The sequence below is a fragment of the Leptodactylus fuscus genome, chromosome 5, assembly GCF_031893055.1.
Source record: "Leptodactylus fuscus isolate aLepFus1 chromosome 5, aLepFus1.hap2, whole genome shotgun sequence".
Lineage (NCBI taxonomy): Eukaryota > Metazoa > Chordata > Amphibia > Anura > Leptodactylidae > Leptodactylus > Leptodactylus fuscus.
This window is the reverse complement of record NC_134269.1, coordinates 13,308,721-13,380,809: the sequence shown is the minus strand read 5'-3', so window position 1 is coordinate 13,380,809 and position 72,089 is coordinate 13,308,721. Positions and strand designations below refer to the sequence as shown.

Genomic DNA, 72,089 nt, shown 5'->3' with positions numbered 1-72,089 from the left:
CTGAGAGTGATGCTGCTATATACTATATACAGAGTTCTCTGTGTTCCTCCTTCTTGTCTTCCTCTGCTGTATATACCACAGCCTTTGTGCATTGTCAGCCATCTATTCTTCATCTTCACTCACACTGATCTATGTAGTGAACAGGCATCTGTTTAGAAAAATATTTCTCCTAGTCCAAGTCTTCCTCTTCTTGATGTGTTGGGCAAGAACATTCAGCGTATTTGTGTATGTGGGCAAGGCCATGACTGTTGGTTGTAGCGGTAGTTGGCACTGGAGAAGTGATAAGTGAAGTCATGCAGAGGCGCTAGGAGAAGATCTCGAGGTGGAAATTATATAGCGGTGTAAGAATCCCAGGGCAAGAATGAGTCACGGGAAACTAATGATGATTCTGTTGAAGATAGGACTTGCTAACATGGTGACATCAGAGACAGTGATAGCATTGATGGTAACAATTCATATGAGTACAAGTTACTGTATATACTCGAGTATAAGCCGAGATTTTCAGCATAGTTTTTGTGCTGATAGAGCCCCCCTCGGCTTATACTCGAGTCAATAAGTTTTCCCAGTTTTTGTGGTAAAATTAGGGGCCTCGGCTTATATTCGGGTCGGCTTATACTCGAGTATATACAGTACTTTCTCATACATAGGGAACAGTATTATAGCTGAAATTTGCATTTCCTGGAGTCCAGAGGCAGTATACCATTGGGATATTTTCCCTCATGGTACAATAAGAAGAAACGGGTTAACAATCAATACTAGTTAATGAATCCGTGAGGACCCGCCTATTATATCGCTATGAGACGCCCCAGACCCTTGTATGGTATGCAGCAACAGAAATAAAATAGTTATTTAGAATGGCAGAGCTGTGCTACCTCCGGACTACAGGAAATGCATATTCTGATGATAAATTTCAGCTTTCCTGTCGTCCATGGGCAGGACACCATTGGGTCTTACTGAGTAATGTCACATGGGAGGGGATTCCGTCGTCTTATTAAGCACCACTTTGCAAAGACTGAATCCATAGAGGCCATGAAATCCAGTCTGTAGTGCTTAAAGGAATCCTGTCACTGGATTCCCTTTTTTCTGTCTAACACGTAGGAATAGCCTTAAGAAAGTCTATTCTTCTCCTACCTTTAGATGTCTTCTCCACGTCCCCGTTCAGTAGAAATCCGGGTTTTCTTCGGTATGCAAATGAGTTTTCTCGCAGCACTGGGGGTGGTCCACAATGCTGTGAGCGAAATCTCCAGTGACGTCTCTATCTTCTTCTGGAACGACCACTCTGCGCGTCTTCTTCCGTCCTGGGTTCAATCTTCTAGGCGTGAGCAGTCGGCTCTGCCACCATGTTGCTCCGACCAAAGTATGACGAGCTCTCTGTTGGCCATTTTCAGGTCTTGGACAGAAAACTTGCAGAATTATTTCTTGATAAATATGGGAATCGGATGAAACTTCTGGAGCAAAATCTGGTAATGTCCTCGTACCTGCCTCCCGAAAGACATGATAGGAGAGAAAACCATTCGTGACAAGGCCAATATGGAACCACAGCAACTGTTCTGGTCCAGTATTTTCTGCAGGACTCTCGGGATGAGAGAGATTGGAGAAAACCCATAAATCCCATCGCTGGACCAGCTTACTGACAGACCAACTTTCTCCGAGGGATTTCCTTTTCGAGACAGAGAGCAAAACTTCCTGGATTTTGCGTTGTTCCATGATGCCGGTATCTGTGGTTGATGCATCTCATGAGTGACCTCAGGCTCCATTCTGTCATGCTTTTCTGCAGTCACTTTATATGAGCTTTTGTGCAACAGACTGTATCGATTAGCAACGTCTGTAGACCTAATATTCTCGTAGCAGTACTGATGGATATTTATGTGGTTAGAAATTATGTGCAAAACGTCTCTTATAATTTCCTAGCTTCTTTCTGGTGAATGCTTTATTGAGACAGTATTATAGTAGTTATATTCTTGTACATAGGAGCAGTATTATAGTAGTTATATTTTTGTACATAAGAGCAGTATTATAGTAGTTATATTCTTGTACATAGGAGTAGTATTATAGTAGTTATATTCTTGTACATAGAGCAGTATTATAGTAGTTATATTCTTGTACATAGGAGTAGTATTATAGTAGTTATATTCTTGTACATAGGAGTAGTATTATAGTAGTTATATTCTTGTACATAGGAGTAGTGTTATAGTAGTTATATTCTTGTACATAGGAGTAGTATTATAGTAGTTATATTCTTGTACATAGGAGGTAGTATTATAGTAGTTATATTCTTGTATATAGGAGCAGTATTATAGTAGTTATATTCTTGTACATAGGAGGTAGTATTATAGTAGTTATATTCTTGTACATAGGAGTAGTATTATAGTAGTTATATTCTTGTACATAGGAGTAGTATTATAGTAGTTATATTCTTGTACATAGGAGTAGTGTTATAGTAGTTATATTCTTGTACATAGGGGGTAGTATTATAGTAGTTATATTCTTGTACATAGGAGTAGTGTTATAGTAGTTATATTCTTGTACATAGGGGCAGTATTATAGTAGTTATATTCTTGAACATAGGAGTAGTATTATAGTAGTTATATTCATGTACATGACGGTTACATGTACGTAGGTTAATCATTGATGCTTCTCATCCTTCCTGTTTTTGGCATGACTATATATTTCACCATATGAGCCTGAAGCTGGGAGTGGTACCTCAACTGTGGAAAACATCTTGCGTGGTACCAGTCCCAAAGAAACCCAACCCGATGGGCTACAATGACTACCGACCTGTAGCACTGACATCCCACCTGATGAAGGTCCTAGAGAGACTGGTCCTGACACACCTACGCCCCCTAGTGAGCTCCGCTCTGGACCCCCTCCAGTTTGCCTATCGGCCGGGCATTGGGGTAGATGACCCCATCATCCACCTTCTTCATAGAGCTCTCTCTCACCTGGAGAAACCCGGGAACACTGTGAGAATAATGTTCTTTGATTTCTCTAGTGCTTTCAACACCATTCAGCCAGGGCTACTGAGGGAGAAGCTGAACCTTGGTGGAGTGGACCATCACCTGTCCAACTGGATCCTAGACTACCTGACAAACCGCCCTCAGTATGTGAGAGCCCGGGACTGTGTGTCTGACACTGTGACCTGTAGTACGGGGGCACCACAAGGTCCAGCTCTCGCCCCATTTCTCTTCACACTGTACACTGCTGACTTTAGGCACAACTCATCCAGCTGTTACTTACAGAAGTACTCCGATGACTCTGCTATAGTCGGCCTTATCACTGATGGCGACGATAGGGAATACAGAGACTTAAACCGGGATTTTGTTGAATGGTGCCAGCAGAACCAGCTCAGGGTTAATGCTGGGAAGACCAAGGAGATGGTGGTGGACTTTAGTAAACGGAGAGGTGCTCCGACCCCGGTGGAGATCCTAGGAACATGTATTGAGATAGTCAGGACCTATAAGTACCTGGGCGTGCTCCTCAACAATAAACTAGACTGGGCTGACCACCTGGAGGCGCTGCACAGAAAGGGCCACAGCAGACTCTACCTGCTCAGGAGGCTGAGGGCCTTCGGAGTCCGGGGGACACTTCTTAGGGCCTTCTTCAACTTTGTGGTTGCCTCAGCCATCTTTTTCGGTGTAGCCTGCTGGGGGAGCAGTATATCAAACAGGGACAGAAATAGACTTGACAGGCTGATCAGGAGGGCCAGCTCTGTCCTGGGGAGCCCCTGGACCCAGTACAGGTGGTGGGTGACAGAAGGATACTGTCCGTGGTGACCTCCATGCGGGAGAACAAATCCCACCCCATGTATGGGACCCTGATGGGACTTAGCAGCACTGTAAGTGACCGTCTGCTTCACCCCAAGTGTGAGAAGGAGCGCTATCGCAGGTCCTTCCTTCCAAACGCGACCAGGCTGTATAATCTACATCAGAGCAAATGAAGATCACTCCGCACAGAGAACTAATGATTATGACGATGACCATGAGGTCTTCCTCTTTCTCTTCTGTTTTTCCTTAGCTGCCATGGACTCCTAGTATATCTTCTCTTCTCAGCATATCTGTGTCTACGTCTGTAATATATTACTCTGTAATATCCTGTATCTGTATTACTATGCTGCTGTAACACGCTGAAATTTCCCCAATGTGGGACTATTAAAGGATTATCTTATATCTTATCTTATCAATATCCTGTATTAAAAACAGAAGCAAAATAATTGAGATAAATTTCTTAGTAAAAGTCTTTAGTATAGTTACATTGGACTTGGGTCTTCTGGATATATATTACTACTCTACTTTGTCCTTTCCACGAGGTTTATATCATCCTTGGATTGCCGCTGTGGTGACTTTGTATGTTCATATGAAGACATATTTACCCATTTCCTTCTTCTTGGTAACCTTCCTTTCCCATGAAAACATATAGAAGATGTAGTGTTAAGAAATAGTGGTGCAGCAAAGCAATGTCATGTTCCTCCTGTAGATTTCCTTAGTCGCTCTATCTTTCACTATCTACAGATCTATTATACAGTCCTATGAAAAAGTTTGGGCACCCCTATTAATCTTAATCATTTTTAGTTCTAAATATTTTGGTATTTGCAACAGCCATTTCAGTTTGATATATCTAATAACTGATGGACACAGTAATATTTCAGGATTGAAATGAGGTTTATTGTACTAACAGAAAATGCGCAATATGCATTAAACCAAAATTTGACCGGTGCAAAAGTATGGGCACCTCAACAGAAAAGTGACATTAATATTTAGTAGATCCTCCTTTTGCAAAGATAACAGCCTCTAGTCGCTTCCTGTAGCTTTTAATCAGTTCCTGGATCCTGGATAAAGGTATTTTGGACAAACAATTCAAGTTCAGTTAAGTTAGATGGTCGCCGAGCATGGACAGCCCGCTTCAAATCATCCCACAGATGTTCAATGATATTCAGGTCTGGGGACTGGGATGGCCATTCCAGAACATTGTAATTGTTCCTCTGCATGAATGCCTGAGGATTTGGAGCGGTGTTTTGGATCATTGTCTTGCTGAAATATCCATCCCCGGCGTAACTTCAACTTCGTCACTGATTCTTGAACATTATTCTCAAGAATCTGCTGATACTGAGTGGAATCCATGCGACTCTCAACTTTAACAAGATTCCCGATGCCGGCATTGGCCACACAGCCCCAAAGCATGATGGAACCTCCACCAAATTTTACAGTGGGTAGCATGTGTTTTTCTTGGAATGCTGTTTCTTTTTGGACGCCATGCATAACGCCTTTTTTTATAACCAAACAACTCAATTTTTGTTTCCAAAATGAAGCTGCCTTGTCCAAATGTGCTTTTTCATACCTCAGGCAACTCTATTTGTGGCGTACGTGCAGAAACGGCTTCTTTCTCATCACTCTCCCATACAGCTTCTATTTGTGCAAAGTGCGCTGTATAGTTGATCGATGCACAGTGACACCATCTGCAGCAAGATGATGCTGCAGCTCTTTGGAGGTGTCTGTGGATTGTCCTTGACTGTTCTCACCATTCTTCTTCTCTGCCTTTATGATATTTTTGTTGGCCTGCCACTTCTGGGCTTAACAAGAACTGTCCCTGTGGTCTTCCATTTCCTTACTATGTTCCTCACAGTGGAAACTGACAGGTTAAATCTCTGAGACAACGTTTTGTATCCTTCCCCTGAACAACTATGTTGAACAATCTTTGTTTTCAGATCATTTGAGAGCGGGCTGTCCATGTTCGGCGACCATCAAACTTAACTGAACTTGAATTGTTTTGTAGAAAGAAATGGTCCAAAATACCTTCATCCAGGATCCAGGAACTGATTAAAAGCTACAGGAAGCGACTAGAGGCTGTTATCTTTGCAAAAGGAGGATGTACTAAATATTAATGTCACTTTTCTGTTGAGGTGCCCATATTTTTGCACCGGTCAAATTTTGGTTTAATGCATATTGCGCATTTTCTGTTAGTACAATAAACCTCATTTCAATCCTGAAATATTACTGTGTCCATCAGTTATTAGATATATCAAACTGAAATGGCTGCTGCAAACACCAAAATATTTAGAACTAAAAATGATTAAGATTAATAGGGGTGCCCAAACTTTTTCATAGGACTGTATATATCTCTTTCCTCTGATTTTGAGGTAGTCTGTAAGTCTTTGCATTCTCACTGCAGATTTTCTTACTATAAATCACTATCTTAGGATCTCATGTTGGAATGTACAAGAACAAAGTTTCCATGCGTCTCAACTTACTTCCTGTTGACTAAATGGTGGGAAGACAATAAATGTAAGCAATTATATGTCACAGGTATTGTGTAAACAAGTTAAATTATTCATATATCCAGTCGCAACCAAAGCTGCATTCAAAATGGTATCCTTTAGAGATGAGCGAACAGTGTTCTATCGAACACATGTTCGATCGGATATCAGGGTGTTCGCCATGTTCGAATCGAATCGAACACCACGTGGTAAAGTGCGCCAAAATTCGATTCCCCTCCCACCTTCCCTGGCGCCTTTTTTGCACCAATAACAGCGCAGGGGAGGTGGGACAGGAACTACGACACTGGGGGCATTGAAAAAAATTGGAAAAAGTCATTGGCTGCCGAAATCAGGTGACCTCCATTTTAGACGAATAGTGGATTTCAAATCCGGGTCATATGAGAATGTGAACTTTGTGACTATGAGACAGGGATAGCTGTACAGGCAGGGATAGCTAGGGATAACCTTTATTTAGGGGGGAATGTTATTAAAAATAACTTTTTGGGGCTCTATCGGGTGTGTAATTGTGATTTTTGTGAGATAAACTTTTTCCCATAGGGATGCATTGGCCAGCGCTGATTGGCCGAATTCCGTACTCTGGCCAATCAGTGCTGGCCAATGCATTCTATTAGCTTGATGAAGCAGAGTGTGCACAAGGGTTCAAGCGCACCCTCGGCTCTGATGTAGCAGAGCCGAGGCTGCACAAGGGTTCAAGCGCACCCTCGGCTCTGATGTAGGAGAGCCGAGGGTGCACTTGAACCCTTGTGCACCCTCAGCTCTGCTACATCAGAGCCGAGGGTGCGCTTGAACCCTTGTGCACACTCTGCTTCATCAAGCTAATAGAATGCATTGGCCAGCGCTGATTGGCCAATGTATTCTATTAGCCTGATGAAGTAGAGCTGAATGTGTGTGCTAAGCACACACATTCAGCTCTACTTCATCGGGCTAATAGAATGCATTGGCCAGCGCTGTTTGGCCAGAGTACGGAACTCGACCAATCAGCGCTGGCTCTGCTGGAGGAGGCGGAGTCTAAGATCGCTCCACACCAGTCTCCATTCAGGTCCGACCTTAGACTCCGCCTCCTCCGGCAGAGCCAGCGCTGATTGGCCGAAGGCTGGCCAATGCATTCCTATGCGAATGCAGAGACTTAGCAGTGCTGAGTCAGTTTTGCTCAACTACACATCTGATGCACACTCGGCACTGCTACATCAGATGTAGCAATCTGATGTAGCAGAGCCGAGGGTGCACTAGAACCCCTGTGCAAACTCAGTTCACGCTAATAGAATGCATTGGCCAGCGCTGATTGGCCAATGCATTCTATTAGCCCGATGAAGTAGAGCTGAATGTGTGTGCTAAGCACACACATTCAGCACTGCTTCATCAAGCCAATACAATGCATTAGCCAGTGCTGATTGGCCAGAGTACGGAATTCGGCCAATCAGCGCTGGCTCTGCTGGAGGAGGCGGAGTCTAAGGTCGGACCTGAATGGAGACTGGTGTGGAGCGATCTTAGACTCCGCCTCCTCCAGCAGAGCCAGCGCTGATTGGTCGAGTTCCGTACTCTGGCCAATCAGCGCTGGCCAATGCATTCTATTAGCCCGATGAAGTAGAGCTGAATGTGTGTGCTTAGCACACACATTCAGCTCTACTTCATCGGGCTAATAGAATGCATTGGCCAGCGCTGATTGGCCGAATTCCGTACTCTGGCCAATCAGCACTGGCTAATGCATTGTATTGGCTTGATGAAGCAGTGCTGAATGTGTGTGCTTAGCACACACATTCAGCTCTACTTCATCGGGCTAATAGAATGCATTGGCCAATCAGCGCTGGCCAATGCATTCTATTAGCGTGAACTGAGTTTGCACAGGGGTTCTAGTGCACCCTCGGCTCTGCTACATCAGATTGCTACATCTGATGTAGCAGTGCCGAGTGTGCATCAGATGTGTAGTTGAGCAAAACTGACTCAGCACTGCTAAGTCTGCATTCGCATAGGAATGCATTGGCCAGCCTTCGGCCAATCAGCGCTGGCTCTGCCGGAGGAGGCGGAGTCTAAGGTCGGACCTGAATGGAGACTGGTGTGGAGCGACCTTAGACTCCGCCTCCTCCAGCAGAGCCAGCGCTGATTGGCCGAATTCCGTACTCTGGCCAATCAGCACTGGCTAATGCATTGTATTGGCTTGATGAAGCAGTGCTGAATGTGTGTGCTTAGCACACACATTCAGCTCTACTTCATCGGGCTAATAGAATGCATTGGCCAGCGCTGATTGGCCGAATTCCGTACTCTGGCCAATCAGCACTGGCTAATGCATTGTATTGGCTTGATGAAGCAGTGCTGAATGTGTGTGCTTAGCACACACATTCAGCTCTACTTCATCGGGCTAATAGAATGCATTGGCCAATCAGCGCTGGCCAATGCATTCTATTAGCGTGAACTGAGTTTGCACAGGGGTTCTAGTGCACCCTCGGCTCTGCTACATCAGATTGCTACATCTGATGTAGCAGTGCCGAGTGTGCATCAGATGTGTAGTTGAGCAAAACTGACTCAGCACTGCTAAGTCTGCATTCGCATAGGAATGCATTGGCCAGCCTTCGGCCAATCAGCGCTGGCTCTGCCGGAGGAGGCGGAGTCTAAGGTCGGACCTGAATGGAGACTGGTGTGGAGCTATCTTAGACTCCGCCTCCTCCAGCAGAGCCAGCGCTGATTGGTCGAGTTCCGTACTCTGGCCAATCAGCACTGGCCAATGCATTTCTATGGGGAAAAGTTAGCTTGCGAAAATCGCAAACTGACAGGGATTTCCATGAAATAAAGTGACTTTTATGCCCCCAGACATGCTTCCCCTGCTGTCCCAGTGTCATTCCAGGGTGTTGGTATCATTTCCTGGGGTGTCATAGTGGACTTGGTGACCCTCCAGACACGAATTTGGGTTTCCCCCTTAACGAGTTTATGTTCCCCATAGACTATAATGGGGTTCGAAACCCATTCGAACACTCGAACAGTGAGCGGCTGTTCGAATCGAATTTCGAACCTCGAACATTTTAGTGTTCGCTCATCTCTAGTATCCTTTAGATAGAAAGAGACTGTGGTTCAGTTTTCGGAAGGCTGGGCTTCTGGATGCAGCTTTGGCAGTAACTGTATATAATGTATATGTTGTTCAGCTCTGGAGTTTTCCTTTAGGTTTACAGCTAGATAGTTATTTACTCTCTTAAGGAGCTTTTTAGGTTCCTTTATGGGTATTATGTAATAATGTGGGCAAACAAGTCGCATAAAGCAGAAGTTTTGTGGTTAGAGGCCATGGCGTTTCTCTTCCCCCATTATATTTACTATATTTATATATCGTACTTCTTTTTTGCTCCATATTTGGTCAGTAATCATGCAAAAACATTCATGTTTAGTCACAAAAGTAACGTATACTGTAGAACCTAAAATAAGGGGTAGGAGACGACCCCATTGCGGTTCCTGACATTTTGTAATAGAGCAAAATTTTAATTGGTTGGTAAATCTAAAATCACTGGTGGTGGGATCCATGCGAGGATCGGCTGAATATTCACCAAGAGCAAAGAGGTTTACCGTATGAGCTAAAACATAACCAAAAAACAAGTACACCTACACTGTGGGATTTGTGAGTTAAAACATTGGTCACAGTACAGGGATGACTGTTATTTTCCATCCCACATTGGTTCAAGGTAACAGTGTACTGAATAGAGGACAAACAGATGAGACATTTTAGGTACATAGTGTCCTTGAACAAGGCGCTGCTTCATGTTCATATATTATTATTATTATTACAGTGCCCCAGGTATACTGTGTATTGTCATAATGCAATGGTGGTTGGCATTGGGGACCTTGTACTGGAACATCCTCCTCATGCTGCCCCCTCTAATCATACACATACATTGTCTCCACATTAAAATCACTCTGACCCCGACATCAAAATGAGTGGAAATCCATGACCATGGGAACCTACAGACATGTTCTGGTAGTGCAAACTCATCAGTATGTTATTGTAGATAGTGGAACCGCATGGCCATTTCTTCTGTTAATATAGTCTGTGTTAAAGGGTTTGTGCAGGACTTTCAGGAAGTGACATCATGTCCATCAAGAAAGATCTTTAAAGTGAATTGGTAATCAGTGTCTGAACTAAAAAAAAATTTGGTGACTTTTATATGATCACAAACCACAAAGTTGTCACACTGCAACGTGCCCTTTGGTTTTCTGGGCAGGCAGTTATTGGAGGTGGGATGACATAGCGGTTTACTAGAAAGTCTTATAAACTTCTATCTCTACAATAAGTGATCCATGGTTTTGGAGCACGTACCTTATTTAAAGCTTCATCCCTAAAAAGAACCCTAAAAAGAAATGCCTAATTTCAAGATAACTATTAACTCTGTATCATGACCACATCTTTAACTCGCACTATCATGAGTCCCACATTGAAGGTCTTCTTCTGTTTGTTGATCTTAATAGTATCAAGTTCTAGTAGAGCAAAGGATTAGGTATTCAGTGGCAGACATTGGGTAATAAACTATTGCAGTTCCTCATATGTTAGTAGAGCAAAGGATCAGGCATTGGTTAAGACCCCATTGCGGTTCCTTATTTCTACTAGAACAGGTGATCAGTTCTTCCATGGAAGGTATTGGTTAAAACTCTTTTGATTCCCTATTTCTGCTACAGCAGTGGATCAGGTTGTCAGTGGTAAGCATTGTTTATGACCCCATTGTGGTTCCTCATTTCTACTAGAACAGGTGGTGAGGTCTTCACTGGCAGGTATTGGTTAAAAGTCTATTGTGGTTCCTTATTTCTACTACAGCAATGCATCAGGTCATTAATGGTAAGCATTGGTTATGACCCCATTGCGGTTCCTCATCTCTACTAGTACAGGGGATCAGGTGTTTTTTATGTCCCCATTGCGGTTCCTTATTTCTACTAGAACAGGTGATCAGTTCTTCCGTGGAAGGTATTGGTTAAAACTCTTGTGATTCCCTACATCTGCTACAGCAGTGGATCAGGTTGTCAGTGGTAAGCATTGTTTATGACCCCATTGCGGTTCCTCATTTCTATTAGAACAGGTGATCAGGTCTTCAGTGGCAGGTATTGGTTAAAAGTCTATTGTGGTTCCTTTTTCCCACTACAGCAGTGGATCAGGGCATCAATGGTAAGCATTGGTTATGACCCCATTGCGGTTCCTCATCTCTACTATACAGGGGATCAGGTGTTTTTTATGTCCCCATTGCGGTTCACTGGTTAATGGCTTATCCCATTTCTAATAGAGCATATCTTACACATTGGAATTTATAAATGGTAAAAATTGTACTTTCCAGATTTTCGTACCTGCAAGTAATCACCAATAGCTTGAGGATCAGACTCATGTTAATATTAATTTATATGGAGGATAAGTTTTTGTATTACCTACTGGTAAGTTATGATAAAGTATTGTGCCATCAGGTTATTAGGAGAAGACATAATGCATACTAATATCTGGACCAGGCAGTTGAGGAGTCCCTTCCATACTATTTGGATAGAAAGCACTTACTTGAATGTAACGCTCTGTTCGGCGAAGATTGCTGAACGTACTGCGCATGCGCGAAATTGCGGTCCCAGCCATAGTGCAGGCACTGCAATTTCGCGCATGCGCAGTACGTTCGGCAATCTTTGCCGAACAGAGTGTACTGCGCAGGCCTCCGACAGGACGCTGAAGAAGCAAGGGGAGGATACAGAAGAACATAGAGGCGGCGCTGCGGTCGGTTTTCGAGCTGCAATGGGGACGCCCCCATCGCTGCGAGAGAACTCATTAGCATACCGGTACAAACCGGTATTTTGAACGAACGGCGCGGTGGAGAGCACTTCTAAAGGTAGGAGACGAGTAGCCTTTCTAAAGGCTATTCCGACGTGTTACCTAGAAAAAAATGTGTTTTAGTGGTAGAATCCCTTTAATCCTTTATTTTTTAGCTGTTGTGCACCTGCTGCCAACGGGTAACTTCATGGAGGGAGGGGGAAGGTTGGTCTTCTTTGCTACAGCTATGCATTGCTTGGTACCTACCAAAAGTCATCCAAGGAGGACATCAAGTGAAATTCAGCAGTCTTGAGGCTACAAAGCTCACTGATGATTGTGAGGAACTAGAGATGAGTGAACAGTAAAATATTCAATATTCGTTATTCGTTTCGAATAGCCGCTCAATATTTGACTATGCGATAGAATATCGAACCCCATTATAGTCTATGGGGAAAAATGCTTTGTTTCAGGGGATCCCACCATTCGACTCAGGAGAGTCACCAAGTCCACTATGACACCTCAGCAAATGATGCCAACACCTCTGCAATGCAACTGGGACAGCAGGGGGCGTATGTCTGGGGGCATCTAACACACCAAAGACCCTCTATTACCCCAACATCACAGCCTAACAACTACACACTTTCCAGACTCAAAAAAACCTCTATCAAAGTGGGAAAATACCTGGAAACCTTCTTTACTCCCCAAATGGATGGACACAAACCCAAATTTAAGCTCAACAAACATTAACAAGCACCCCTTTAAACCATGACAACCACAGATGGAATAGACAATGGGAAATCCAAAAGCCCTCACCCTGAACTGTCATTGTGGATGTGTGTGTGTGTGTATGTGTGTGTGTGATGTGGTAAGACCTTCCAAAATTCACTTTTCTGGCCCTTAACATGAGACCTTCCAAATTAAGTTCCAGGCCCTTAAGCTGAGCTACCTGCAGAGTTTTAGGCCCTTGGAGTGAGTAAAGCCTTGCACCAGCAGAGTGTTAGCCCCTTTAAAGTTCTTAGCCCCTAAACCAGTGGTTCCAGAACCATCACTCTCATTGTGTTGGATTGATGCAGTGGATTGGACTGAGGACCCAGACATTGACCTTGATTTGGATTGGGAAATTGATAACATTTTGGCATCAAGTACTGGGGGTAACTTTTATTTAGAGGGCCGCAAAGATGGAGAATTGGCTGCAACCACTACTAGCGGTAATGGTCCTCTAATATGGGACTCTACATTACCTATACAGGGTTCTGATCAGGTGTTAATTGTCCAAACAACATGCTCCAGTACTTTACATGTAGATCAGAAACCATTTACCCTTCCGACACCAGATTTAACCAAGCTTCACCATCATCATCCTGCTGAGATGGAGCCACTAATGGAAACCTTGCCTTCCAAGGCATGTCCTGGAGCTGCGACTGAGCCAAATCTAAACACAGAGTCCTTTGGAACTGAACAAAATTCACCACCAGTGTTTTTGGCCCTTAGGGTGAGTTGAGCCTTGCAGCAGCGTGTGTCCCGTAACATCAGGCGGGCCCTAAGTTATGCGCTAAGATGCACAAATTTCCACTTGACCACCGACTCGTGGACAAGTGCATAAAGCCAGGGACGCTACATCTCAATCACAGCACACTGGCTGAATGTAGTTGAGGCTGGGACCGGGTTGCAAACTGTGGCAGCCTACCTTGTCTCCCCGCTCAATATTCCTGGCAGGAGTGCTGAAACACCACCCTCCTCCTCCTCCTCTGCCATTAAATTTTTTTTTTTTTTTTTTTTTTTTTTTTTTTAAATGTAGATTGTGAGCCCCACATAGAGCTCACAATGTACATTTTTCCCTATCAGTATGTCTTTTTTTGGAATATGGGATGGAAATCCATGCAAACACGGGGAGAACATACAAACTCCTTGCAGATGGTTTTTTGCCCATGGCGGGATTTGAACACCAGGACTCCAGCGCTGCAAGGCTGCAGTGCTAACCACTGAGCCACCGTGTGGCCCCCTCCTCTGCCATTAAATTGACCCCAGCTATGAGCTGGAAACGCTGCAACACTGGCGCGGGGAGACGTCAGCAGGCCGTGCTGAAGCTCATCAGCTTGGGGGACAGACAGCACACTGCCTCCGAGGTCAGGAATGCCATCCTGGATGAGATGGCAATGTTTTTTGACACACTGCACCTGGGCCCAGGTGCAGGTTAGCATATGTGATAATGGCCGGAAACCTGGTAGCAGATCTGGAGCTTGCCAGACTCAAACACGGTCCACACATGGCCCACGTTTTCAACTTGTTGGTGCAAAGGTTCTTTGAAACCTACACCATTGTGCCTGATATACAGGTCAAAGTGCGGCCATTTTCGTAAGTGAGAACTAGCCTCTTCTAGGCAGAAAACATTCAGAGCACACTCCTGTCATCTTCACACCGTTGGCTGGCAGAGGAAGACGAGTGGGATGGAGTGGCACTTCATGTCCCTGTCCCACACGAGGCTAGAGGGTGCACTTCAGTGTATCCCATTGCTTCACCACAGATGGTGTGAAGGGGAGTGGAAAATGGAGGAAATGGAGAGTGACCCTTACAGTTGGGGCCAGCAAAGTCATGCCAAGTAACACACTGGCACACATGGCTGACTTCATGTTGGGTTGCTTTTCAAGAGATAAAGGCATAGTTCACATCATGGACAGCAAACAATACTGGATTGAACAAAAAATTGGATTGAGCTGATATAGACTGATTGAATTGCTGTGTATCACACTTAGCTTCGGGGGGTACAGCATTAAAAACAGGTTTGACCATACATGGCCTGACTGAATGAACGGCTGTCTCCCACTTAGCTTTGGGGGGTAGACCCTTAAAAATTTGATTCAGCGTACATACCCTGACTGAATTTCGGTGTCTCCCACCTAGGTTTTGGGGGTACACACCCTGGATATCTGGATTGAGCATACATAGCCGGACCTAATTGCTCTGTATCCTTGTTTTGGGGTTACACTCTGCCTGAAAAGTTGGTTTTCACGTATATATAGCAAGAACTAACTGCTGTGTATTCCTGCTATTTTTTGGGGTCAACACCCTTAACAAAAGCTGGTGTGCAACAAGTAACTGTTGTGGATCTCTGTTTTCCACCGTTCGTAGAAAGCTGGACTCCTGTCCCTGCAGTGTATAGCTCTGAGAAGAGCTGTTGGTTTTCTTCTTTAGTTCTTCCCTGCCTATCTGAAGCTAATCGCTATCTAGCTCTCAGCAGATATGTTTCTCTCCCTATCTCTGACCGCAAAAATGGCGAATAGGGCGGCGGTTGTTCTTATAAATGGGAGGTCACATGTTTTCGGCAGCCAATGGGTTTTTTCAATTTTTTTCATTGCCTCCGTTGTCGTAGTTCCTGTGCCACCTCCCCTGCACAGTTATTGGTGCAAAAAACGCGCCAGGGAAGGTGGGAGGGGATACGAATTTTTATTGCGTATGCGGCCTGGTATTCGATTGGGAATGAATACCCTGAACGGCCTGATATTCAATCAAATACCTATTCGATCAAACGGTGTTCGCTCATCTCTATGAGGAACATGTAATCTGATCCCACAGAAGAGCCATGATAGAAAGGTGTCAGTACACACAGGGCAACACATCTTCTTGTGCATGGGACTGTGCTGCCATAGAACATTGCCTATAGCGATCACTGTCCATCTCCAAAATTGCATTCAATAGGACCATGGAGAAATGGAAGAAGGTGCCTGGTCTGATGAATCCCATATTACATCATGTGGATGACCAGATGCATGTGTGACACTACGGGGCACTAGGGAAGAAGACAAGGCGCTAAAGAAAGTGTGTGGCTACGGGCAACGTTCTGTTGGAAATCTTGGGTTGTGGTATTCTTGAAGATCTTTCTGTAACATGTATCACCTACATAAACATTGTGTATACCAAGTATTGTCCCTAATAGCAGTGGCCTCTTTCAGCAGGATGATGCCCCTTGCCACTCTGCAAAAACTGAACACGAACGATCTGAGGAACATGACAAAGAGATGGAGGTGATGACTTGGCCTCAAATCTCAATCAGATCGATCATCTGAGGGATCTGCTGGAGAAACAAGTCCAATCCATGATGGCCAAACCGAGTATCATACATTTATCCATTACATTAGCCCGGTAAATGACATGGCTTCACGACTGTTATGAATTTATGTTCACGTACTATATTACACTGCTCTTTCAGCTGCTTATCTCAGGTTCTGATAAAGCCAGGTCTGTTATCTCTTTATGTAAACACTCAGCTAACCCTCAGTCTATTCTGTACATACATTTGCGTATTATCTGATCTGCTCCAGGCAGTGCTGACACACTGGACGGGAAAACACCTTTAATCCAATTTGGCAGTTTGCTACATTTAAACATACCGGGAAAAAGAACATCTAATTTGTTGCAAAATTCTAAAACGAAACCTATGAAGGTAGCCAGAAGTCACAGAGTTCTCCTCAAGCGGAGCTGAGGGGGATCATCGGCGCCAACAACACACTCATTATATGGCATCCCAGTGAGCTGCTGAGATACCGGAACAATCACAGTCACAGCGTGAGGAACAAGTTCAGCAGCAGGACAGCTTAAGAGCTGCCGAAACGCCGGAGCAGGCAAAGCATCGACGCCAGCAATTTGCTGAATATAGGCGGATCATCGACGCCAACATGCAGATGAAGTCGCGGGCAGAGGCCAGTGTGTAATATTTCTATAGACTGTGCTTGGTGTGTGTCTGTTTTTGTTCTGTTTCGTATCTGCATTCACGATTCAGCAGACGGGAAGGCGCTTTTTTCCTTCCTATTTATCAAATTTTGAAATCTTTTCAGTCCGGTGATAAATAACAGCCCATAGCTTCCTCCTTACGTATAAAACCACAGGATGCATCACTTCAGTCAGCGTTTCTGCAGTCAGTGAGGTGTCACCGAGCCTCGGTCTTCTCATATTTTTCTGAGAGAGCATAAAAACATGTCTTTTCCCACATAGGGTTGTATGTGTCTTTAAGTGCTGGTAAAAGAGGCAGAGTTTCGATAACAAAGTATTCTGAGACCAAAAAATGTTTTTTCAGTAGTGAATTAATATGTGGTTATAATGCTTTAGGATAGACCATCAACGTATGATTGTAGGGACCTTCTATGACCTCCACCAGTCACTAGAGAAGAGGGTGGTTACACTTGCCGTGACCCCTTTACTATGGCGAAAGGATCCTGGTACTCCATCAATCAGTACTTCCCGTTTGTTCTACCAATCTTGCATATGGGCTCTCACCGATCATGCATTTTTGTCCTACCCTAACAACAGTGTCATATTCTGGACAATGGACACTCATTAGTGATGACATCATAACAAACTGGGTTCGCTACAAATTTTCCAAAATTATGTTGCCAAAACATTTGTCATTCACCACTTCCATATAAGATAATCCTTTAATAGTCCCACAGTGGGGACATTTCAGTATGTTACAGCAGCCTAGTAATACAGATACAGGATAATACACAGTAATATATTACAGGACACACATATGCTGAGAAGAGAAGATATACTAGGAGTCCATAGCAGCTAAGGAACAGAAGAAGGAAGAAGGAAGACCTCAGGATCATTTAGTTCTCTGTGCGGAGTGTCTTCGCTTGGTCTGATGTAGATTATACAGCCTGGTCGCGGTTGGAAGGAAGGACCTGCGATAGCTCCTTCTCACACTTGGGGTGAAACAGACGGTCACTTACAGTGCTGCCAAGTCCCATCAAGGTCCCATACATGGGGTGGGATTTGTTCTCCTGCATGGAGGTCACCACAGACAGTATCCTTCTGTCACCCACCACCTGTACTGGGTCCAAGGTGCTCCCCAGGACATAGCTGGCCCTCCTGATCAGCCTGTCAAGTCTATATCATCATTATATCATGGAGTCCCTTCAGTCTTAATAATCGGAGGTCAGGCTCCTTGCTCATGTCAGCGGCTGAGGGTCAACTCTGAGGCTGATCCTTTTTTTAAAATAATTTTTCCACACCTTCCATGGCATCCAATTACCCAATTACAGCCCTATAGAAATGCAGGAGGACATGAGGAGGGTTTAAGCTGAATTACAATTTATTTCACAAATTGTCACTTGGACAAAAAAACCTAGTTCTGATTCTATTGCACTACAGCTGACATCTTGTATATTCTTACTGGTGGAGGATGTGGCATTGGTTTTTCCTTTTACACTAAAATTGTCATTTGAACAGCGACTACAATGAAATATACAGCTCCTGGACCCTATATACTGTATATAGCCAGCCACCAGGAGGTTGTAAATAAAATGTATCTGACAAAGTGTAACCAGGACAAAGCAGCTGAAAGGTGGTGCCCAGTCCCCAGCCCCTATAAATATAAGCAGCCAGCAGGAGGATTTGCATTTAAATTAACAATCAAATTGCCACTTGAACAAAGAGCGTTCTCATTTTTTAGTTCCACTAATGCTTAAAGCGGTTGTCAAGGAACCTAGACTGACCTTGTTGTATCCAGCAGATAATTCATCATATACTCAAGGGTTCTGCTCTGCTTCAGAGCTCCAGGTCAAGTGATCGGAAACCTCTCCAACTCCGGATCACTCGGTCCCCTCCTTCTCCTGATCTCACAGGTAACTTACCTGTGCTATGGGGATCTCTGACTATAGTCATGATGAAGAATCCACCAGAAATAGCAAGTTAGTTTAAGTCCCTGGACCAACCCTTTAAAGTCTCATGTAGTCTTTTCTAGCAGATGGCATGGCATCTAATCGTCAGCAGCGAATGGAGTCTATTAGCTGCAGTGTGGCCTGCTAGCAGCATCAAGAGGAGCATTGCAATAAAAATTTAGATGAAAAAAAATTGTTACGTGGGCAGTAAAAAAAAAAACAACTCTCAGTCAACTGATAGCGTGCTACACTGTCAGCTGAGACGTATTTAAGGCTAAGGCCCCACAGTGAGGAAATGCAGCTTTTTTTTGTTGCAGATTTTATTGCAGCTTTTTGAGCCAAAGCCAAGGATGGCTACAAAAGGATATGGGAAATATATATATATATATATATATATATATATATATATATATATTCTACTTCTAACTGTTGCCCAATCCACTCCTGGCTTTGGTTCCAAAAACCGCAATAAAATCTGCAACAAAAAAAGCTGCGTTTCAGCTTAAGGGCTAGTTCACACAAAGGCAAAGAGGCGGATTTTGACAACGGATTTCGCCTCAAAATCCACCTCTATAGAATGGTGGTCTATGGAGAGTGCTAGCTTTCGTTTTTCTTCTAGCAGTTTTTCACCGCTAGCAGAAAAAAAGAAGTGACCTGACCTTTCTTCAGGCGTTTTCCGCTTGAGGAAAGCAATAGAAGTGAATGGGAGGCAAAAAAACACGTCACTTTTTTTCCAAAAAACAGCGACCGAAAAACGTGACGTGTTTTTTTTGAGGTCCATTAACTTTAGGGGAGGGGAAAACCGTGTGTATGGAGATTAAGGAATAGAATTACCGCTCTGGATATATTTATTATGGTGTTGGGAGCAACAGATCGATGTGCTGAACACTGACTTAAAGTCATGGTGTCACTGCCATCAACATCATCCTGCTGTGACTGTGATGATGAATGAACCCCACACCCCATAATTTTATCTTATCTTACATAACTAATCTATTGTCACTGCCTATTGCAGACTCCTGACAGCTGTAGCTTGCTGCTACTACCACTTACCAGAAGGCTGCCATGTACATTCCTACTGGCAATGGTGGATGACGTGGCACCGGAGTTTCCTACTTGTACATTGCCCTGTCCTTTACCATGCTGAGTGTTACCAGACACTATTATTCAACAAATTTCAATAGCATATATATATAAAAGTGTAGTGTATAACTTTACTGGGTTTTGGCATTTGACAAGAAAAAAATTGCCAAATTATGCCAGATATGTCCAAAAAGTGTGACTGCAGTGTGACTAAGTGGTCTGTTCTTGTCCTGGACACTGTACACACTGAATTTGAATGTTTTGACTTTTGAAAATAGTGATTGAGACTGATTCATGCAACTGCTGCACTATAGTAAGGTGATGGAAGCCAACCTGTTCCACAAGTATGAAGAGACAGGCGCACCTATCAAGATTCATTTTGAGTTCAGGTGGATTAGTTCATAGATTTGTTTTAGATTGAATAAGCCGCAGCTTAAATTGGCTAAAAGCTTAGCGTAGAACACTGTCAGGACTCCTAGGAACCTATCTATAAAACATAGTGTAGAATACTCTTAGGGCTCCTAGGAACCTATCTATAAAACATAGTGTAGAACACTGTCAGGGCTCCTAGGAACCTATCTATAAAACATACTGTATAACACTGTCAGGGCTCCTAGGAACCTATCTATAAAACATAGTGTAGAACACTGTCAGGACTCCTAGGAACCTATCTATAAAACATAGTATAGAATACTCTCAGGACTCCTAGGAACCTATCTATAAAACATAGTGTAGAATACTCTTAGGAGTCCTAGGAACCTATCTATAAAACATAGTGTAGAATACTCTTAGGACTCCTAGGAACCTATCTATAATACATAGTGTAGAATACTCTCAGGACTCCTAGGAACCTATCTATAAAACATAGTGTAGAATACTCTTAGGAGTCCTAGGAACCTATCTATAAAACATAGTGTAGAATACTCTTAGGACTCCTAGGAACCTATCTATAAAACATAGTGTAGAATACTCTTAGGGCTCCTAGGAACCTATCTATAACACACAGTGTAGAATACTCTTAGGACTCCTAGGAACCTATCTATAAAACATAGTATAGAATACTCTCAGGACTCCTAGGAACCTATCTATAAAACATAGTGTAGAATACTCTTAGGGCTCCTAGGAACCTATCTATAAAACATAGTGTAGAATACTCTTAGGACTCCTAGGAACCTATCTATAAAACATAGTGTAGAACGCTGTCAGGGCTCCTAGGAACCTATCTATAAAACATAGTGTAGAATACTGTCAGGACTCCTAGGAACCTATCTATAAAACATAGTGTAGAATACTGTCAGGACTCCTAGGAACCTATCTATAAAACATAGTGTAGAATACTCTTAGGGCTCCTAGGAACCTATCTATAAAACATAGTGTAGAATACTCTTAGGACTCCTAGGAACCTATCTATAAAACATAGTGTAGAATACTCTTAGGACTCCTAGGAACCTATCTATAAAACATAGTGTAGAATACTCTTAGGGCTCCTAGGAACCTATCTATAAAACATAGTATAGAACACACTTAGGGCTCCTAGGAACCTATCTATAACACACAGTGTAGAATACTCTTAGGACTCCTAGGAACCTATCTATAACACATAGTGTAGAATACTCTTAGGGCTCCTAGGAACCTATCTATAACACATAGTGTAGAATACTCTTAGGGCTCCTAGGAACCTATCTATAAAACATAGTGTAGAATACTCTTAGGGCTCCTAGGAACCTATCTATAAAACATAGTGTAGAATACTCTTAGGGCTCCTAGGAACCTATCTATAAAACATAGTGTAGAATACTCTTAGGGCTCCTAGGAACCTATCTATAAAACATAGTGTAGAATACTCTTAGGGCTCCTAGGAACCTATCTATAAAACATAGTGTAGAATACTCTTAGGACTCCTAGGAACCTATCTATAAAACATAGTGTAGAATACTCTTAGGGCTCCTAGGAACCTATCTATAAAACATAGTGTAGAATACTCTTAGGACTCCTAGGAACCTATCTATAACACATAGTGTAGAATACTCTTAGGGCTCCTAGGAACCTATCTATAAAACATAGTGTAGAATACTCTTAGGACTCCTAGGAACCTATCTATAACACATAGTGTAGAATACACTTAGGGCTCCTAGGAACCTATCTATAAAACATAGTGTAGAATACTCTTAGGGCTCCTAGGAACCTATCTATAACACACAGTGTAGAATACCGAAGGCCGATCATCTACTGACTGAAGCAGAGGTTAGACTTCTATCTAAAGGCCTATCCTTCTGCCCTGATCAAAAGTTGGATGATCTACAACTTTTTATCGATTTGAATAACTTCATACGTAAACTAACACTATCCAGACACTTTGCCATTATGGATAAAAAGAAGGCCTTTCAGAGGAGCCAAGATAATGCCATAGAGGCAAATCACCATCCAGCCATGGTAGGTAACCTGGGTGGTCCGATTACCACGGATCTCAGACCAAAGAGCCTCTTCAACCCCACTCATCATAAAGGCAGCCAATTAGAGACTTTCTACAATCTAGTCTCGAAGGAATTTCGTACTCTTTCTAAATCCAATTCGAAATCCACCAGCAACCTCTCCAGGCTTGAGAAGGAGGCAATTGAAACCTTAAAAGCCAATAGAGATATTGTCATTCGCAATGCGGATAAAGGGGGGGGGGATAGTCATACAAAATAGGACTGATTACTTATTGGAAGCTGAAAGGATCCTATCGGATCCTGAGTACTATACTGTATTAGAGCAAGACCCCACCCCCGAGCAACTTAAGGAATATTTGGGACTTATCCAAAAGGCATTTTCCGACGGAATACTATTGAAGAACGAAAAAGATTTCTTATGAGTGAAGAACCCGACGTTGGCTATCTACTATCATCTTCCCAAGATTCATAAAAACCGTCAAAATCCCCCTGGGAGACCCATAATTTCAGGTCTTAACTCAGTTACCAGGAATTGGTCTCATTATATTGACATCCAACTTCAACCTCTTGTCGTCAAATTAAGATCCCACCTGAAAGATTCCCCCCATCTTATCAATCTGGTATTGGACCTCCAGTGGTGCGACGACTACAGATGGGCTACTTTAGATATTACTGCGTTATACAGCAATATCCCTCATAAGAAAGGTCTGGAAAACATTGCGACCATTCTGGACGAAGGGAGTGGAATGCCAGACGCACAGAAGAAGTTCATCCTTGATGGCATCCGCTTCATTCTTGCGAATAACGCCTTCAGCTTTGAAGACAAAATTTACCTTCAAACACGAGGGACTGCCATGGGCACGCGTTTTGCGCCTAGTTTCGCAAATTTATATGTCGGAAAATTTGAAGAACAGTACATTCTTAATAACACGAAATGGGCAAACAATATTATTCTCTATAAGAGATTTATTGATGATATGATTTTTATCTGGAAAGGCTCCGATGTAGAATTCCAAGAATTTACAGAACATTTGAATAACAATCAGTGGGGTCTCCAGTTTTCTGGGGGATCCAACAAAACGCAAATTGACTTTTTGGATCTTACTTTGGTCGGGGAAGGCAATAAGATACACACACGCACCTTCTTTAAAACAGTGGACTGTAACAGCCTGCTGGACTATAGAAGTCTACACTATAAAAAGTGGAAAGACAACGTCCCATTCGGACAATATAAAAGAATACGACGTAATTGTACGGACGACAACGACTTCGAAGAACAAAGTATGGTTCTGACCAACCGATTTACGGAGAAGCATTATCCTAGAGGTTTAGCGAATGCAGCCAAGACACGTGCCTCATATTTCAATCAACGTGAATGCCTCCAACCTAGGAAGAAGACTGGTCAAGAAAATTTTAGTCTCAACTTTTTAACTACCTACAACGGCCTACACTCAAAAATTAAGAAAATTCTAAAGGATCATTGGTTTATCCTGGAAGGAGATGATTTCCTTAAACCTTTAATTCCCAAGCAACCAAGGCTTACGTTCCGTAGAGCCCGTACCCTAAAAAGTACTTTGGCTCCAAGCAGACTACGGAACCAAGACAACACACATCCACATAATTCATCAAGCACTGAACCAGCAGGAAGTTATCGCTGCAACAGTAAAAAGTGTAAATGCTGTATAACTATTAAGAATGGTGCAAGATGCATAACCAGCAATTCCACTGGAGAGACTATCCCCATCAAGCAACATCTGTCCTGTTATTCAAATTTTGTAATATATGTTTTGGAGTGCCCTTGTGGCCTCCAATATGTAGGGCGTACCATTAGAACCCTAAGAGAGAGGCTCACAAAACATTGATCTAACGTGAATAACCGATTCCTTAAACATAGTGTGTCTAGACATGCAGCCTCAACACACGATGGATCCTTTTCAGGCTTTTCAATAGTTCCAATAGACCATATTCCCATCTCCTCTGCAAACAGGTTTAGTACATTACGCCGGAAGGAGATGTATTGGATATATAAAATGAATTCACTCACCCCGATAGGTCTAAATGAAGCCCTGGAAGACATTTCCGGCTAATTTGACAAAAACAGACACAATTTTTTATTTTTTTTATCTTAATTTGACTCTGAGGTTGATTGGAGCCGAGGTTACCTTTTCATTGTGTCGCTCGATATTGGTATATGTCCTTGCATTTACCTAATATACCTGTGATGGATTATCATCTGATGGTTTTATTTATTTATTTGTATCTATTTATTGATTGATGTCCTTTTATCACATTTGTGTTACCAAGTATTTATTATTTTTATTTTTTATTGACCTATTTTACATACTCTTTGTATATATGGATATATATATATATATTTCTGTCCAATTTACACCATTTGCATGTGAATACCAATTTATCAACCTGTTAATACTGAACTACTGTAAGACACACTTATACAATTTGGAACATTGATATGTGGACCAGTTGCCTGCATGGGACTAGCCCACCACTTGGACGACATCTGTGCCATACTGAATTCGTCCCAGCCGCCTACAGCGCACGGCAGAATACAGACACGGCCGTTCCATTGCTATCACAGCTCTGCCGGTCGGGTGCGCATGCGCAAATATACGACCCGTCTCGGACACAAGATCGGCTCCCCGACTCGTCCCGAGGTGTATTCAGGCAGCGAGCCGGGCCGACGCATGCGCACCCACACTTCATAGACGCCGCGACTCTCCTCCACGTGCGGCCGTCTGCGCACGCGCCTGGAGGAAGAGCACGCGCACTCCCTCAGCCACCAATGATATTTATAGCACAGAGCCTCCGTCGGCTGGTGAAGCATCCAGTCCGACGTGAGCTAAGGTAAGAACCGTAAAGTTTTAATTACTATTACTGCCTATTATCAATCTGCTTGCCAACGATGGCTTCTAGAAACCAGACCTCTTCTTACAGATGAGGAACCTATTTATCATGTGTCTGGAAAATTCGTCCAAACCATTTGCTGTATATATATGTACATCTGTCCAAACCATTCTAGCAGTGTATATATATGTACAGTTCTGCAAACCAAACTCCTAATAATCTGCTGTACCCTTTATTTGGGACTTAATATTTGTGTATGTTTATCCATTTTTTTAATTGTTGCTTATGGCAGCATACGTTGCAAACTAGCTACAGTATATGCGTATGTGAGCGTGACCTCTCATATTTATATATATCTCTTAAGAAGAGAGTTACCATCTATAACCTGTTTGCTTAAACTCTCCAATTGCAAGAAGTTGATGCTTATATGGATGCAGTTGTTTATATTTATATTTATATTTCTTTTTCTTTTTCTTTTTATATTCTATTTTATTGTGATACAGTATATACACTTGATAAAGGGCACAAGTGCCCGAAACGCGTTGTGTTTCTTCTATCGAAATAAAGCACTTTTTATTCATCAATTGAGCGCGGTGATCCTCTCCGTATTCCGGTCCTTTCCTTATATTCGACTAACACCAAGGGTGATACAGGATCCTGCAGTCTCATTGCCCCGGGCGGAACCCCCCCCTCCATTAAGTGGTTCAAAAGCTTATATAAGCGGTTGTGTTCACAACCATCCAAGGTGAGAAGCTATCTTACCAGTTCTTTCCAATTACTATACAGTACTTCACTATATGCAGCTCGGTGCTGTGCTCTGTATAAAACATAGTGTAGAATACTCTTAGGGCTCCTAGGAACCTATCTATAAAACATAGTGTAAAATACTGTCAGGGCTCCTAGGAACCTATCTATAAAACATAGTGTAGAATACTCTTAGGACTCCTAGGAACCTATCTATAACACATAGTGTAGAATACTCTTAGGACTCCTAGGAACCTATCTATAACACATAGTGTAGAATACTCTTAGGGCTCCTAGGAACCTATCTATAACACATAGTGTAGAATACTCTTAGGGCTCCTAGGAACCTATCTATAACACATAGTGTAGAATACTCTTAGGACTCCTAGGAACCTATCTATAACACATAGTGTAGAATACTCTTAGGGCTCCTAGGAACCTATCTATAACACATAGTGTAGAATACTCTTAGGACTCCTAGGAACCTATCTATAAAACATAGTGTAGAATACTCTTAGGACTCCTAGGAACCTATCTATAACACATAGTGTAGAACACTCTTAGGGCTCCTAGGAACCTATCTATAAAACATAGTGTAGAATACTCTTAGGACTCCTAGGAACCTATCTATAACACATAGTGTAGAATACTCTTAGGGCTCCTAGGAACCTATCTATAACACATAGTGTAGAATACTCTTAGGACTCCTAGGAACCTATCTATAACACATAGTGTAGAACATTCTTAGGACTCCTAGGAACCTATGTATAAAACATAGTGTAGAATACTCTTAGGGCTCCTAGGAACCTATCTATAAAACATAGTGTAAAATACTGTCAGGGCTCCTAGGAACCTATCTATAAAACATAGTGTAGAATACTCTTAGGGCTCCTAGGAACCTATCTATAAAACATAGTGTAGAATACTGTCAGGACTCTTAGGAATATATCTATCCAATTTTTAGCTCTCTAAGGCAAACATAGACAAAGTTACGTCAAAGTGAATGTGATGTGTATGTCTATGAAAAAGCAAAGAATACAAACTCTGAGTTTAAGCATACTGACACTTGTTCTTTTGCATTTCAGTATTTTAACGCTCCAGAAATTACCCTTTATCTGGAGAAAGGTGCTTGTCTGTGGATTTTTTATACAATAAAACAATGGTTTTGTAGATAAATTATCCTGTATCGATGACTTGTAACGCTACAGGGGCTTATTGTTATTTTGGAGAAATGATTGTGGCTTTGAGCCAAGTCGAAAAGTGATGACGAATTGGCCTTCCAAAACAAAAAGCCACCAAAAATGATCCCTTAATGGGGTCAGATGTGAAATCAAAATGGTGTTGGCACTGAAAGATGCAATGACATGGGATTTTTGGATGTGACCAAGCTAACTTAGTGTGGTATAGTGCAGTGCGATTGAGCAGGCTGGAGTACAGTAAGGTGTTGCTCCGGAGCACAGGACAGGTGAGTAACATTATATTTTGATGTTTCCTGAGCCTCCACTTGTCTGAAGAGACCCCAGAGTATAATAACAGCCATTTGGTTTTGGCTGTGTTTGGTCTGATCGAAACTGCTGGGCGAGGACTCAGGCTGCCATGCCAGGGACATAAGTCTCACACTCCACCTTTGGCAGACGTGCTCTGGGGTTGCCGACCCCTGGTCTAATCTTTCCCCACACAATAGACCCCGTGCTTGTATACTGTCTCTGAGTCAGTAGAGACCTCAGACCTATAGACACTCAGGATTGGCTGTCCCTGTCATGGAGACTGCAAGCATTATGGTGGAAGCCCAGAACATCCCCGGGCCATGTGTTCTTTCTTCTCCGCTTTCTCTGTGCTTTCATATCACAGTCACTATTTTAGCTGTTTCATACTTAAGTTTAGATTCATCTGCTCTGTCGGCAAATGCCTGCATGGATGGATCATATGTGTCGCCTCCATGGGAAGCTGAGTCACTGAAACAACCACATTGCAAAACTAGAAAGGGAAATTGTGAAGGTTTGATATTATGCAACAGTGGTCCCATCAACACGCAACTGTGCTGACCCGAGCAAGGGGTTTACTACAAATGGTAGAGGTAGGTCCTGGACAGAGTAAGTGTCATCTCCAAAGGCAGCAGTGTGTATGCAGTCTATCTGTTGCAGCGGTGTGTATGCAGTAATGTATCCTAAACTATAGATCACTAGTAACGTACAGTAAATCACTGAATACTTAGTAATGTACCCTAAACCGTGGATCACTAGTAACATATACTCACCAGTACCATACACTAAACCACTGGCTGAAACTACAGGATTACCAGGGATAAAACAATAAAACACTGGATCACCAGGAATATTCACTAATTGTTTGGATCACCATATCTAACCTATTGGACAGACACTAAACTCAATCATTGAGGATAACTATTTAACCCCTGAATCACCAAGAATAGACACCAGGGTGGGAATTTACTAAGGCTGCCATGGCTATGCTAGTCTTAATCCATTCGCCTGCTGGTGCGGGGTGCAGCAGATTTGGCTTCGGCCTCTTAATCCCACTAGATGATGAAAGATTGGCACTAAGCCACTGGATCACCAGTAATGGAGACCAACCAACCGGAAGAGAGTAGGATCTAAGATGGAAAATCTCAATGGATCAGTATAGATGGACTCTAAGCAAGTAGGTCACTAGAGCTGGGAAACTGCCACCAGGACCAACCAAACCCAAAGGCAGAAGATATCTCTGGGGCCTTGGGGATTTTATATGTCATTATTATATGGCCAAGGTAATAGTAAATAAATAATCTGCTTGTAACTATTCAATATTGCATAAGTATTGGTGCCTGTGAGCAGCACCTGCTAGTTGGTATAAGAAGGTGGCTCATATGGCTGGTGGACGTAAAACCGGGTAGTTGCATCTTGAATGCGGATGTAAAACCCCACAATGACTATCGATGTGACCAAACGTCTTGGTGATATGTTTGTGCATAGTTCTCTATTTTTCATATTCCTTCTAGTAGCCTTCGGCTTTGCTTATTTGTGAGTAAATACGTTTTCAACGCCGCTGCCTCGACACTTGGCGATGGGCAGGAAGTGACAGCCGACCACAAGTCTCCCACCGTGAATTTCACTTCATTTAGTAAAGCCATTTGTCACCTCCTAACCATCTAGTGACAGCGGCAGTCCACAAGATTGCAAGCTACTCATTGCCATGCTTTGTGCTGGCGCCACAAAGCGTCATCTTCAATGTCTTCTTCCGGCGCAGGCTCGTCACTTCTAGGCCTTGGGTCTTGGGCAGAGCAGACTGCGCAGGCGCACAGGTCACAGGAAAATGACCGCTTGCACAGTATTGTTAGCGGCCATTTTCCTGTGGCCTTTGCGCCTGCGTAGTCTGCTCTGCTAGAAGTTACGAGCCTGCGCTGGAAGACATTGAAGATGATGTGGCGGACGAAGAAGGAGTCGGCACTTGAAGACACTTCTCTGGCAGTGGTGGAGATGCCCCCATCGCTATTTGGGCGCTGGGGCCCACCCCCATCGCTGCGGGAGAACTCATTTGCATACGGGTAAAAACCCGTATTTCTAAGGAACGGCGTGGCGGAGACCACATCTAAAGGTAAGAGACGAATAGCCTCTCTGAAGGCTATTCCGACGTCTTATCCACAAAAAAAGGTTTTAATGGTAGAATCCCTTTAAAATGACTTATTGTAATAGAAAAGTCAGGATAGTCGTCTCTTCTGATGATGTTTCTCCGTCTTTCTCTTCTCCATCCAGCCCAGGCAGCCATGACAACTTTTGATGGGGACTGCAGACTTTACTGCTGAGATGACTTTGGCTCCTCATCTCTGGAAGAAATCACAATCTATACCAACATATATTAATTCTTACCCCAGACCATACTCCAAAAATAATTCAGATCCAGTGTCTCCCAGGTGAAGTCTTCTCTGCTGATGTTCTTTTTCCTTCTCTTCTCCATCCAGCTCAGGCTGCCATGATGACTTCCCTCACCTCTGCCTCTATACCAATGTGTATTCATTCATCCCACAGACGAGACTCCAAAATTAATCAGACCTCAGACCGGATCCCTAAAGTAATTCATTGTCCCAACCCTTAAATGAACTCAGACCCAATCCTGGGAATCCAAATGGTCTCATCAGCTCAGTGACATGAGGACAAAAATAGATTTTACCAAAATATTGTATGTAAAATTTAAAGGGCCCCCTCCAATAACACCTCCTAGATCTGAAGGAATGAAATCTTCTCATTGAATACTTTGTTCTGTACAAAGCTGAATGTGATGACAACAAAATCACACAAAAATCATCAATGGAACTCAAATGTATTAACCAATGGAGGCCTGGATGTGGTGTCCCCCCAAAATTAAAGCGGAAAACCCACTACAGGCTGATCCAAGTGTGATGTAATGTCCTTAAAACATGTCAGTATGAGGCTTAGTAGTGTGTGTGGCCTCCACGTGTCTGTATGACCTCCCTACAATGCCTGGGTATGCTCCTGATGAGGCTGTAGATGGTCTCCTGAGGGATCTCCTCCCAGACCTGGACTAAAGCATCTGCCAGCTCCTGGACAATCTGTGGTGCAACGTGACACACTAGAGATAGGCCAGTACACCAGGAGATGTGGAGGGGGCCGTAGGAGGGCAACAACCCAGCATCAGGACCGCTAATTCCACCTTTGTGCAAGGAGGAACAGGAGGAGCACTGCCAGAGCCCTGCAAAATGACCTCCAGCAGGCCACAAATGTGGATGTTGTCGCACAAATGATCAGAAACTGACTCCATGAGGATAGTATGAGGGCCCAGCGTCCACAGATGGGGGATGTGCTCACAGCCCAATACCGTGCAGGACACTTGGCATTTGTCACAGAACACCAGGATTGGCAACTTCACACTGAGCACGTGACAGATGTGACAGAGTCTGGAGACGCCGTGGAGAGCGATCTGCTGCCTGCAACATCCTTCAGCATGACCGGTTTGGCAGTGGGTCAGTAATGGTGTGGTGTGGCCGCACAGTTCTCCATGTGCTCACCAGAGGTAGCCTGACTGCCATTAGGTACCGAGATGAGATCCTCAGACCCCTTGTGAGACCATATGCTGGTGCGGTTGGCCCTGAGTTCCTACTCATGCAGGACAATGCCAGACCTCATGTGGCCGGAGTGTGTCAGCAGTTCCTGCAAGATGAAGGCATTGAAGCTATGGACTGGCCCGCCCGTTCCCCAGACCTCAATCCGATTGAGCACATCTGGGACATCATGTCTCGCTCCATCCACCAACGTCATGTTGCACCACAGACTGTCCAGGAGTTGGCAGATGCTTTAGTCCAGGTCTGGGAGGAGATCCCTCAGGAGAACATCCGCAACCTCATCAGGAGCTGCCCAGGCATTGTAGGGAGGTCATACAGGCCCGTGGAGGCCACACACACTACTCAGCCTCATACTGACAGGTTTTAAGGACATTACACCAAGGTCGGAATAGCCTGTAGTGTGGTTTTCCACTTTAGTTTTTTTTTGGGGGGGGGACTCCACATCCAGGCCTCCATTGGATAATAAATGTGATTTCCATTGATGATTTTTGTGTGATTTTGTTGTCATCACATTCAGCTTTGTACAGAACAAAGTATTCAATGAGAAGATGTCATTCCTTCAGATCCAGGAGGTGTTATTGGAGGGTTCCCTTTATTTTTCTGAGCCTTGTACATGTGACAGTGATGATATGCTCAGGGGGGGTCGAATCATTTTAAGAGGGGACGCCTTTTAGGACGTCAGTGGCCTCCCTTATAATAAGTAACAACCAGGTTCTGTATATTATTGGAAATGCAGCAGTATATATTAAAAAACCATGGAAATCCCCTTGAAGCAACTACCAGATGTGTTGTGTGGTTAACCATCAAAGTCATAACGCACATGGTATAAACAACAAATGATATCTCCGGACAAATGTAGCACAGAGGAAATATATATTTACAGAGGGTGGAGGACCAAACCACATCAACAGACGTGAAAAAGCATCAATAATGTCTTGCAGAATTTGTTAAGCAATGATATCGAGTTATAGTTCACTAATGAGGTGTGAAATGAAGCAATTTAGGATATATATTTATTTTTCCCGTGTAGGGAAATTTATTACAAATTTTCATTTGTCGATGAAATGGTCGGTTTCTGTAGGTCCTCCATAGTGCAATACTGGACATATACTGGACAGCTGGTGGAACCTATTGACTGCACAGAAATAAGAGTCCTCTGAGACCAGTAATGGTGGTGGCTGGTGGTGGACGACCCTCTCAAGAATAGTTTCAACTCGTGTGGGGTGAGCCGACATGGTAAGTCACCATGCACCATGGTGTCAGCTAGGATTGAGCCGATCTTGAGATTTCAGGATGGTTTTTAAAATCCGATTTCCGATCATTTTCCAGCCGATCCTGATCCCGATTGAAATTTGCTTGATTGCCGATCGGGATCCGATCTTTCCCGATCCCAATCGCTCAACCCTAGTGTCAGCCTCACCGGAAAATATTGGATTTAGCTACACGTAAAATCGTTTTCTGCTTGGAAATTTGTAAGGAACGTGGCTTATTACGAATCAGTTCACTTATCTCTGGTGGCGATAAAGTGGCCTGACTAAGCCCGGGAGATGTCTGGGGTATCAGAGAGTGGTGGTGAGCAGAGGTCAGGGAGTTCATATGGGCCTGAGCAGACATGGAGGAGGAGGCCACTTGTAGACATACTTGACAAAATTTACTGTCTCCGAGGTTAAGTGATGGTGGCATAGTCCTATCCCCTATGCGGATCACATCCCATTAAGTTCCACTGCCCAACACTCTAGATGTAAGTGTGGGCACCTGGACTGTGTTTAATTACATAGTATTCCTGTCCCATGCGCATAAAATATACATAGTCCACTATTCTGGTTGTCCTGGAGGTCTCCAATTTTTTCAGGAACATCCCGGACAATCCAGTAGAGTTGTAAAGCTGGAGAAGTCCTGAGAGGGATGCCGTATGGTTGCTTCCAAGTAAAGCCTTGGAGAACGGTTCCCAGAGAGGACAGTAAGCTCCTGGTGACCATTAATAGTGTGGGAACTGACAATGAGGTGACTTACAGATGGTTGGACTGTTCTGTGTAGGCCACATCCTGGATGGTGGTGGATGAAGTAATTAGTCAGCTTGTATGGTTGTCTGCAGGAGTTAGCCAAGTGGAGGCAAGTAGTCCAACCTTGGAGATACTCTAGTCAGTCCTTGGATGGAATTAGAGAGATTCCCTGTTACTGGACCTGTGATAGCAGCTTCGGAAGAGATATGGGCTGGTGCTGCAGTCCTAAGCCAAGTTATAACATGGAGACTTATCAGTAAGAGAATGGTGGTGTAGACCTAAAATGTGCTCTGTATTGTCCAAAGGTGTGATTGGTTCCGACCTTCAGACATAGGAACTGTGTCCATGAGACGGACAGAACAGGGCATGGAGAGATTGGTATGGGACGGTGTGAAGCAACATAGTCTGGGACTAAGTCCTAACAAACTTAGTCCTATCTCCAATCCAAGGTCTATTATTCTGTCTAATAAACTGCCTCACCCCGTATGTGGTAATTGTTTTAACACCAAGCGCCGTTGTGTTTTGCAATTGTATTAGTAATAGTCTGTCTTGTCTCAATTTTATTTGGTGTGAAATTGTCTTCCTGCTTAAAGAAAGACCACGTGAGGAGTATGCAGGGCCATCTTGACTGTGGCGCCGGTAGGAAAAACTGCTACCACCAGTCTCTCTATTTTTCCACAGCCCAACTCCGACTTTGACTCCGACTCCTTTGCAAATTGCCAAGAGCCATGGTTAGCCATGAAGGTAAATAGGTAACAAGCGATGTATCTAAATCATAAAATGTATCATTTTATTTAGAAACCGGTGTCGGAAACTTATTCCAACCAACCCAAAACTGGCCTTGACTCCAACTCCACGACTACAGATCTCAAGCCCTGGTATTTATCACTGGAGTTCCATTGCTTAGGGTGTCCAGTTATGGTGGGAGGCCCCAGGAGCAGGATTTTTTTCTTCAAGTTTTTTCCCAGTCGAGATTGACATAGTCCATCTACACTATTGGCAGAGAGAGAAAGTGTAAGACAACGGAAGTATTTTCCTTCCCTCTCTTCTACTATGCCGAACAACTCACCTATACGGGACAAGACCCTATAGACAGCCCTGGGTGTATGGCTATCTTCAGTCTGCAGATGGCTTCCCCTCAGTAGCTGTTGGAGCTTTATTTCCGCTCTCTCGTAATTCATCGGTGTTGTCAGATGGAAATATTTTTGTGGTTTTCATGTAACTTATCACTATCAGAGCAGTACCGTGCACCTCCATCTGAAAACATTTACAAGTTTTATGTGATATGACCACATAGCAAACCATAAGCTGTAATATCTGCTCATGTACATTACAGTAAACGTCCCAGAAATAATATATTATTTTTGGTAAATTCTGCTGTGGTATCAACTGCAGTCTCACAACCTCATTGACACCAACTATTCTACTGGAGATCCCTTGTTGCCTAGAGTTGAGAGATCGGGATCGGAAAAGATCGGATCTCAAGCAAGTAAATTTCACAATCACGATCGGGTTCCGATCTCGCTTAAAGAAAGATTGGGAACGGAATTCCGATCTTGATCGCTCAACTTACCTGCACGGAACCGCTGCCGCTTCCTGGAGCTCTGGGTCATTGTTCTTTGTCCTCTCCTATCTCATTCAGATGTCGGCAGAGTGCCGTGTGCGCCCCCGCCTCCCTTGGCTAGTGTTACTGATGCTGGGAGTAGGCGGGGCTTGTTGTGGCTTAGGAGAGTGTGGGCGTGTACTGGGAGGGTAGTCGGGAGTGATGCACTCACATCTCCCCGCCCACACTCTCCAAAGCCACAATAAGCCCCGCCTACTCCCAGCATCAGTAACACCAGCCTGGGAAGCGGGGGCGCGCACGGCGCTCTGCCGACGTCTGAATGAGAGAGGAGGACAAAGCACAACGGGGAGCGGCAGCAGTTCTGTGCAGGTAACCGGACATCAGGGGGGACTAAGTAGCCAGCAGATTTTTTAATCACTACACAGCGTGGAGTCCAATAACTGAAGCCTTCAATTTTTGGACTCCATACTGTGTAGTGAATAGGATCATTTTTAAAATCTGATTTTCGATCATTAAAAAATCCCATTGGCTTGCATTAGGATCGGAATTGAGTTGGAAAATGATCGGAAATCGGATTTTAAAAGCAATCAATCCTGAAATCTCAAGATTGGCTCAACTCTATTATTGCCTTAATTTGTAGCTACTGCAAATTTCCAAGTCCATCTATATCTGAAGTGATCATAGACACATGTGATACCTACTGGAATCATCCAATAGTCAATGGTCAGTTAAAAAGAAAAACTTACCAGTCCCCCTTTTTTTGGAATACTGCCCATGAGAAATATTTGCTGGCGCTGGTATCAAATAATAGAGACTGTCCCAGTGGTGAAATATCCTGTTGGACCAGTAGCCTACAAGTAACAGTGTCATCTGGAGTGAATTCCAAGGATCACGTCTCGTAGTGCCCTTATATAATGGGCTGCAACCACTCAGTGGGAGGAAGACCCAATCTGCTTTTTTTTTTTTACTATGGGGCCCTAAAATCTCTCCATACACCACAGGCACTAACATGATGTCAATAGTGTTCAAGCTTTTGGTGGATGTACTCACACATACACATTGGTGTACATACACATACATACACATTGGTGTACATACTCACACATACACATTGGTGTACATACAGGGCCGGCTTTAGGTTTTTATGGGCCCTTGGGTGACAGAGCCTCAGTGGGCCCCTTGTAAAGGAGGCGGGGGAGTCGAGACACTGTGCGTCGCAGATGAAGCGAGTGACGTCACACAGGAGTGTGGCGTCGCCAACGCCATACCTCCCAATTTTTAAAGAGTAGAAAGAGGGGCAAAATGTGCGGCGCGGTAAATTTAGCTCCACCCACTTTTATGTTGACCCCGCCCATTCTCATTCATTTATCATGTGCTCCCACACAGTATAATCCTCCTACAGTCACCCGTAAATTATATGCCCCTCTCCATCTCTCCCCCAGTTTCATATACACTCTTCCTCTGTCCCAGTTTCATGTCCCCCCCTCCATCTCTGTCCCCAGTTTCATCACGTTCTCCCCCTTCATCTGCCCACGGTTTCATGTCCCCCGTCTCTGCCCCAGTGTCATGCTGTTCCACCCCCCCATCTGCCCAGTGTCATGCCGTTCCCCCCCCCTCCCCTTCATTTGCCCCCCCCCATTTCATTGGGCCCCCTCCATCTCTGTCCCCAGTTTCATGCCGTTCTTTCCCCACTCCCTTCATCTTCCCCAGTGTCATGCTGTTCCCTCCCTCCCTTTCATTTGCCCCCCAGTTTCATGGGCCCCCTTCATTATGTTTCACCTTAATATTTAATGCAAAACAAGCAGTTACATTCACCTTCCATCGTTCCCCCAACGCTCCTCTCTCCGCTCTCTCACTCCATTCACATAGGTGATTAAAGCAGGAGCTGTGAGCTCAGCTCCTACTTTAAAGCTGCGGCCCGGCTTGCGTATTTAGGCGCGATGTGATGACATCATCGCGCCTACACACACAAGCCGGGCCGCAGCTTTAAAGCAGGAGCTGAGCTGTCACAGCTCCTGCTTTAATTGCTTATGTATTCAGCTCATCGCCGTCGGTCGGACGCCGATGAGCTGAAATCGGGACAGGCAAGTGCTGGGGCGGGCAAGTGCCGGGGGGCCCCCAGAGGCTCTGTGGGCCCCGGCACTTGCCCGACTATGCCGTGCGCTGACGCCGGCCCTAGTACATACACATATATACACATTGGTGGGCCCATAAAATGCAAAAAATTATGTAGCCAATTTTAGCATCGCTACACCATGTATACATTTTTTTCCATAAATCTGTAGCTCCGACGAAGAGAACAAACTTTGTAATATACTGTTTGAAGGAAAATGTTCCATGTCTTCACTTATATGCCTCCTCCTGCCACTGATCAAGTCTCTACAATAGAAGTCTATGGAGAGGGGAAGAGGAGGAAAACTCCTCAAAGCAGAGAGGCTGCACTATAGAGAGACAGTTTTCTTCGGAGTTATCAGGAATTGCCATCCAGCCTTCTTCTGCCAGAACTGACCCTTATAAATCTGACAGCTTCACATCTCTGCCTCCTCCTCCCCCTTCCCCTCTCCATAGACTTCACAGTAAACCGATCAGCTTGTATATGGACTGAAATCATTCAGATGTTCAAGCAACTGAATGAAAGGGGCAAGGCTAAAGAATTGGTGATGGTTGCGCATTTTTACGACTTTTCTTTGCATTGCCTCTTTAGGTACAAAAAGTTTCAAAAACTTGCAATAGATTTGTAAGAGAGGTCTAGACTTTACAGAGCACCTCATACAGACGTGTGATGAGGTAACACTTCATGTAGAAGTCGCTGGCAGGAAGCTCTGAAGCATTTGCATTTCTACAGTCGCTCCTTCCTCTGGCAGGCAAGGCGCTCGCTGGTGAGTAACATCTGTGTGTTGTGGTCTATGTGCAGATATAATACTGAGGATGTATATAGCGTATGTGCACCAGCTGAATTCCCAATACCCTGTGCATGACCTGCACCCATGCTCTCTCCAATACCTTGTATTACATGCATGCCTCTACATATGTTTTATGTGTATCTTGCAATTGAGAAGGAAAAAAAATTGCCATTGAGAGTGAGATTTTTGGAGCCCATGACCGTGTGGGCACCTCGCAAGAGGTTGAGGAAGCAGCAGAGGTGCATGAAAGGTTGTCGTGATCAAGTGTCACCCGGAGAGCTCAAAAGGAGAATTTATGGCAAAAGGCGAAGTAGTGCATGTGTAGTGACTAGGAGGGGGGAGAAACCTGTCTGGCGACAGTGTATATTCCCTGGACTCCAGCCGTCTCATCCTTATCTTTCCCCATATATCTGCTGTCAGGGGACACTTTGGAGGTTCCCATATTTGTTAGATGGTTGAACAAAAATTGAGTCGTTGGCCAATCTGTAACTAACATGTATGGGCTGCCTAAGCCTGGACTAACGTATAGACGAAGGGGCCAACACTGACTTCTCCCCCCACCAGTGATGGACTGTAAGCACGGTGAGATGAAATTTATTTTTTGTTTTCATGGTAGGTTTTAGATGCATCAAGGGTTAGATCAAGGCTGAGATCTTGAGACGTCTATTGGTCAGTGTGTCCAGCGTATAGGATATATCCGAGACTTCTCCAGAGTTGTCATTGACTACTTTCTACTGAGGAAATGGTGCATGGTCCAGCTATTTTGTGGTCAGGATTACTGAGATGTTCAGGGGCATTGTCATGTTGTAGGGGTGTTAGGGTTATGATATTATTCACCAGCCGGATCTGCTACAATGAAGGTTCTGTTGGTAATTCTACAATTAGGAGCTCCCCCATACTTTATCCTGCAGATATCAGGTTCTCCTGGAGACATGCCATTTTGGGTTTCCACAAAAATGTCTGGTTCTGTGGCCCCTACCATTCATCCATTCGAGGGCAGAATTGATGTTTCTGGGGGCTCCAGAAATGTTATGTCCGGAACCCCCACAATCAAAGGACCTCCACCTGTCCATCTCCATCCATATCTGGTCTACAACTGGGGCATTTGTTTGACTGGGCTAGGGAACATTGCACTGCCATGGCAGTCAAAGGCAAAAATGAAAGTTCACCAGTTCCACCAGATCAGATCTCATCTCTAGCATGAAGACCCTACTGGAGAGCGTCTTCCAATAATCCGGCTCCTAAGAGCAGCCAGACCCGAACGTCTTACAGAAAAGAACCTTAAGAACTAGAGAATGATGATTATGAAACAGCGAGCTTATCTGACAACATCTGAGGCCGCAGAGGAAATGCTGTAAACCTTATGTTGTCATATGATTTATATCAGGTTATTTTAGCCTGCTGGTGGTGACTGACTGGATGGTACTGACTAGTGGCTACCCACTGTCCAAGGAGACCCCACAATCAGTGGGCCTAGCGGTTAGAGAAGGGGCTTCCCTCCTGGACCTCTATCCCTCCCTCTCCAGCCACTTAAATTTCATTACCAGTACTGACCACAATATATAAGTGGACCTGAGCAGCATCAAAAATAGGGCCACCAAGGAACCTTTATAAGTAATAACCCTCTGTATGTGTTCATGACAACCCCCCATGTGTTCATGGACGAAAGGGAGTGTGTCTATATGTCCGTCTTCTGAGGTTCTTTATGCACTAATTCTGGGGGTTCTAGGCTGATTCGCTCTGTGGGACAAGTGATTGGAACAAGCCCCCAACCCCTGCTCATCTCCACCACCTCCTTCCTCTCCAGTGGTCACAGGGACTTCTTGGCTTTACCATACAGTAGTCTGCCAACTCCTATAGTACTTTGTACTCATGAACATAAAAGTGGAGTAAGGGGGCAGAAAGACACAGTCCAATCACAGGTCCCTGGGTCGGAAACTGGCCCAAAGCCCCTAGGTTCAGCGCATAAAGAACCCTGGAAGAAGTATATGTTGACATACTCCCTGGATAACCTCTTATGGGCCACCATTATACTGGACTAGCAGGATCCCATGTCAGCATGGTCTCCAAGAATCACTCGCTTGTGTAAGCAATGTTCTTCTCCCGGCGCTTCCAAAGTCAAAATCAATGGCTTAAAAATCGTTTACGTTGTACATAGAATGACAAAGTAAAGATAAGATAACACAAAACTAACTTCTTGTTTTTATTTTTCTACCAGGTTCCTTTCAAAAAGACGGAAAGCATCTTATCCTGGGAGTGAAAGCCACTAAAGTCTCCACAAATGACCAACAACAGCAGCTACCCGCTGGTCAAACCAATTCTCTACCTAAGTGGTTACACCATTATTTCATTCTTAGGGCTTATCGTCAACATTATTGCCATTTGGCTGTTCTTTTTCGTGAAAAAGTTGCGGTCGCCTACAATCGTCTACATGAAGAACCTCGCCATCACTGACCTATTACTGGTCTGCACCCTTCCTCTGAAAATCTATTCCTACGCGGTGTCAGCTTCAAACATCAGCCCGAAGGCATTGTTCTGGATGTGTAATGTCACCGGCTCGTTCCTCCTTCTCAACATGTATGGCAGCATTTTCTTATTGACCTGCATTAGTTTTGACCGGTACCTGGCCGTTTGCTTCCCAATCCGATCCCGACATTTCCGTCAAAGGGCTTCCTGGATTTGTGCGGCTGTATGGTTCCTCAACATAATATCCGGCTCTGCCCATTATATAGTGGCAGTGCCTAAGAATGATAGCTATTCTTCTTGTACCGACAATCAGCATCCATATGTTACCCAAAGAGGACCCGCCATAGGGGCTATTGGCTTTGGTTTTTTGGTTCCTCTTGCAGTCATAGTCATCAGCTCTGTGTCCATGTTGAGGTCAATGAAGCAAAGTCAAGTCGTTCAAGAAGGAATTGTCAACAAAGTGAAGGTGATACGCATGTTGGGTACTAATATCACCATCTTCCTTCTCTGCTTCCTTCCCTATCATATGATATTGTTTCTCTACCAATTTGAGAATAACAGTACTCTGGGAGAGGCCTACAATGTCACCTTATTGATAGCCTGTTTCAACACGGTGCTTGACCCCTTCACCTACTACTTCACCACGGAGACCATCAAAAACGTGGTCAAAGAGGAGTTCAAAGCGGGAAAGAAATTTCTGGAGCTATCTGACCAATCTTATGAGAAAAACAGGCCCATTATTTCTTCTTAACAGGCCCCCAAGGACTAAATTATGCCATCAAACGTCTTATTTACGTTACCTAAAATATGAAGTCATGTATGGTTGACCAAGTATAGCTCAAGGTTTGACCTTACATTTGGGACCTAAATACAAGACCATATTGTGGATTAAGAATGGCTTCATGGTCCTTGGCTATAGGACATAGAAAGCTGGGCAATAACTTTGGGAATTTATCGTACGGACAGTGTGGTCGGTGACTAATTTATACTATAACCTTACTTTGGTAGGACGCTCTGGAAGCCTTCCACCAAACACAAAGAACGAATGACTGGGAACTGTACAACTCTTGTGATGTAGCCAAAAAGAGAGAGATATTCAGTTGTAGTTGAGGTTCAAAAATATTCACAAATATTTTCCAAATTGGGAGCCTGTTGGTGGAATTGTATTGTCCACTGGGATCCCAAGCCACTGGTAAGAAGACTACTGTTAGTTATCTACTCTGGTCCTTAGCTGTGTCATGTGACCAATAATAAGATTCTCCAACTGACACAATGTCTTATATGGAAAGAAGTCAATTACCTGATTTATGTCTATGAGAGCCTCAATGTGAGTCTTATAGGAATGAGTAGAGTAACTGACTACCTGTCCCCACACCAAACATTGTAGTTGTAGAGTCAGTGTTGGTCACATGACATAATTTAGGACCAGAAGGGAGTGAATAACTCAAAAATTCAGCCACCGATACGTTTCCCTTCACTACAGTTTACATCATGTTCCCTTCTAATGGGCAAGAGAGTAAAAAAAAAAAATTGGAATGTTACTTTATTTTTTTCTATTACATTTTTAGACCTTATTTATTGTGTTGTCCCGGCTCAGTTTAAGTGACAGGATTTAGGACCCTCAATGTTATTAAGATACGGTACCGGAGTTATGGTCCTGTCTGGTCCTCTTTATCCAAGTGGGACAAGTTTTTTTTTTGTGTAGATTGTAAACCCCTATAGGGGCTTATACATTTTTATTTTCCCTATCAGTATGTCTTTGTAGGATTGGAGAGAACATACAAACTCCTTGCAGATGTTGTTCCTGGTGGGATTCGAACCCAGGATTCCAGCACCGCAAGGCTGCAGTGCTAACCACTGAGCCACCATGTTGCTCCTGTGGAACAACCTTTTGAGACAAAAATGTAATGCCCGACTGACTGATATCGAATGTTTTTTTCTGCCTTTGTCTGGATTGACCATGGTACACTAGGATTCCCTTGTAGTCAACCTTCCCCCTACTGGTTGAACTTGACGGACTGTATCTAAGATAGGCCGTCAGTGTGTGATCAGTGGTGTCCAACGTCCAGCAGAATGAGAGTGCCAGATCACTCTTGGATGAAGGAGATGTATTTCAGGATTGGACACATCTGTAGAGAGGCCAATGGTTAAGAGGCCGGATCATGGTGGTCCACCACCGATCACACATTGAGGGTCTGTCCTAAGGACTATATGAGATTGTAGAGCTGTCGTATGTAGGTTATTTTGTTAATGTATTTTATATGGTGGGAGTGTAAATTATTGTGATGTGATGTTTGTTAAATAAAGAATTTTTTAAAGTGATGGACGAGTCGAGATCTGAGACATTCTCCATTGTTAGACTAAGTGTTAGGAAATAACTGCTGTCCAGACTTCCAGTTTGTCTATCCCACATCTCACACCGCTCCCCCGCATCAGACCGATCACTCACAACTCTCACCAGTCTCATGTGACCAACAGATGTGATGTCACTTCCTGTTATGTGTCCATCAGACGTGTGTTCTAATCCTGCACAACCCCTTTACTTCTCCTTACCATTAATCCACCTCTCCTCTCTGACAATCCTGTCAATGGCTGCCCAACAAATTCAACTCAAGATGTTACTATGACATAACCCGTCCGCTCCATACATCACCGACCAGACCCCACACAATCTCCTATTCTCACAGGTTCCTCCCGTGCTTCCCACTGCTCTGGAATTCACTACCATGACACATAAGACTGCACGACACTGCCATATGAGTAACTGTGACCCACCATTGCGTCCACCTACCTCCCCATATTGATCGTAAGACTGCAGACAGGGTTCTCTTTCCTACATATATCTTGGACCATATGTACTTCTCTAGCAATCTGCGCATTTCTCTTTTACAATCGTCATATTATACTATATATTCTCAGGTCTTTATATCGCTATACTGAACTTTCTTTATATGGTGTTTTTATTTTTCTTTCGACTTATGTTTTCATGCTGCATATGTACATGTAGAAACCACACGTAGGTCTTCAGAGAAGCCATGGTTTGTGTTCTGTATGTGTAGGTGGGTTTGTTACTGAGTTAAGACTGTGAGAATAGATAACCCACATACAATCGGCTTTGACTTTGTCAGTTCTCAACTCCATCCCCTTAAAGTCTGGTTTCCTGACACTACACATTACAGAAACTGCCCTGACAACTATCTCCAATGACTTCCTGCATCTAATGCTTATTGGTTATTCCCTCCCGTTTCCTACTAATCCTCCACACCTTGCTGTTGGGTTTCACAGCTCTAGAAAACCTACCCATAGATATAGCTTTCAATACAATCTCTATAGTGATGACACCTGGCTCTATACCTCATCCTGTGACATCACTACTGCATACCTCACAACCGTCCCGATTTCCGCGGGACATTCACGATTTGGGTGACATGTCCCGTGGTCCCGGTTGGAGGGAGGTATGTCCTGATTTCAACTCAGATCTGCATCCAGAGGACGCAGATCTGAGTTGAACACATATGCGGCTGAAGCAAGGAGCTGACACAGGTCAGCTCCTCGCTTCGCCGCTGCGCGCCTCTCTCGCTGACACATATGCGGCTGAAGCGAGGAGCTGACCTATGTCAGCTCCTCGCTTCGCCGCTGACGCCGCCTACTGGCTTGTAGATGCGATGTGATGATCGCATCTACAAGCCAGTAGCCAGCGGCAGCGGCAAAGCGAGGAGCTGACACAGGTCAGCTCCTCCCTTCAGCCGCATATGTGTCAGCGAGAGAGGCGTGCAGAGAGCAGCGAGGGAGCGGAGGAGAAGGTAAGTGTAATGTGGAGGTGGAACGTGAAACTGGGGGCAGAGATGGAGAGGACGGCATGACACAGGGGACAGAGATGGAGAGGACTGCATGACACTGGGGGCAGATGGAAGGGACGGCATGACACTGAGGGCAGAGATGGAGAGGACGGCATGACACTGGGGGCAGAGATGGAGAGGACGGCATGACACTGGGGGCAGAGATGTGGGGACATGAATCTGGGGGCAGAGATGGAGAGGACATGAATCTGGAGGTAGAGATGGAGGACATGAATCTGGGGGCAGAGATAGAGGGACATGAATCTGGGGGCAGAGATGGAGGGGACATGAATCTGGAAGCAGAGATGGGGGACATGAATCTGGAAGCAGAGATGGGGGACATGAATCTGGGGGAAGAGATGGGGGGACATGAATCTGAGGGCAGAGATGGAGGAGACATGAATCTGAGGGCAGAGATGGAGGAGACATGAATCTGGGGGCAGAGATGGGGGGAAATGAATCTGGGGGCAGAGATGGGGGGACATGAATCTGAGGGCAGAGATGGAGGAGACATGAATCTGAGGGCAGAGATGGAGGAGACATGAATCTGGGGCAGAGATGGGGGGACATGAATCTGGGGGCAGAGATGGAGGAGACATGAATCTGGGGGCAGAGATGGAGGGACATGAATCTGGGGGCAGAGATGGAGGGGACATGAATCTGGGGGCAGAGATGTGGGGACATGAATCTGGGGGCAGAGATGGAGGGGGGACATGAAACTGGGGCAGATGAAGGGTGTATATGGAACTGGGGGAGAGATAGAGGGGGCATATAATTTACAGGTGACTGTAGGAGGATTATACTGTGTGCGGGCACATGAAAAATTAATGAGTGGGCGGAGTCAATAGAAAAGTGGGCGGGGCTAAATTTGCTGCGGTGCCCTATGCGCGCCGCACATTTTGTCCCTCTTTCGGTTCTTCAAAAGTTGGGAGGTATGCTACTGTACTACTACAGAACACCAGTGACTGTCTCTCTGATAACATCTTACCATCTCTTTATCTGGAACTGAATCTTTCACAAAATGAATTTCTTGTTTCCATCATCTACTAACCCACCTTAACCTGATATTTCCATTTCAGTTTGTGGTTTTCTCCAGAACGCCTAAGCAGCATGCCCACTACCATGGGGATAATATAGGGGACTCAGACCTGTCCTTATCTCCTATACTAAATCACATACACACTCATGTCACAGAATCTGCCCATTTCCTACTGAAACCTCAAAAACATTATTACTGCCCCCTATGTACAAGAATATATCTAGAGACTTTTTCAAAAATGAAATACGTTCCGTGCTCCAAAAATCCTTTTTGTTTAAGACATAGCTTTTATTTTAACAGAAAATTAAAAACTAGTACACATAGACGAGTACATAGTGTGAAAAAAGACAGAATAGAAAAACGTGATTAAAAGGGTCGCTCATGGCTGGCACGTTTCGGGATTAAATCGCAATCCCTTCCTCAGAGCAAATTGGATGTACATGCCTCCTATGCACAACAATATAATAGAAGATCATGCGCTTATACTATTATCGTCTGTATGTGACACTAATGTACAGGACTTTCTCTTTCCTTTTCCACTCTGCTGATAAGATGAGGACATCTAGTGGAGAAGTCCAGGCACAGACATGTGACAGTCAAGCCATACCTGATGATACACCTAATAACTAGAGATGAGCGAGTAGTGTTCGATCAAGTAGGTATTGGATCGAATACTACGGTATTCAAAATACTCGTACTCGATCGAGTACCACTCGCTATTCTAATGGAAAAGTTTGATGCAGAACCAGCATTGATTGGCTGAATGCTATACAGTCGGCCAATCAACGCTGGTTCTTCTCCTACCTTTAGAAGTCTTCTCCGCGCAGCTTCCCCGCGGTGTCTTCCGGCTCTTCATTCACTCTGCCAGGCATCAGGCCTAGGCAGAGCCGACTGCGCATATCCGCTTGTAGTGCCCGATGCCTGGCAGAGTGAATTCAGAGCCGGAAGATGCCGCTGCATGGAGAAGACTTCTCGGAGGATCCAGCCCGACCCTCACTCGTGGACTTGGTAAGTATAATTTGATCAAACGTTGCCTACCCCTGAAATGAGCATTTTCCCCCCATAGACTATAATAGGGTTCGATATTCAATTTGAGTAGTCGAATATTGAGGGGCTACTCGAAACGAATATCGAGCCTCGAAACATTTTACTGTTCTCTCATCTCTACTAATAACCTATGTTCTAGGTGTTGGTTCTGAAGAGGAAGATCTATAGAGGGCTGAAGTTCTGTCTTTTCTATCATGGCTTAAAGACAAATTATCCACAACATCAAGTAAAATCTGCACAAATTTTTTTTAATAAAATAAAAAATTAGAAACCTTAAACATCAGCCAAAAATTCCTCATTGTCCTAACCCTCTGACTCCTGAAACTTCATTGTCTCATTGTATTTTTCTAGTTGATGACCCGGATTAGATTCTTCTTACAATATAAAGCAGTGATAGTTACCACGGCGTCTGATCAAGAGCCCGAAGATCAAAAAAATAGAAACTAAATTCCTATTTTCCAGCTACCAGGGATAAAGCTTTCCCCGACCATTATGTCCTTATGGAATGATTCACGTAAGAAGCCAGGGGAATGGTTTAAACCTGGAGCAAGACTTGAATCTGTCTAAGATTGCCCCTCAATGTGTGAATGAATGGGATTTATTTCCCGTTGGACTTTCCAGAATTCGCGTTCCCATGTGGATCCCAATGACGGAGCCGAACGCCATTTTGAACCTTACATTACTCAATTCACCAAAGATCTGAGAAATGGCGGAGGGGAAATCCAGAAAACCTCATGAAAATGCTGCAGAACTTTTATATACGTGATGCTTGATGTAAAAAAAGACTCCTCTAAAGCCATGGCCACCCCCGATTCAGACAGAGGAGTTCTGATGCCAAGCTATTAATTAATTATTATTATTATTATTATTAAGCTACCTTCACACCCAGTAATAGAGGCCAAGCCTTTTTACTTTGTTTGGGTCACAGACTTCCTCAAACAGTTGGATTCTTCTACAATAAACAGGCTATTCTCTTAGAATTCCACAATTTTCCTCCACATACTTAGTCAAGCCAGTCTATTTCTGCTACAGCTGGTCCGAGTCCCACATTTGGGTAGGTATATATCGCTATATTGTAAAAAATGAGTTTGTGTGTCTGTTCTTCATGCGCGACTAAACAATTGGATCAATCTTCACCAAATTTGGCACACAGATACAAGAGGTGTCCGGGAAAGTTTTAGACCAGACCTCAACTCTCTCAGATGTACCATTCTGGAGAAACAGTATTCCTAAAACAATGGACAACATTAGCCAATACAAATCTGCAAGTCTTTCACTCATATTCCAACTGCCATACAGATGGTCACTCCACATGTACAATCCAACACTGATATCTAAACGGAGATATACACAGAGGATTAGATACGCAGCTCTACACACAGTACCACACACCGGAGGATTAGATACACAGCTTTGCACACAGTACCACACGCCAGAGGATTAGATACACAACTTTGCACACAGTACCACAGACAAAAGGCTTTTACCACCACATTTTCTCACATGTCCCCCCAGATATTTCAGACAGACTCAGGGTAAGATTTCTGAAGACTTTAAGACTCCACAGCTCAGGCTATCGTAGAACACAATCAGTAACCACCATGTTATCTACAGCAAGACACAAACTAACTTACCTTAAATAGCTTCCCCCTGGTGTCGCTGCATCCTTTGCTGTACCTGCCCATCCACCTGCTGTCTTCCCTTGGTTGGTCCAGATGCCACCTCCAAGATGGTGGTAACAACTTCTGTTCCACCCTTGCCCGGTGCCAAAAGCTCAAATTATGTCACTTCTGATACGTGCAGGACTTAACACTTCAAGAGAACCCAGAATCAAGGGAGCAGTGCATTTTGTATGTCACTTGTGTGTCCATAAGCATCATGTGTATCATTTTGGATATCAGTAACCACCTGTGATTAATGTATACCTGGAGTAAAGCTGTGTAAATTTAACCTTGTGTAAGTGTCATCCACAACACCTTGCCACTTTGGAGCTGACATACAGCAGTGAAGAAAAATGGCTGGGTTATTATAGAAACCTGGAGTAAAACTTTAATGTGTGGTACTTTGTGCAGAGCTGCATATCTAATCCTCTAGCGTGTGGTATGTGGATTGTGCATGTGGAGTGACAGTGTGTATGGCAGTTGAAATATGAGTGAAAGACTTGCAGGTTTGTATTAGCTAATGGAAGGGGGGGGGGTCAGTGTATTGGGAATGCTGTATCTCACCAACTGTACTTCTGAGCAAGTTGTGGCCTCATCTTAAACCTTCCCGGACACCTGAAGTATCTGTGTGCCGAATTTGGTGAAGATCGGTCCGGTTGTTTGGTCGCGCATAAAGAACAGACAGACATAAGACCTTCTGTGGTCGTACATTTGTTTGACCACAGTGTAGAGAACAAAGAAAAAGTTTCATGGTTCTTCTCTGCCCCAGCACTGCCAATCTCTCATACCAGTTGTTTACTTGTGGAGTTCATAGTGATGATGTCAGACCCATCAGTGACATCATTACTGTGGTCAGTGATTGGATGTCAGGATCAGGTGATCGCATGCTACAGCTAGTTGGAGTTGTATTTAACATTGGCAGTGCTGGAACAGAAGAAGCCTTACCTAATCCTCTGGAATTTCTCAGACCTATATAAAGGGTAAAGAATAGAAGACGCCAATGATTGTAAGAGAAAACAGATTTATTACAAAATAAAAATAACTAAAAACTTCATGAAAATCCAAGAAATGCCCTTATTATAGTTCTGATGGAACATTCTAGGTAGATCATGTCCATGTCCTCTAGGGTCTTCACTTCTAGAGATGGCCTTCACCTTAGATCCTTCATATTTTCCAGGAATCTCCTGGTTCTGAAAGTCTTGGTCTTCGATTCTGGAGTCAAACTTGTAAAAATATGCTAAAAATAAAAGTTTCTGTTGTCCCCTCAGAAGATAGAGAAATCTCAAAGGTCTGATAAAAATCAGTCTGATCAGATGCCTGAAAACTACAAGATGGTAAATCTCTTCTTAAAGGATGTCTTGGTCTTCGGTTTTGGAGTCAAACTTGTAAAAATCTGCAAAAAAAAAAAAAAAGTTATAATTTGATGACTTATGTGATTTAAGAAATGTCTGACAGTGAAACACACCCCTTATATTCCTGATGAACATTTTAGTAGATCCTGTACACAGAATCTAAACAAGAGAGTTAGTGTTACGGATTCTTACTGCGGAAGGGTTTACATTAAGAATTGTGATCGGCCTGTCTGATAAGATGCGTCTTTAGTTTGCGTTTGAAACTGTAGAAATTGGGAGTTAATCTGATTGTCCGGGGTAGAGCATTCCAGAGAAGTGGTGCAACTTGGGAGAAGTCTTGTATACGAGCGTGGGAGGTTCTGATACTAGAGGATGTGAGTGTTAGGTCATTGAGTGAGCGGAGAACACGGGTTGGGCGGTAGACAGATGAGGAAGGAAATGTAGGGAGGTGTTCTGTATCAACATAGCGGTGATGTGACAGGATGACGTATATAATTAGGCGTCGTTGGCATAAAAGTGGTACCAATGCCAAATCTGATATTTGTCCAATAGGGGCAGTGTAGAGAAAAGAGGGGGCCTAGGACTGAGCCCTGAGGAATCACAACAGCAAGGGAAAGAAAGTTTGCAAGTGATACGCTGAAAGTGTGGTCTGAGAGAAGAGAACCAGGAGAGCACAGTGTCCTTGAGGCTGACTGAGCGGAGCATAGTGAGGAGGAGATGATGGTCAACAGTGTCAAATGCTACTGAGATTAAACCAAGCATTCCAATATTTAGGAGATTAAAAGGTTAGAGACGGGTCGATAGTTAGCACAGGACGGATCCAGGGAGAATTTTTTCTATAGCGGGGTTAGGAAAAGAGATGTTACATATTTTAGTAAGGCAAGTAATGACAGCAGGCGACAGATTGGAGAAGGTGTGAGGGGAAGGGATCACTACTGCAGGTCATAGGGCGAGATGAAGAAAGTAGCCGGGAGACTTCCTCTTCTGTATTAGGTAAGATACGGATAAGAATAGTGGGACCTCTGGAGCAGCACAGTGGCCCAGTGGTTAGCACTGCAGCCTTGCAGCACTGGAGTCCTGGGTTCAAGTCCTGCCAAGGACAACATATGCAAGGAGTTTGCATGTTCTCCCTATGTTTGTGTGGATTTCCTCCCATACATACTGATAGGGAAAAACGTAGCTTGTGAGAACCATATAGGGCTCACAAGCTACATAAAAAAAAAACAAGGATAATGTGCACGGTGGTAGAGATGGAGGGATGTTCTGCATAAGAACAATTGCTAGGACTGTCAGTGATACTGCTGCTCTATGATGCCATATGTAGACATTTGCTGTTCTAAGTTTACTGGGAGTTCTTCCATTGCACTTAGGTGAAGATTTACAACTGCATTAAAAGTGCCCTCTGCATTGGGAATGCTTCCACCATGAGTGGAGTCTACCTTTATAGGGAAGCCAAGCCTCATAACCAGGCCTAATTAGGTTGTCAGTAGGGTTGAGCGATCATGTTCGGGAAAAAAAAAAAAAAAAAAAAAAAATCGGATTCCGATCGGCGATCAAGAAAATTTCACGATCGTGATCGGAATTCCAAATACGATCTTTTTAGGTGGGATCGAGATCGGTAGTATTTCCCACAATGCCTTCACACTGAGTATATAGTGTATACTCCGTGTGAAGGCTCCGCTGCGGTTCCATAGGAATGAATGGAAGCAGCCGGCACACAGCCTTAACCCCATGCGCGCCGTCTGCCTCCATTCATTCTAATGGGAGACTAAAGTAACATCTCTAGTAGCTACTTACCTCCAGAGATGACTGCGCCGGTGTTCTTCGCCTCGCTGCCGCTCCAGCTGCAGTCTTCTTTGCCTCGCTGCCCCCTGCCTCCCAGGTTAGGAGAGTGTGGGCAGGTTAGGAGAGTGTGGGCAGGTACAGGGCGGGGAGACGTGACGTCTTCTATGAAGAGGTCAGTTCAAGACTGGACATGGGTAATGTGGTAGATGTAAAATATCTGGACTTTTCAAAAATTGATACTATCACAAAAAATTGTTATGCAAAATGAAGATGTTGGGACTGGGGAGGGGGGGGGGGGAACATATGTCTTTGGGTTAGCAACTGATTCACCGATAGGAAATAGAGGGTACTTGTTAATGGTAAATATTCAGTGGGGTACCACAGGGGGTCACGGTCACCAGTGGGGTGTCACAGGGGTCACAGTCACCAGTGGGGTGTGTCACAGGGGTCAGTAGTTTAATATCTTTATTAATGATCTGGTAGAGGGTTTACAGAGCAGGGTGTCCATATTTGCAGATGATGCCAAACTAAGTTAATAATGAGGAGGATAGTCAAATATTACAGGGGGATCTAAGGAAGCCTGGGCGGAGACTTGGCAAGTGAAGCTTAAGGGGCTCTATCACTGGGAAAAGTCATTTTTAACAAATCACATCCTTTCATAGGCTTTAGAAATGCTATTCCACACCTACCTTTAGTATGTAGATTGCCTCAGTGGTTTCTAAACAAGTCCATTTTTATTCATATGCTAATGAACTTCCAGCCAGCTCAGGAAGTTCCCAGCAGCACTGGTCCCTGCTATTATCTCCTATGTGTGTGCAAATAGGAAGCCTAGTCATCAGCAGCAGCCACCTCCCATAGGAAACAATAGGCAGAGGGGGTGCATGATGCATCGTGCACCAGTCTAATTAGCATATGAATAAAAACAGACTTCTTCAGAAACCACTGAGGCAATCTACATACTAAAGGTAGGTGTGGAATAGACTTTCTAAAGGCTATGCAAGGATGTGATTAGTTAAAATGACTTTTCCCAATGATAGAGCACCTTTAATGTAGACAAAAGGTAAGATTATTAGAGATAAGTGAACAGCGTTCGATTGAGTACATGTTCGATCGGATATCAGGCTGTTCAAGATGTTCGATTCAAGTCGAACACCAGGTGGCAAACTCACTAAAAATTCGATTCCCCTCCCACCTTCCCAGGTGCTTTATTTTGCACCAATAACTGCGCATGGGAAGTGGGACAGGAACTACGACAACGGAGGCATCGAAAAAAAAATCGGAAAGAGTAATTGGCTGGCTAATTCAGGTGACCTCCAATTTATACGAACGGTGGATTTAATATCCGGTTCATATGAGACTGAACTATGTGACTGTGAGACAGGGACAGATGTACAGGAGGGTTAGCTAGGGATTACCTTTATATAGGGGGAATGTCACTCACCCAGCTCTTTGGGTCTCTATCTAGTCGGGATCCCTGTCAGCTTGCAATATGTGGGAGCTGACTATTTCCCATAGGAATGCATTGACCAGCGTTGATTGGCCGAATGCCATACAGAGTACAGCATTCGGCCAATCAACGCTGGTTCTGCCGGAGGCTCGTCTGTGAGGAGGCGGAGTCTAAGATTGGATCAGAATGGAGACTGCTGTGGACCAATCTTAGACTCTGCCTCCTCCAGCAGAACCAGCGTTGATTGGCCAAATGCTGTACTCTGTATGGCATTCGGCCAATCAACACTGATCAATGCATTCCTATGCAGAGATGTAGCAGTGCTGGCTGGCTGTGCGCTCAGCTGGGCTACACCGGAGATAGGTTGGGCTTGGACTAGTGTCTTCATCTATGTACATCTGCTTAAAGATACCCTCCTCCTTGCTTTGAATCCACCTGAGAAGTCAGCTCAAAATCCCTCTGTCTGAACAAATCCCAATATCACATTTCCTCCTTACCAGTATTTTGGCTTCCAGGATTCCAGTGATTGAGAGATATGACATCCTTGTGTGACACCCGGGTGAGGGTTGTATTCAGAATGGTCCTGGAGGAAGTCACCACTAAATAGGGTGGAAACACAGAAAATGTAACTTACTATATTTATTGAAAAAAAATAATGGATCACCAATGGCCGGGACAGATCTATACATGGATCAGAATCCTGACCACACAATTACACAGCAGCACAGTTTCAAAAAGTTACCCAATATTTTGGGGGAAAGTGGATGCTGGTCAGCACCAGCTACATAAGAAACCCATAACACTATAGAATATCCACATCACTCAGAGGTGAAGCCTAGACCGCACCACCTCAAATTGACTGTTGTGGGGCCCCCCCATCCAGGTCTGAACAAGGCCAATAGCTTCACGTGTGGGACATGGTCTTCTCCTGAGTACAGGGGTCCACCATAAGGGTCCTACACAGGACGTGTAGTTGTTGTATCCTTATAGAAACCAGTTTTCTTTACGTCTAGAGTAAATATATTGTGTCCTCAAATAGTGGACTGACTCCAGCACATAGAAGGATATGGCTCACCTTTTATTCACAATCTGCCGTACTACTATGGTGGATGTTGGACGTTTAACCCCATATTTAAATATGGCAGCCACTCAGTTATACAACAAAGCCCTGGTGCACTGAACGCGGGCATTAAGACCACCAGCACCTTGGTCAAAGTCCAATTTTTCCTGAGGCGCATGTGCTGCCAATTTGGAGAGGACTGCCAGCGCCTGAACTGAAATCCAGGCCATTGCCATGACAGATGGGAGTCTATTGAAGGCTCCCAGGCTTATCTGCATTTATTTGTATGGCAGGTTGCTCTATGCAGCCTGTCATACAAATGCTGGTATTATGCAATACATAAGCATTGTAATACATAGCATTAGTGATCAAATTCCTATGGGGGGGGGGGGTCTAGTTACAGTATAACAAGAAAAAAAAATAAAAATTTGAGCCACCCCCTTTTCCTAGAATACATACAAAACTAAAGAGAACTGAACACATTAGGTATCCCAGAGTCCCAAAACACTCAGGCTACAGACTCTCCTTTCCCCTACAGAGAACGACTTACACTAGGTTCACAATAGTGTTCGGGTTTCCGTTCAGGGGTCCGCTTGCAGACCCCTGAATGAAAACCTAATCCACTTAAAGCCTAGACTAATGCGGTCTGCTGGTTTTCTGCAGAGAAAGGAGTCCTGCTTATGGAGTAGGGAACAGAATCTCCAAGTGGAGATCAAGCGCAGGTGTGAACCTAGTTGTTACGTTTGCGTCTATGACCAGACACAGAATATGGACTGCAGACTGCACCGCTAAGGGAACCGGGGTGGGAGACTTTCCCTGATGCTACGGCGGCTAGCTAGGCCCTGCCTGCGGGTGGTGGTCAGCTGTCCCCAAGCTAGCCTTGGCCCCGACAAATCCTGTCTCTCTAACACAAAGGCCTAGCTGACAGATAGGGGAAGAGCTAAAGAGAGTTAGGGACTGGGGATACTAAGGTGGTGACCCCTACAGAAACCAAGGTGCAGATGCAGACAAAACAAAACGGGATGGGATGTGCTGGACAACAGACACACAGCACAACACAATACACAACAAGAGAATGAGGAGAGGGGCAGAGGAGAGGTGAGGAAAGAGTTAACACAGGACTGGGGCAAAACAAACTGGAACCCAAACCTCACAAATAACAAGATAGTGCCAGGCAAACAGAACTGTAGGACAGGGCAGAAGAGTGGAGGGACAAACCAGACTCACACACAAGGCAACACTCACACCACTTCCTAGTCAGCTGAAGTTTTCACAAACACTCCTCCTCCCTGAGCCACAAATTCTAGGTGGTAACAACAAAAACCAGCAACTAGTGGAGCCAGCCCTCCTCCTTATACAGGCCCCAGAACCGTCCGATAGGATGATGGTAATGACCAACACCTGAGGTTCAAAGCAAAGAACCTCAAGTATATTCTGAAGGCCAAAAGTAAAAACAGATGGCTCTACAGCAAGGAAACCACCAGAAGATCAAAGCACACCGGATCAAATCCCAACAAGAAAAAACACAAATATCATACAAGTATTCAGGTCGTGACACCTAGGTGTTGAACCGCCATATTTAACCTCTGATAAATAAGTGATCAAAGAAAGAGACACTCCCCAAAATGGTATAACTAAAGAATACCTGCACCCTTCATGGTCTCCCACCACTCCGACATATCACACATACATTGGGTAGCCCTTTAGCCATTAAAGAAAGTGGGAAGTGTCACTAAACTGAGGGTCCTGGATCACAGATCTGTTCACCTTCCAGTAACCCCCACCACAAGCCACAGCAGTAGGCAAGTCTAGTGTCAGTCACATACAATGGTCAGAGAACTTTGGGGGATCTCATATTGGGTATTCTTCATGTCCCATTTTAGATAAACCTTTTTGCAGACTATGCTGCTGGAATTTTTGCCCTTAAGGCAAGTATACCCACTAATACCATTTGGGTCCATCAACAGGTCCAGCTGGACTACATTACTGAGAAGAGTCTTGTCAGATCTCAAGCTCTTGTGACTACTGAATTGAGCTACATGACAGGAGACAACATGAAAGGCATCACACAATATAAAGACCATGGATATAAAACAATATGGCTTCATCTGCTAGAACAAGTCCCCTCTAATTCCAGAAAAATAATAACAGCTCTATAATGCAGTGTCCAGTGTGAGACCTTTTCCCAGACTGGGGCCCAGGCAGCTCTCCAGGATCTTCCCACTTGGACATCAACGTTTCTGAAAAAGAACACCCACCACCAAAGTTCAGCACCCAAAAGTGCAACCCAACAGCCCCTCTACTGCCAGGATAAGCCCCCCAAGCTCTGGGACACAACAGCAGTCACCAAGCAAAATCACACCATATGCCAACCATTCACCTTACTATAAGGACTCCGTCAGAAAACTAAGGGGCTACTAAGTGGATCCCTTATGTAGTCTTCTGATAATGACCAACACCTGGGCTGAGTGAACGGAGCAGCAATACCAAGGCAGCGCAAAAAACAAAAAGTGCCATTCCATGTTGGGAAAGAGTTAAGAAGAAGGAGATTCGTGGAAAATAAGAAGTAGCTTCCCGCCCGTCTCTAGAGAGGTGAAGACCCTGTAAGATGTGTACAGGCTGTACTAGAATGGTCGGAGCGACTGTCACGCTTATGCTGTATTATGTCAAGGACATTAACCCTTAAAATGGTGACCAACTGGTGGCCTAAGGGTGTTGCCATTATGGCTAGGCTCCTATGTAATGAGATCTTACCCTTGGTTCACATCTGCGTTCAGTAATCCTTTCGGGGAGTCCACATGGGGACACCCTGAACGGACTTCCGAACGCATTTGCAAGCGGTGTGCAGTGAAAGCACACGGACCCCAAAGACTATAATGGGGTCCCTTTGCTTGCTGCAAGATCTCCACAGGAATCATGCAGACGGGAAAGTAGATCACGAAGTACTTTCCTGTCCACATGTTCTCTGCGGAGATCTCGCGGCAAGTACATGGAGCCCGTTATAGCCTATGGGGTCCGTGTGCTTTCACTGCACATCACTTGCCAGTGCATCTGGTATTTCGTTCGGGGGGCCCCATGTGGACTCCCCCAAAAGGATTACCAGTGCAGATATGAACAAGGCCTTAGGCTGCAAGAAGCCTATTTTAGGCTAAGAAACGCAGCGCTAAAGCGCCGTGGGAAGAATCGTGGCGTGAACACATTGCAATTGCGGCGTGAACAGAAAGTTCACAGAGTTTTCCTCTGCGGACTTTCTGTTACAATTATATCTATGAGTAAGCCGCCGGCGTTTCCGTAGATATAATTGACATGCTGCAATTTTCAGAACCGCGACGGTTTTGGAAATCGCAGCATGTACGCGCTGTAATTTTCTCTGCAAAGTGGGCATGGGATTTGCATGAATACCATCCACTTTGCAAGTACTGTAAAATGCCATGATTTTTACCGCAGCGTTTCCACCACGTTTCCGGCCAGTGGGGCCCCGGCCTTAGGCTAAGGCCCTATGTAGGGGGTTTCAGCAAAAAAAGCGCTGCAGTCCAGTCAGAACACAGCAGCTGCACAGAGATCGTGCAGCTGCTTTCACTGGGAGCTGGCTGTAACTTCAGCCAGAGCTCCCAGAGAGATGGCAGGGGAGGTTTATTCCCTTCCTTGCCTTCTTGATCGCTGTGTATACAGTGCTCAATGAGCGCCAGTGGCATAACTAGGAATGGCGGGGCCCCGTGGCGAACTTTTGACATGGGGCCCCCCCAACACCGAAGATCTCGACCGAGTCCCTCCTACGCATTCCTGCGCGCTCTATTATGTTCCATAGTGGCCCCTGCACACAGTATTATACCCAATAGTGGCCCCTGCACACAGTATTATGTCCCATAGTGGCCCCTGCACACAGTATTATACCCAATAGTGGCCCCTGCACACAGTATTATGTCTCTTAGTGGCCCTTACAGGACTAAATACTGTCACGTCACCCGCTGACCACTATACCAGGACAAATTGTGGATAAAAAATCTGGTCATGTGCATTACAATTTAGTAACTCCATGTGCCTCATATTAATAGCAGTTAACCCCATCATCTCCCTCACATTAACCCCTGTGTGCCTCACCATAAGAGTTACTGATATGTGAGAGACATGGAGGTAATAATAAAGTATCTTCATTACTATTACCCCCATATGTCTCACATATCAGTAACTCTTATGGTGAGGCACACAGGGGTTAATGTGAGGGAGATGATGGGGTTAACTGCTATTAATATGAGGCACATGGAGTTACTAAAACACAAGTAATCCATCAGAAATTCCACAAAATGTCATGAATAAAAAAAACATCTGGTCCCGCAACAAAAGAATACGGTGTCAGAATATGGCGACTGCGAGAAAAATATTTTTTTCAAAGTTTTAGATTTTTTTAAGACAACCAAAACATAATACAAGTAAAATGTGTGGTTGCCCAAGACCCAGTGGAAAGTAATGGTATATCTGCCCCCATTATAATCCCTTGATACAGTTGATTACAGTGGTGGGACACGTGCGTCTACTGGAGGTGAGTATTTGATGGGCGCACCTCTTGTGATTTATCCTGCAAATATTTACAAGGTCGAACAGGAAATTTTGTTTGACGGACTAGTGATCTCTGGTGTCATTCAGGAGGACGAAAGGGGCCTGAAGAGGATGGGACCTAGACTGGAGCCCAGGAGAGGTGAGTAATATTGTTTCTTAAGTTTACTGAACTCCCCCTGGGCCTCTGATTATTATACTCAAGAATATAATAGTATTTTGTCGGTAGAGAATCCCAAACATTTTGGGTTTTGCTGAAAATAAAATTTTTTTGAAAATTCATCCTATGTGTGTTTTATTTTATAAGCGGTGGGGCCATTCTAGGACATAATGCTAAGCGATAGGCCACTATGGGACATTATATGTGAAAGAGCCACTATGGGACATTATAGTCTGAGGGGGCCTCAGGGTTGAACCTGCCCCTTTCACCGCCCCAGGCGAACTACAGAAAGCCGCCCCCCCCCCCTTGCCGGGGGAGGGGGCAGAGCAGGGGCGTGGTTTAGTGTAGGAGGTGTGGCGGGGCGAATGGGGCGGGGCTTAGCACCGTTCGCAGGCAGAGAGCAGGAACGGAGGGGACCTGCTCTCTGCCTGAGCGTGAGCGGAGGCTGCTGGAGCAGCGCTGCTCTAGTGGCCTCCCCAAACCACCGCTCGGTGCTAAGCCAGTCCAGGACAGCTTGTCCTGGACTGGCTTAGGTTAGCAAAAATGCCGCCCTCCCTGAGAAGCTGTGCCCGCGACATTACTCCCAGCACCCGGTTGTGTTACATATCCGAGAGCCCGGAGGAGCTGCCCCATATAGTCTCGGGTCGGAGCACCGTTACGATCGGCAGTTTTAACTCTTCAGATGCCACGGACAAACATGTCCATAGCATCTAAAGAGTTGCGCAACATACCGACCCCCTCAGCACCCCCCGCGGCAAGATTCGATTTTATGCAGCTCGGGGGCTGCTAGGACCCCCCGCGTACCTGGTTGATCCTGCCGTGATACCGGAAGTGTGTCTATGTGTCTCCATAGACACACTTCCCCTATAGTCTGCAATGCACGTGTATTGCAGACTATAGTACTGGACCAGCAATCAGAGTACTGCTGGTCCAAGTATCCTTATAGGACAAAAAATAAAATAAAAAAAGTGTAAAAAAATAAAATAAAGTGTCTGAAATAAATAAATTAATAAAGCCCCAAAATTCCCTTTTTCTATATTCTATAACACAAAAATAAAAAATATACAGTAGCTTGAATAATGTGAAGACAAAAAACCCCCCAAAAATCGCCAACTCATTAGAACAAATCTGGTTATGTCAGGAGGGGAATATATAAGCGGTGCGAGCGGGATATTTCTACAAACTGCAGAAACAGAGAAATAAATATTAGGGTAGGTTTTGCTATTAACCCCTTCTTTGTTACAGAAAAATGGGGTTTAAAATGGAAAATGTGCATAAAAAAGTGACATTTGGAAATTTCACCTTCATATTACATTAATTCCTAAAGGGTTAATAAAGTTCCTATATACAATTTTGAATAGTTTGAAGACTACAGTTTCAACAATGGGGTCATTTGTGAGAGTTTTCTATTCTATAGGCCCCTCAAAGGCACTTCACCACTGAATAGGTCCCTAGAAAACAAAATCTTGAAATTTTGACAATTTGCTACTAAAGTTATAAGCCTTCTAACTTCCTAGAAAGAAACAATGCTGATATAAAGTAGACATATGGGAAATGTTCATTAGGAAGAAATCTTTGTGTTATGACTGTCTGTGTTTTTAGGGGAATATTAGAAAATTTCAAAATTGATAATTTTATGAAATTTTCAGTATATTGTCCTTTTTTTTAACAAACAAACACAAAGTATAATGACCAAAATTTACTGTCAACATAAAATAGAAGGTGTCACAAAAAACAATCTTGGAATCACCTGGATAGGTAAATGTATTATGAAGCTATCCTCACATAAAGTAAAAGACGTCATATTTGAAAAACAGGGTCTGAGCCCTAAGGCCTAAAGTACCCTGCGTCCTTAAGGGGTTAAAATTACTAATCACATAAATAAATTATATCTCATATATATATAAAAATAAGTTTCTGTCTGTTCTCTATGCACGACCAAACGACTGGGTCGATCTTCACCAAATTTGGCACATAGATACATCAGTTGTCCGTGAAGGTTTTAGACTGGGTCTCAAATCTCTTGGACATAGCGTTCCTGAGATACAGTATTCCCAAAACAATGACCTGCATTAGCCAATGCAAACCTGCAAGTCTTTCACTCATATTACAAATGCCATACACACGGTCACTCCATATGTACTCTGAATTTTGTAGACAAAAATATCCTTCACTCACCATATCCTGACACCTGTAACTTTTTTTATCTTTCAGTGTACATTGCTGTGTATGGCCAGGACCCCACAAGGCATAACCGCTGTAGTTTGCCTGCAGTGTTAACACCACAGAAAAAAAAATGGAGTTATACAATTACAGCAAAATGGACATGGGATTCTAGTGAATGCCAACCCCACTTGGCGGGAAAATACGTGCAGTGGACACGCTACGATTTGCAAAACCGCCACAGCGAAGGGCATGAGATGTCACCACCTGTGACATCATGAGTCTCTTCCTGAAGCCTGTCTCAGAAGAAATTGGAGCAAAAAGGGGGGCCACACGGTGGCTCAGTGGTTAGCACTGCAGCCTTACAGCGCTGGAGTCCTGGTGTTCAAATCCCGCCAAGGGCAAAAAAAAAAAAAACATCTGCAAGGAGTTTGTATGTTCTCCCCGTGTTTGCATGGATTTCCATCCCATATTCCAAAAAAGACATACTGATAGGGAAAAATGTACATTGTGAGCTCTATGTGGGGCTCACAATCTACATTTAAAAAAAAAAAAAAAGAAATTGGAGCAAAAAGGACCAGACCACACTGGGAGACGCCCAAAGCACCGGGACAGGGGAGTCAGATTTTTTTTTTTCACCTCTCTGGGATATTTACAAAAAATATAATGAAAAAAATGCCTGGACAAACTCTCTAAGATTCATGACCAATCTCATCAGTTTCCTACAATATACTAGACCACAAATGTATCTACCAGAATGTATGTTAGAGAGCAAAGAGAGACCCCCTGTTGATTTTAGTAATGTTGGGGCATCACCAATTTCTTTGATCCTTACAAGTTCACTTCTTATCACACCCAAGTTCACTTCTTATCACATCCATATCACCATAGGGATGGTGTCTCACTATAGGGATGGGTGTCTTTAATATGTTGATCAAGGAAGCTCCGATCAAAGACATTTCAAGGAACCCATTACATATTGTTCTATAGGCAAATGTTTTTCTAACCCATAACACAACCAGTGAAACTTACATCTTTTGATGGAGCCTTTGATGTTTTGATTGTCCTTTCCCAGGTATCTCTTTGACTTTGTCCTCAGTTTCACATCCAGTTTCATTATGGAAGCTCCACATAAATAAAGTCTACAAAAGTCAAGGGTAGAAAATAAGCAAAAACATTTAATTGCATTATAAAATCTATAAAAAACCATCATAGAACATAAAATAAGAGGATAGCTGTGCTATACATAAAATATAGAAGGCCCCTATTGATGCCAGATCTCGATGTCCTACAATGGAAGCTTCTCATGACCATCAGGAAGAATTTGTTTTGTAGACATTGTATCTTCGAAGAGTTGCCTCTGATTTTAAGCGATATCTTGCCCTCCTATTCTGGGACCAAATCTGAAAAAGAATGAAAAATTTAATGAAAATATAATTTTAGATATTGTGTTGACTGTCATAAACCATGTTGGAGAAAGCCCCAGTGATGTCTACACAGTGTCATAGTATAGTATAAATATAATATATTATATAAAATTGTATACATTACAATATTATTTTCTGGTTTTACGGCAAAGCTATATTGATATCTATCTTATTAATTTATCAATAAAAATTGTTATTTAACAAAATATATCTTAAACAAGTAATTCCTAATTTTCAAAAATGTTATCCTATAAATTCAATATATAATTTTCAAATACAAATTTTTGTCAATTTACATTTTTGTAATAATACATGCTCGACAAGTAGTCGCTAAGTCAAATGTGTTCTACTATATTATGCTAGAATAAAACTTTTTTCCAACTGGTATTAAAAACTTTTTCTAAATTAGTATTTTTAAAAATAGAAAATAAAAATATCATATAAAAAATACATTTACTTTTGATTTCATTCCCCAATTTGTCTTCCTTGTTCTTCTTAGGGACAGTCGTGTCTGATATGTTTTGCCCCGTATTCTCCGCCATCTGGGATTCTTCAGGGATACCTAAAATAGAATACAATTGACATTAAGAGAGGATTCATTGTCTCCTTCATTGAAATAAAGTTGAATAAAATTGCAAAAAGTTAAAAAAAAATTACTCGGAGGGGAAGATAATGCTGTAGAATATTCTTCTAGGGCTAGAACTGTGCAGACAAGTTGGTCTAGCTCAATATCCATGGCCGGTCTCTTCAACTGCTCTTGATAACATATTGGTTTCAGTCATTTGGGGAAAAAATTATATTAGCCAGGCCATATGTACTAGAGGACAAAAGGAGAAATGTCTTCTGATGTTATTGTAACATTGGGGAAGTGCCCAAATCTTTGATCCCTTAAGCTGGTCTACCCAACATACAGCAAAGGTCTATGGTATTTCATATATAAAATGACCATACAATTGTGTGATGGGCTTCAAAGATAGGTAGTCACCCCACTTTACCAAGGGAGCCAGGTATTGAATGCTGTGCTCCCTTTGAAGTGTATAGGGGCAGAGGGGCATCTGTGTACTACAGTGGTGTGCCACCATCACTGTAGCTACAGTCAAAATGAGGTAAAATGCCAATGCTCTCAGGATCCATGGGGTCTAAGTGGTCAGACCATCACTGAGAAACATATTATCCCCTATACTATGTGCCTCTATATGGACAATGCCAGAATTTGAGTCTTCTTCTTTGTAAAAACTATTCCAAAATCAGAGTATAGAAATAAATACATGTCCTGGCTCCTCAGGGGCGGAGACAATGCTGGAAAATCTACAAGATATCTTTATATTAGCACAATATTCTAACTGAACTCTACAACTAGTTTTGGAAATAGAATAAGTCCAATATTTTAGTAGACACTTCACAGGAACATGGCTATTAGAAAAGAAAGACCTTCCCTTTTGTTTTGAGGGTGTTACCTATTTCTTTGATCCTTGCCTCCTTTATGTCTTTTTTACAATGGGGGTAAATGCTCCTCCTATGTAAATCGTCTGGGGGACTGAATATTAAGGATCAAAGAGATTCTTTTAATTAAATTCATTCCAACACTTAGAGAAATCTTGTGACCCTGGATCAGACTCTCATATCAGGGCTCCATACTGAGATCTAAGGGAATCTTTATATGCAGGAAATCTCAGTAGATACCAGTATTCTTGTATGAAACTTGACTGTAATGTAAATTCTATCACATGTATTTATGTGTAAGTATATGTAATAGACACATCTTATTTACAAGATTAAATTAGTAATTTAGTGTCATGGATTCCTTATAAATTAAATCTCATGTATATTGAGGAAACAGTTTGGGCAGGCCTTAGGAATATTGGATAACAATAAGCTGAGCAGTTTGCACTCAATGCCAGGGAGAAGCTGCAAAAGCAACACAATATATTAGGAACTATAGAATAAGAGCAAAACTTATGACCTGTATAATATTGTGTTTCTACACAATAATAAATCCACATATCCACTACACAACATGAAAACGTTGCGTTACTGTGTGTTTGGTGTATCCATCCAGCCAAGAAGAGGCGGCCATGTGTCTTACATTCTTGGCTACATCCATATTTCCTAAAGACCTCCAGGTGAGGACTATGTCTACTACATGTGGTTAAGTAAGGGAATCAGTTGGGATCTGGTCCCAGATGTAAATCTTAAAAGTTGTTACAACGTATCCCCTATATACAATAGCGCTATCTTGTTATTCATTTAAAAAACTCATTGCTTCCTCAATTCTAAATTTTTTTTCCAATTTTTTTAATCCCGTAAAAATAATAATATATAAAGTATGAACAAAAAAAAATTTGCAGGAGACTCTACACATAAAATGTATATATTTTATTAAAAGTTTTTTGACAAATCAACAAAAATTAGATAAAAACAATTCCAATGTTATACAGAAAAAAAGTAAAATCACTAAAAACTAAAGTACAAACATTCTAGTTGACCCCATAAATGTCTTATTTCCAGTTCAGCCCCCAGTAAGTTCCAGTACAAAAATATCCTAGTCTAGGAGTCTAATGACCCCCTATGACATCATATCTGACAGTATCCACGTAGTGTCTGGTGTGAGCTTCTCCATAGACCTCCATAGATTAGGGGGATTCACATTGTAACCTTCAGAGATATTCTATGTAGTTCTCCTACGTTGAGACCCATCTTCAGATTAGTCAGGTTTCGGCAGATATCTCGATCTCCGGTTTTGATACCAAATCTGTAAAAAACATAAGGGATGTAACAATCAATAAATATCATCAATGGGCAAGAAGAGAAAAATCCCAAAAATATTCCAAATTATTCTAAGTTCTTCCTATATTCTATTATTATAGATGATAAATAGATAACGTGATCTCATACCTGGATTTTTGGCTCAGAAAATCCAAGAGTTTTCCCAATCTCACACCTGCGGGTAAAATCCGGATAGGGGTTACTATGAAATTCCCTCTTGAGGAAGGCGGTCTGCTCCTTAGTGTAGTTTGTCCTCTGCCTACATCTGTTTTTGATGAAAGTCTTTGTTTTTTCCTTCTCAGTCCCGGCCTTCTTATTACTCCCATTATCTTCCCCATGGAACGTTCCTAAAAACACAAGATAGGAAATATTGTTATATCGACAATAATAAAAAATTTCTCTTAACAAATTTTAGGATATAAAAAATCCAATTTAAGATTTTAGTTTCAAAAATTGAAGTAAATGCTATGTAAGATAGGAAAAACATGGCTGATATTAGAGATGATCATTAACTATAAGGTATCGACTTACGTTTAGAGGTGGCAGGGTCACCCTCAGTGACTACATTGTCGTAGGTTGATGATGATGACGGCGTGGCCATTTGTGATGGCTTCTTTGGATCCATGTTCTTCCAGTCTTGGGCTTGTTGTTGTACATCTAGCAGGTTGTTGGTTTCCAGTGGAGTTTCCTCTAAAAGATATTGTAGGGCGTCCATGGAAGAGAAGAAACATGGACGAACATGGACGGTATTTGTTGGATAGTCATCTTCTAGAGAGAGTATGGTGGAGAAGATTTGTTCCAGCTCTGAGTCCATGGATGTTCTCTGCATAGTAGGGTGGAAGGAAAATCCTCAGCCATCTTATGTATGGAATTGTTCAGGAGTTGTCCTGAAGATCAAAGTGGACCTTTCTTTGATGTTTTCTATAAAGTAATAGAAATGGTCTCCTCCATTGATATTTCTTTCACACCTACAGTCATTGACACCTTATGGTGGGACAATACACAGCTGGGGAATGGAGATTTGGGATGTAAATAAGAGTCTTAAGTAGAAAACTTTGATGTCAATAGAAATAACAAGTGAACTAGTAATTGGATCTTATAAGAGTATTATAATGGAAAGCCACTGATATACTGCACATGGTCTACTAAGTCCACAGACAGACCATCTAGAGAAATAGACTAGGAAATACAGGCCTACAAATATGGAGAAATTAGACATAATTAGATGGACAGAACACTGTATAACTATGACTGGACTAGATAGGAGATACAGAGATATTATCTACTTACAAAAATAGGTAGATTGATAGATAAACACGTGGACAAAATTGTTGGTTCCCCTCGTTTAATGAACAAAAACCCCACAATGGTCTCAGAACTGACTTGAATCTGACACATTTCTTTCTAGAATCCCTTGAGAGTCTTGAGATTTCATTGGACCCTGCACAGATTCAAGACACCCTGTGCCAGATGCAGGAAAGCAGCCCCAGAACATAACAGAGCCTCCTCCATGTGTCACAGTAAAGACAGTGGGTTTTTTTTAAACTATGCTTCATTTTTCTGTCTGTGAACATAGAGCTGATGTGCCTTGCCAAAAAGTTGGATTTTTATCTCCTCTGTCCATAGGACATTCTCCCAGAAGCTTTGTGGCTTGTCAACATGTAGTTTGTCAAATTCCAGTTATTTTCGTGGCCATTGTGGGTTTTTCTTTCATTAAACGTGGGGGACCAACAATTTTGTCGATGTGAGTATATTGAAATATCAATATAATAATAATAATAATAAATAAATTTTATTTAATAAATATGTCATAGACATGGCCACTGTAGACATTTTGGCCACTTCTTATAGTCCCATTTGTGGATGATGCATCTTCTCTGACTGCCCCATCCCTTTAATGTCACCCACTTGTATACTGAGGGCTGGTTGGTATTGGTCACACAATGATAATAATGGCCATTAGAAGATTAAAGACTGGAACCTTCTGTAGTTGCATTACCTTCCTGTAGTTTTTGTTTTTTAGTGTTTTTGTATTTTCCTTCCTTTTTTAATTCTGAAACTTTCACTAAAGTTAAGGCCGACCCTTTCTTTAATTCTTCTTTGGTCTTCTTTGATGTCCACTCTAGATGTTGGTTCATTCCATTTGATCTTCTGCATTTTGTTATTTCTAACACCTTACTAGTCATATCTATTCTATAAGACCTTCAGCTGATAACCTGAGGTGTGAACTGGGTAGAGGTGCCCAGGTAGGATCAAGGCCTGAAGGTGTGATCACCTCTTTTATGTCTTATCAAAATTACATTTCTTAGTGCCAACATTCAGTTTGGGCTTCTTCAAGTCTTCTATATAAGGGTAGAAACTCCAGGGTGATCTCAGATCTGAGCAGAGAAGCCCCAGAAGAACAGACATGGACAAGGACCCAGAGCTGGAGCAGGTCATCGTGGATGCTCTATCCCTAGAGGAGGACTACCCCCATCTGTACTGTCCTTCTGCTTACACTACTTGTACTACTTTTTTCTTGGAGACAGAAATAATTCAGAAGCCTCTGGATGACCCAAATAAGCTTCAGGAAACCCTGGCGGAGCTGTATGCCATCCTTGGGATCCCACAGGAGCCTCCAATAGCCAGACCTGTCACCACCGGGACAGACCAGTCTACACCATCCATGGCTGGTCAGGAGGAGCAGCTGACCAGGCAGCAACCAAATGGGGGTGAAAGTAAGTGGTGGTTGTATTTTTATGGCTATTTTTGCAGTCTAAATGTAGTAATGTCAAGATGTGATGTTGTCTGGTGTAATAGTCCTTGTTCATATAGTGGTACGAATGGTGGCCATACTCAGTAGATGAAAATTGGACAAGCCTATAATGTAATGTGTATGGGGCCTCCAAGCTCCTCTTCTTATGAGTTAGGTCGGAGGGTCGGATATGTTGGATTTCATTATACCCAATCCATTTTTATCTTTTGTCTTGATAGTTTGTCCATGTTCACCACCATGAATCCAAGAACTTTCTATGGTCGGGGATTTGTCAGAAACCCGACTCTAGGTCCTTATTGTGGACAGGTTATCAGACTGGAGCACTACATGTATGAGAAGATAACCTGACCACAATAAGGACATCATGGATGGGCTTCTGGCAGGTCCCCGACCACAGAAAGTTCCTTCATCCATGGTGGCGCATATGGAAAACCTTTCAGAACAAAAACTGTCACCACTGTCAATGGGTTTCTACCTGGGCACCCCTTTAATATTAACCATTTGTGTTGTCTTTTCAGGAACTTTGACAGAAGAGAATGGGGGAGAAATTCCATCCACTACACGCAGGAGGTCTAGAAGGAGGACCTTATATAGTAAGGAGCAGATCCGTTTTCTGAAAAACCAGTTCATGCTCAATCCTCAACCTGATTATCAGGCTAGATGTTGTTTCTCTGAAGCCACCAAGATCCCTGAGCATAGAATTCAGGTAAGAATTTTTTGATTTCTACATCTTTCAATTGCTTTTTTTCTAGAGCGCCAGAACTCTGTACAGGTTGTTAGTGGTATTGCAGTTCGGTCCTATTCACTTTATTGGAGTTGAGCTGCAATACCAGACACAACCCATGGACAGGAGTGGCGCTGGTAGACACCTTATCTGATAGTTGATTAATGTTAATCCTAAATAAATTGAACAACCTGTAATAAATTCTCCGCATAGTAACATGTGAATTATTCTTACATCGCAGGTCTGGTTTCAGAACAGAAGGGCCAGACACCTGAGGAAAGCCTCCAAGGAGCAGCAACCACCATAAGTGTGGGCAGATCATATGAGGCCCCCAAGTCTGCAATAATATCTCCACCACCAACTAAAGAGGGGCCCGAACCAGAGAAGCAAAAGCAACGAACAAAAGAATCATCACCGATCCAACCTGGTCAGCACTTTACAGCGCCACAAAGCAATATAATGTAGCGTCATCTTGTCCTTAACATGTTTATAGCATTTTTTTTTCATTTTTTGTTACTAAAGTTCTTAAATATTTGTAATTAAAAGTGAAATATATAAAACGTTTATTCCCGATGTATAACATCTGTCTCATACTTACAATAAAACATGTTCTTCATCTATTATATATCAGAGTCTGCGGAATTTATTATTTTTCCATTTATCCATCGTACAGCAGTGAGAGCTGCAATTAATCTATAATCATTTCTATAGCACTATTAATTCCATGGTGCTGTACATTATTATATTACTCCCATCGTATTGTACATTATTATATTACTCCCATTGTATTGTACATTATTATATTAATCCCATGGTGCTGTACATTATTATATTATATCCATGGTGCTGTACATTATTATATTAATCCCATGGTGCTGTACATTATTCTATTAATTCCATGGTACTGTACATTATTATATTATATCCATGGTGCTATACATTATTATATTAATTCCATGGTGCTGTACATTATTATATTAATCCCATGGTGCTGTACATTATTATATTAATTCCATGGTGCTGTACATTATTATATTAATCCCATGGTGCTGTACATTATTATATTATATCCATGGTGCTGTACATTATTATATTAATTCCATGGTGCTGTACATTATTATATTAATCCCATGGTGCTGTACATTATCATAGTAATCCCATGGTGTTGTACATTATTATATTACTCCCATCGTGTTGTACATTATTATATTAATCCCATGGTGCTCTGTACATTATTATATTATATCCACGGTGCTCTACATTATTATATTAATCCCATGGTTCTCTGTACATTATTATATTAATCCCATGGTGTTGTACATTATTATATTAATCCCATGGTGCTGTACATTATTATATTATATCCATGGTGCTGTACATTATTATATTAATTCCATGGTGCTGTACATTATCATAGTAATCCCATGCTATTGTACATTATTATATTACTCCCATGGTGTTGTACATTATTATATTAATCCCATGGTGTTGTACATTATTATATTAATCCCATGGTGCTGTACATTATTATATTATATCCATGGTGCTGTACATTATTATATTAATTCCATGGTGCTGTACATTATTATATTAATTTCATGGTGCTGTACATTATTATATTAATTTCAAGGTGCTGTGCATTATTATATTAATTCCATGGTGCTCTACATTATTATATTAATCCCATGGTGCTGTACATTATTATATTAATCCCATGGTGCTCTGTACATTATTATATTAATCCCATGGTGTTGTACATTATTCTATTAATTCCATGGTACTGTACATTATTATATTATATCCATGGTGCTGTACATTATTATATTAATCCCATGGTGCTGTACATTATTATATTAATCCCATGGTGCTGTACATTATCATAGTAATCCCATGCTGTTGTACATTATTATATTACTCCCATGGTGTTGTACATTATTATATTAATCCCATGGTGCTCTGTACATTATTATATTATATCCATGGTGCTCTACATTATTATATTAATCCCATGGTGCTCTGTACATTATTATATTAATCCCATGGTGCTCTGTACATTATTATATTAATCCCATGCTGTTGTACATTATTATATTAATCCCATGGTGCTGTGCATTATTATATTAATCCCATGGTGCTCTGTACATTATTATATTATATCCATGGTGCTGTACATTATTATATTAATTCCATGGTGCTGTACATTATTATATTAATCCCATGGTGTTGTACATTATTCTATTAATTCCATGGTACTGTACATTATTATATCCATGGTGCTCTACATCATTATATTAATCCCATGGTGCTGTACATTATCATAGTAATTCCATGCTGTTGTACATTATTATATTACTCCCATGGTGTTGTACATTATTCTATTAATTCCATGGTGCTGTACATTATTATATCCATGGTGCTCTACATCATTATATTAATCCCATGGTGCTGTACATTATCATAGTAATTTCATGCTGTTGTACATTATTATATTACTCCCATGGTGTTGTACATTATTATATTAATTCCATGGTGCTGTACATTATTATATTAATCCCATGGTGTTTTACATTATTATATTAATTCCATGGTGCTGTACATTATTATATTAATTCTATGGCGCTGTACATTATTATATTAATTCCATGGTGCTCTGTACATTATTATATTAATCCCATGGTGCTGTACATTATTATATTAATTCCATGGTGCTGTACATTATTATATTAATTTCATGGTGCTTTACATTATTATATTAATTCCATGGTGTTGTACATTATTCTATTAATTCCATGGTGCTGTACATTTTTATATTATATCCATGGTGCTCTACATTATTATATTAATCCCATGGTGCTGTACATTATTATATTAATCCCATGGTGCTGTACATTATCATAGTAATCCCATGCTGTTGTACATTATTATATTACTCCCATGGTGTTGTACATTATTATATTAATCCCATGGTGCTCTGTACATTATTATATTATATCCATGGTGCTCTACATTATTATATTAATCCCATGGTGCTCTGTACATTATTATATTAATCCCATGGTGCTGTACATTACCATAGTAATCCCATGCTGTTGTACATTATTATATTAATCCCATGGTGCTCTGTACATTATTATATTATATCCATGGTGCTCTACATTATTATATTAATTCCATGGTGCTCTGTACATTATTATATTAATTCCATGGTGCTGTACATTATTATATTAATACCATGGTGTTGTACATTATTCTATTAATTCCATGGTGCTGTACATTATTATATTAATCCCATGGTGCTGTGCATTATTATATTAATCCCATGGTGCTCTGTACATTATTATATTATATCCATGGTGCTCTACATTATTATATTAATTCCATGGTGCTCTGTACATTATTATATTAATTCCATGGTGCTGTACATTATTATATTAATCCCATGGTGTTGTACATTATTCTATTAATTCCATGGTGCTGTACATTATTATATTACTCCCATGGTGTTGTACATTATTATATTAATCCCATGGTGCTCTGTACATTATTATATTATATCCATGGTGCTCTACATTATTATATTAATCCCATGGTGCTGTACATTACCATAGTAATCCCATGCTGTTGTACATTATTATATTACTCCCATGGTGCTCTGTACATTATTATATTATATCCATGGTGCTCTACATTATTATATTAATTCCATGGTGCTCTGTACATTATTATATTAATTCCATGGTGCTGTACATTATTATATTAATCCCATGGTGTTGTACATTATTATATTAATCCCATGGTGCTGTACATTATTATATTAATTCCATGGTGCTCTGTACATTATTACATTAATTCCATGGTGCTGTACATTATTATATTAATCCCATGGTGTTGTACATTATTATATTAATCCCATGGTGCTCTGTACATTATTACATTAATTCCATGGTGCTGTACATTATTATATTAATCCCATGGTGCTGTACATTATTATATTAATCCCATGGTGTTGTACATTATTCTATTAATTCCATGGTGCTGTACATTATTATATTAATCCCATGGTGCTGTACATTATCATAGTAATCCCATGCTGTTGTACATTATTATATTACTCCCATGGTGTTGTACATTATTCTATTAATTCCATGGTACTGTACATTATTATATCCATGGTGCTTTACATTATTATATTAATCCCATGGTGCTGTACATTATCATAGTAATTCCATGCTGTTGTACATTATTATATTACTCCCATGGTGTTGTACATTATTATATTAATTCCATGGTGCTGTACATTATTATATTACTCCCATGGTGTTGTACATTATTATATTAATTCCATGGTGCTGTACATTATTATATTAATCCCATGGTGTTGTACACTATTCTATTAATTCCATGGTACTGTACATTATTATATTAATCCCATGGTGCTCTGTACATTATTATATTAATTACATGGTGCTGTACATTATTATATTAATTTCATGGTGC

General features: G+C 42.7%; 2 protein-coding genes across 2 annotated transcripts; both read left to right on the top strand.

Annotated features, from left to right (window-relative positions):
• Positions 1 to 39,628: 39,628 nt before the first annotated feature.
• On the top strand, positions 39,629 to 40,564 carry LOC142204701 (lysophosphatidic acid receptor 4-like). Its single transcript, XM_075276008.1, has one exon. The coding sequence runs from the start codon at positions 39,629 to 39,631 to the stop codon at positions 40,562 to 40,564; it is 936 nt and encodes a 311-aa protein (XP_075132109.1).
• A 25,956-nt stretch (positions 40,565 to 66,520) lies between these two features.
• Positions 66,521 to 67,899, top strand: LOC142202596 (homeobox protein siamois-like). Its single transcript, XM_075272793.1, has 3 exons — positions 66,521 to 66,830; positions 67,387 to 67,574; positions 67,834 to 67,899. Exons 1-3 carry the CDS (start codon positions 66,521 to 66,523, stop codon positions 67,897 to 67,899), a joined length of 564 nt encoding a protein of 187 aa, XP_075128894.1.
• The last annotated feature ends 4,190 nt before the right edge of the window (positions 67,900 to 72,089 follow it).

Excerpts from the sequence above, each read along its gene's own strand:
- LOC142202596 (XM_075272793.1), top strand. The coding sequence starts at position 66,521 with ATGGACAAGGACCCAGAGCTGGAGCAGGTCATCGTGGATGCTCTATCC. Across the intron at positions 66,831-67,386 it reads GCAACCAAATGGGGGTGAAA|GAACTTTGACAGAAGAGAAT; the intron begins GTAAGTGGTGGT and ends TTGTCTTTTCAG. Across the intron at positions 67,575-67,833 it reads TCCCTGAGCATAGAATTCAG|GTCTGGTTTCAGAACAGAAG; the intron begins GTAAGAATTTTT and ends CTTACATCGCAG.
- LOC142204701 (XM_075276008.1), top strand. The coding sequence starts at position 39,629 with ATGACCAACAACAGCAGCTACCCGCTGGTCAAACCAATTCTCTACCTA.